At 35.1% G+C, this 72,089-nt stretch overlaps 5 protein-coding genes and 1 pseudogene across 9 annotated transcripts; 3 read left to right on the top strand and 3 right to left on the bottom strand.

The window, feature by feature from the left end:
• The first annotated feature begins 527 nt into the window (after nt 1-527).
• On the top strand, nt 528-7,732 carry LOC145589454 (F-box/kelch-repeat protein At3g23880-like). 2 transcript variants are annotated; one of them, XM_081646031.1, is made up of 3 exons: nt 528-1,812; nt 3,519-3,707; nt 7,200-7,732. In XM_081646031.1, exon 1 carries the CDS (start codon nt 607-609, stop codon nt 1,768-1,770), a length of 1,164 nt encoding a protein of 387 aa, XP_081502157.1. In that variant the 5' UTR covers nt 528-606; the 3' UTR covers nt 1,771-1,812; nt 3,519-3,707; nt 7,200-7,732. The 2 variants fall into 2 exon arrangements, with proteins under 2 accessions (XP_081502157.1, XP_081502166.1); XM_081646040.1 differs by lacking the exon at nt 7,200-7,732 and adding an exon at nt 5,086-5,350.
• Nucleotides 7,733-18,426: 10,694 nt separating this feature from the next.
• Nucleotides 18,427-27,549, bottom strand: LOC145589436 (putative F-box protein At3g10240). 3 transcript variants are annotated; one of them, XM_081646020.1, is made up of 2 exons: nt 26,346-27,549; nt 18,427-18,504 (listed from the first exon to the last, which is right to left on the bottom strand). In XM_081646020.1, exon 1 carries the CDS (start codon nt 27,525-27,527, stop codon nt 26,403-26,405), a length of 1,125 nt encoding a protein of 374 aa, XP_081502146.1. In that variant the 5' UTR covers nt 27,528-27,549; the 3' UTR covers nt 18,427-18,504; nt 26,346-26,402. The 3 variants fall into 3 exon arrangements, with proteins under 3 accessions (XP_081502146.1, XP_081502138.1, XP_081502129.1); XM_081646012.1 differs by lacking the exon at nt 18,427-18,504 and adding an exon at nt 25,068-25,464; XM_081646003.1 differs by lacking the exon at nt 18,427-18,504 and adding an exon at nt 25,069-25,461.
• Nucleotides 19,131-20,336, bottom strand: LOC145577264 (putative F-box protein At5g62660). Its single transcript, XM_081634786.1, has one exon. It carries the CDS (start codon nt 20,334-20,336, stop codon nt 19,131-19,133), a length of 1,206 nt encoding a protein of 401 aa, XP_081490912.1.
• A 681-nt stretch (nt 27,550-28,230) lies between the features above and the next one.
• Nucleotides 28,231-31,727, bottom strand: LOC145589433 (BURP domain protein RD22-like; annotated as a pseudogene). Its single transcript, XR_014101679.1, has 3 exons — nt 31,053-31,727; nt 30,774-30,909; nt 28,231-29,350 (listed from the first exon to the last, which is right to left on the bottom strand). The product of XR_014101679.1 is annotated as a BURP domain protein RD22-like (transcript).
• A 3,545-nt stretch (nt 31,728-35,272) lies between these two features.
• On the top strand, nt 35,273-38,128 carry LOC145589427 (cytochrome P450 CYP72A219-like). Its single transcript, XM_081645976.1, has 5 exons — nt 35,273-35,665; nt 36,223-36,440; nt 36,582-36,826; nt 36,925-37,321; nt 37,603-38,128. Exons 1-5 carry the CDS (start codon nt 35,383-35,385, stop codon nt 38,026-38,028), a joined length of 1,569 nt encoding a protein of 522 aa, XP_081502102.1. The 5' UTR covers nt 35,273-35,382; the 3' UTR covers nt 38,029-38,128.
• Nucleotides 38,129-49,298: 11,170 nt separating this feature from the next.
• Nucleotides 49,299-52,524, top strand: LOC145589417 (salicylate carboxymethyltransferase-like). The gene is made up of 4 exons (XM_081645965.1): nt 49,299-49,490; nt 50,235-50,645; nt 51,456-51,710; nt 51,894-52,524. Exons 1-4 carry the CDS (start codon nt 49,410-49,412, stop codon nt 52,254-52,256), a joined length of 1,110 nt encoding a protein of 369 aa, XP_081502091.1. The 5' UTR covers nt 49,299-49,409; the 3' UTR covers nt 52,257-52,524.
• Nucleotides 52,525-72,089: the final 19,565 nt, after the last annotated feature.

Here is a 72,089-nt window from a genome sequence, read left to right as displayed (position 1 = left end):
AAGTGACGAGGAAGTAACACAATATACAAGACGACTTGCCAAAAAAAAAAAAAAAACACTCACGGGGCGTTTGGCAAATGGGAATGGGAATTTGGGGAATATAGGGTGGGAGTGGGAATGGGAATTAATAGGTGAGAATTAATGAAATAATCCCAATCCCTTGTTTGGCATATTTTGGAAATAAGATTGAGAAATTTTAAATCCTATGTTTGGTATGTGGGAATAATAGAGGGATTAAAAGCAAAATTTACAAGATTACCCCTTTATTATCATAGAGGTATGGTATATATATGCCACAAAATAGGGTTAATATTGTCTTTTAACAATTTAGTGAATTCCCCCCAAAATATTACCTCCTTCCCCCAAGTAATAAAATGTAGGGAATTCATGCTAAATATTCCCAAGCCCATTCCCATGTTATATTTTAATTCCCACCAACCAAACATGGGAATAGAAAGATTAGGAATTATTATTCCTATTCCCACCCCCAATTCCCTATTACCAAACACCCCCTCATTAGACAAAAACCCCAAATGCAAAACCCCATCAACTAACAGTCCGTCTTCTTCCTCTTACAGTGATCCTCCATTCTGCAAATCGCTCAAAATGTGGGGTCGGAAAAGGCAAACACCATTGCTAGAACACCAGTATTTAACCCCAGATCTATGGAGGGAGATCTTGGCCAGGTCGCCGGTGAAAACCCTTTTACGATTCAGGTGTGTTTGTAAAACCTGGTGTTCTCTAATTGATTCTCCTGATTTCATTTCTATGCATCTCAAATTTTACAAGAGTTCTCGAATTTTAACTGTTGAACCTATACCCAAAACATTTTCTGATTTCAAATTTATAACTCGTCGGAGTGATTCAATGAGAAAACTTGCTCAACTTGATACGAATTTAGAATCCCGTATGAATTTTGAAAGTGTGATGGTTGATGGGTTGATGTTAATTGGGCGATTTACTTTCCATGATTCGGATTCGAAAGAATTGAGTTTGTGGAACCCTTCTATTAGGAAAATCATGTTACTTCCCCATTGCCCTCTTAAATGTATTAAGTTTAGTAATGTTGGATATTATCTAGGATTTGCTCCTTTAAGTAAGGATTATAAGGTGGTTGCTTTGGAGGCAGTGGAGCTTGGTGGTGCTCAAGCTTCGGAGTTGTCGATTGAGATTGCCATTTATTCGCTTAGTGGCCGTGTTTGGAGGGTTAAACCCGACTGGAGAAATGTTCCAAGGTGGTGTTTTAGTTTAATGAGGTTGAGGAATGGGGCTGTTTTCTGCCAAGGGGCATTGTACTGGAGACCTTATTATGGATTCATAGGGAAAGATACTCATCTTCTTTCTTTTGACTTGGATTCCGAGGAATTTAGTTTTCTGAAGATGCCGGATTTTGGGGAGGAAATGCTCAAGTTTCTTTTTCTGTTTGGTGGGTCATTAGCATTTTTTGGTATTTCTCGTGTTAGAGCTTGTGTATGGGTAATTGAAAAGAATCACGGAGAGGAGCCATGGTGCCAATTTTCTTCTGGAGATTCTAATTTGGATGCCTATAATTTCTTTGATTGTTGTTCAATGCACAATTTGCACATGCTGTATGTTGAAAATACTGGTACATTGTTGATACATGACTTTAACAAACTGATGTCTTATGACATAACGAGTCATCAAGTACAACAAAGGAAATACTTTCGTTGTTCATATTTGGATACTTATGTGGAGAGCTTGGTGTTGCACAAAGGATGTGAAGGCACAACTTTGACCTCACTCGCATAAAAAGGACTACAATATAAACTGGTAGATGCCGAATGATGACAGGTAATAGTAATGCATTTTATGATTTTTATCTATGGGCTGTTTGTTGTTTGTTTTTAAGCTTCATCATGGTCATATTATTGGATGTTGTTTGTCTTACTGTTTGGCTAGCTATATCCCACAACACATTTTTTACAAAAGCTTTATAATAATGTTTGTTTTTTGGACTGTGTCTCAGTTCTGTCTGCCAATTTTTATTTTTAAGCTCAATTTTGCTAATTACTCTGTAACACTACCTTGGAAACTAAGTTAACAAATAATGTTTGGAACAATTTTGCCCAATTATCTGATACTTTGTCTTCAATAATTAACTGAGCAATACTTTTGTAGGGTAGATAAATGGGACTGAGTAAACTTTTGTAGGAAAGACAATGGGGCAGAGTAAGTCGTCTTAATATTTACTTCAGTAAGCCTGTGAATTAGCTTTTGAGAGTCTCTCTTATGTTACTTAGTATTGATGGTGGACTGGTGGTTGATATGTACAATTTGAATGCCTGAATGTAAGTACCGTTTTAGCATAAAAATAGAAACATGCATATGGGTAGCCCTTTGGGGTTTGTTTCAAAAAAAAAAAAAAAAGAAACATGCATATGGGTGGCTTGGTGGGTTCTTGATATAAGTAAGAATTGGGCAAAGATGATTTTGCAGAACTCTGAAAGTCTAAGTACACTTTGAAATACAGTAAGGTGCTTGTTTGCCAATCATGTGGATGGCTGAGTTATGCTCTACTTTCGTCACCATTATTAAAGTCTGTACGAAATTATGAAGTTGTAACCGCTGTGACTGAACTGCTATAATAATTCTTGGCACATGAGCATAGGCTGGAAATTACAACTAATATTTTTGAGATGATGTTTCAAGTAAAGTTTGAGACTAGATAGCAACCTGTGGAAAAATTAAAGCATGTAAAAAGTATATCATGAGAGTTGAATAACTGTGTAAAAATAGCTATTCAGAAGCACCAGGCATACTCTGCTGTGTCCAAAGTCAAGTAGAACCATCCGTACATATAATGTCCAATGTTTAACTCAACAGTCATATGAATAAGTAAATAAATGGGTTCTATCTTTCGGTTGGATGTAAATCTGGTCTTCATAATTCAAGTTTCGGCTCTGAGAAAGAGAAGTTCTAAGAAACTACAAGTATAAATTACCACAAATTGTAACCATTTGTATAATTAGAGTTATAGGCCTTATAGCATTGTGAAAGAGGAAGTGAAAAGAAAAAGATTCTGCTCTCATCTACTTATTATTGAGACCCAGATTCCAGGGTTTAATTGGATGAGGTGCCACCAAACAATGAACCATGTTGTAAAGTATTGAGTTTTCCCTAGTGATAAGTAGTCTACTATGTGTGGTAGAAATCAGTCAACAAAAGTGTATGAAAGTAATGTAACCATGAATCTCACCAATTTTGGAAATTGATTAATAATTTTTTCTCTCAAGTGTAACATTGAGTGTATGTTCCCGTTGTAGAACCATTGAGTATCCAAAAAAGGGTGCTTTTCATGAAATGTGGAATTTAAAACATTAGTTAAAATTCCATTGTTGCAGTTTTTAGACGTTATATTTCTCTTTTTCGTGAATTTTAAGGTTAACCTTGATTTTTCATGTAGGCGTAGTGTCTTGCAGGTCTAACATGTTGGTTTCATGGTTGAAAGGATTTGTTTTCTTCTAATTTATTTATTTTTATACCACATACATATGCAGTTTTGTTGGAGTAATGCGTTAGCAGTTGGTGCAAACTTACATTAATCAATGAAAACCGAAGATTTTGAAGAGAAATCCCAATAGTTAACTTGTGATTTTACTGAAAGTTCTCTGTCCAAAATAAAGAAGAAGAAAGAAGAAGAGGGAGCCACGATCTTGAATAGATTCAGAATCATGATTGTTCATCAGGTCAGTTCTTAAAATTATATTTTCTTAATTGCATTTAAATTTGTTTTAACTCCAGTTTGAGTATAAATACAACATAATTATTCCTGAACAACAAAGCTATAAGTGTATAGAATACAGAGGCAGTGACATGAAATCCATAATTTTCAAAATCCTAAGTTTGGGTCTTGTATAGAAATGATAGAATGCAGAGGTAAAGGCATTGAGTTCATCTATTTTTTGAGATTTGAGTTTGTAAAATTTCTTTAAATATGTGGTTGTTAATCTCATTGTCTTGAAAATGTGTTTCATGTTGTATCTTGTTAAAAAAGAGTGAACTTAAAAAGAAATTCACTAGTTATCATAGATGATAAATATATGGGAATTTTTTTTCCAATTTTGCAAACAATTTGTAGTTACATACCCTTTATGATCACGGTAATGTATATGTTGATGTTACAACCAGGTGTTAAATAAGTAAATTATACCCTCTACATTTTATTTTAGTTGCACTATCAGAGGTGTCAATTTGGGTCACTGGTTGGGGTTCAGGTTGGGTCTAGTCGGTTATGAGTCATGCTAAATTATTGTGCCCATGCACATCAAATTTTGGATTGTTACTGGGTCAGGTTAGTTGTTTGTGCGTATGAGCATGTGGGGATAAAAATATAAGTGGATGCAAACCCGTGGGTAGGGTGGAAATTCTGATTTACTCATACAAATTCTTAAAAAAATGTTATTATTACTTTGTTAGTTATGTTAGGGTAATACGGAGTATGTATACATGTAAAGGACACAATAGACTTTTCATTCATGACTAGGATTACACAATGAAGCAGGTGGCTCTGATGTGGTTTGGACTACAGTAGTAGCAGACCATCTAGAACAAAGATAAAGGGTGTAGTTAGTACTCTTAGTAGTATCACTTGAGTCGAGTTGATTTGGAAATTTGTGTTCTGAAATAAACATGACAACTGATATTAGCTAAACCTGTGAGAGGATCCAAATAACTAGATCTTACCGCTAATCCTGTACAGCATGACTGTAGTAACTTATAAGCTTATAGATGTTGATCATAATTTTTTTTAGTGAGATGGTTGCTAGCGGTGGTTGTCCTTCTCGACATTATGTTGCAGATATTCTTACAAAATGCCTCACTAATGAATTGTTTTCTGTCACAACTCACAAGTCCAATCTGTCCGTCTATCATTTCACCCTGTGCAGATTGAGGGAGTGTATCAGGGTAATATGTATATCTAAATGAAACAACAGACTTTTCATTCATTAGGTCTTTTGTATCTTTTATATCTTTTTTCTATATACATTGTTGGGCTCCCGAATCAGGGTTGAGCCATTGTTCATTCTCTTGCTTGCCCAGTTTTAATACCTTATTCCCTTCTAGTAAAGGAGTACAGGGTTTGCTTGTTGAGAGTGCGGAGAAGGGAGATTAAGATTCAAGGTAGGTTATTGAAGAATATGGGGTTTGCCTGATTTTACTTTTATTCAACATCATGGACATCTACAAGGATTATGTTAGCTTCGTTTCCTAAACATTGTAATTTTTACTAGTGAGTAGTGATATGCCATTTATATCTATAAGGAGAAAGTATAAGATGATGAATATGTACGATAGGGTATGTTTTACCAAAATAGAATAAAAAAGGCAGGTTCATTCTTGGTACTTTATGGACATATTTATTGGTGTTTTATGGTTTCAAACCTCCTTATACGGCCCAAGGAGTCATCCAACATTCAGTTCAATTTTTGAAAAAATGTCAAAAATTGACCCGAAATCGTGTATATATAGCCTTTAATTTTGGACAATTTTCCACTTATTTTGACCTGGAAATAAAAATTGTCGAGATGCTTACCATGGAGCCTAATACATCCCGGGAATCTGTTTGGGTGGGTGCAACCATCCAGTATGCCTTTAAACGGTCAATTTACCCATTCGCAACTTGCATCGATTTCGTGAACTCAAACCTGCCACGGACAATTATGACAACATATAATGTTCATATATGGTTCCAAACGGCATTATATGACCTTGAAATGTATCCCCTAGGGTCTCAAGACTTTTCTCTACCCGGCCCCGTAATCTCCCAAATTTCTCAAAAAGCGTGGATAGTAGTCTTTAATTTTGGAATTTTTTGACTTTTTTTGCCCGAAAATAAAAATTGCCGGGATATTTACCATGATCCCTAATACCCTCCGGGAGGACATTTGGGTGGGTAAAACTATTCAATATGCCTTTAAACAATCAATTTACCCGATTACAATTTGCAATGATTTTATAAAAGTAAGCTACACCACGGACATTTATGACAACATATAATGGTCATATATGGTTCCAAATGTCATTATATGACCACGAGATGTCTTCCCTAGCATCTCATCACTTTTTGCCATCGGGCCCCCGTAACCTCAAAAATTCCTCAAAAAACGTAGATAATAGCCTTCCATTTTGGAATTTTTTAACTTTTTTTCGCCCTAAAATAAAAATTGCCGAGATGTTTGCCATGGTCCTTAATACCCTCCGGGAGTCCGATTGGGTGGGTGGAACCATCCAATTTGCCTTAAAACGGTCAATTTACCCGTTTTCGTACACATATCTTATATTGGCTATAAGTTTTGACGGGGCCTGTACGTAGCTGAGTAATGGTCATATATGGGTCGAACAATATTGTATGACCCTGGGATGCATCCCGTAATGTTTCGTGAAATTCTGACACCGTGTCCCGACACCTCCTAAATCGCTCCGATGTCGTGTATTATAGCCTTCATATTTGGCTTCAGTAAACATTTTTTCACACGGCGAGATTATGCATCCAAGTACTTCCATGAGTTCCCAAAAGGCCTTGGGAGTCGTAAATAGTGCCCGGAACCATGTAGTTCATCCTTAATCATTATGCCTTAAGGGTCTTGGGAGTCGTAAATAGTGCCCGAAACCCGGTATGCCTTGTCCTTGGGCGCACATGTCTTGTGCACATGCCACACGGCCCCTTGTACCATCCAACATCCCAACACTTAGGCTTTGTGACCTGTCTTAAAGGTGTGGTTTTATAAACAACCACTCTAAATTGCTACTTCTAATGCTAATTCTCACCACTATAATCTTTCTTAACATTTTACATAATATCAACTATGTTTTGACTTAGTCAAACCATTAACCTTTACATGAAAAGCTATCACGTGTTGGTAGAAGACGGGTTGTCCAAATATCAGCTGGCTTTATGTTATTCTTCTCCAATCTTGGAATGTATATCTTATATTGATTCTGTGTTGTAGTAGTAGTATGGTAAATTATTATCAGTTTTGATTCCTTATCATACATGATATTTCAGGGATAGTTGATGTTGTGTTTGCTTTAATTCCTTTATCAATAATCGCTGCTTTGTACTGCCTTGTTCTTTGCTTATGTTGTTAAGCATACGTCAGTTTACAATACGAAAGCAAAACTCACCATGGAACATCCAATAATTCACTTACCATGAATTTGATCTTAATTTGATGCAGGTTATGTAGGTTTGAGCTTAGCTTCCTTCAGTTCTTTCGTACAAAGTTCATATTGGGATTCTTCATTTTCTTGGGTTTTCAAGACATCAATACTTTAATGATCATGAAACAATTAAGATTTTTGGCCCCTCCATACAGGTTCTGGGTAGGTAATACTTGATTTTTTGAATTGGGCTTGAATCTTTCTTACTAGAGTATTTATTCTAGTGTTTTTGCCCTTTATTATAAAAAATAAATAAATTAATATGGACTATATATTCTTATTTCCTAAGCAATATTTTTTTTTTTAATGGTGTATCAGTGGTTCCCATGATATCTCTGGTTGGCTTCGTACTCCATGAACTTGGTTTTCCCAGGGTTTTATTTTAATGTCAATCACTTCTTTATTTTCACTTTTTCTGAGTGTAGTTTGGCTCATCTTAACAGATGAGCAAATTTTATGCTACGTAGAAGACATGTTGCATTGAGCCATTGTGGCCAGGGAACCCACATGATGATGTTCTGTTTTTTTTAAAAATTAATTTATTTTGCTGTAAAACTCCTATATTATTACTTTTGTCAATTTTTAGCTTGATTTGTGATAACTTTTATATAATGTTATTCACAAAGTCTTATATGTGGCTGCCAGCCACTATAGGGGTTACTTTGCTAGTGTAATGGGGGTTACTTGATCGGTGTTAAAGGGGTTACTTCATTATTGTTATAGAGTTACTCGATCAGTGTTATAAGGGTTACTTGATTGGTATTACAGGGGTTGCTTTATCAATTATACTAGTTTTGTGCCCCGTGCGATGCCCGGGTTATTTATGGACATTTAAGTTAAAATTATATTACGATTCAATTTAATTGAAAATAGAATTCTAAATTAACTTTTTTTTTGCTACAAAATCTATCTATATTTATCCAACGTGGTACGACATTTGGTGCGTGAAAAATTAAAACGCTAAATGCATAGTTATCAAAATCGCGATCCGGATCGTAGAATCATGCGATTCTACGATCCTAATACACCTAGTCGATCTGGATCGCCCATAGAATCGGTCTGCGGTAGGATCGGTAGAATCGTATAGGATCGGTAGGATCGACAACGATTCTACGATCCTATGGCCGATTCTACCGATTCTACAAAATAAGCTTAAAAGGAACATTTTTACCTTAGTGGAATTAAGTATGGGCTTGCTCCACTGGTTTTTTTCCAATTTATTTATTTTTTTCTCTTTAATTTTATTTATTTATTTATTTATGTTTAAATAAGTTAAATTTGCGGGCCTACTATTGTTCTTAGTTAGTAGATATTGTGGTTTTAACCCTGCCTGATTTCACTCGAATTTCACTTGATCGATGTAGCTGATTATGTTACAATGAATTTTATTATCTAATTTCAAAGCAAGCATGTAAATTGTACATAAAACTGTTAATATTTACTGAGTGGAAGCTAATTTCTTTGGATTTTTTTTAATAGAGGTTAACTTTTTTTTTTTTTTTTTTTTTTTTTTTATTTTTTTTATTGGAATTAGAATATAAAGGTAGTATTAGAAATTTAGATTGCGTATGTATACACTATCGTCATGTAATGTATTTAAGGAAATAACTTTTTAAGAAAATTGATATATTTTTATTATATACTTAATTCGGTTTAAATATGAATAAATAATTGATAAAGTTTAGTAAAATTTTTAGTTTTTGCAATTTTTTTAGGATCGGTCGATCCTACGATCCGATTTTACGACTCGATCCTACCCCCATCTTCCGATCCAAAGTAGAATCCCGATCCTGATAACATTGGCTAAATGGTGTTGTCTTGTGGCCTAATTATAAGTTTATTATTTGGTATTTTATCGAAAATAAAACTCTAAACTAACAATCTTATTCTAAACTAATTTTTTTATCTTATGAAGTCTATTCAAATATATTCAAGGTGGTGCGACACTTGACGATTTTTATGTATGAAGTTTATTAAAATCTATCCAAGGTGGCGTGACACTTGGCGAAAAATTGGAATGCCAAGTGTCGCTTATTCGTGAGCTGGCCAAAAGTTTAGCTTTATATACTTTCTCCGTTTTTTTAATATTGCATCACTTGCCTTTTAAGGAAGTATCACAAATATTGCACCATTTCTATTTTAGGAAAATAAATTCTTGTGTTCACACTACAAATACCAAATATACCCTTATTTTTCAACACATGATTATTTAGTTTATGTATACCATCACATGGGCAATCTTGTATTTTTACCTTTCTCTCTCATCCTTTTTTCCACTACCAAAAATCTTGTGCCAGCCTCCTATGGTGCAATAAACCGAGCTCTAGAAAAACCAAAATTTGTTATATTTACAGGTTCGAAAAGAATGGCGTTCCTGTTTGATTGATGACAGATGAGTTCGAAAAGATGAACGTTCTCATCATTGAAAAAGAAGAAAAATTGAAGGCGACATCACAAGAGTGTGCATTTCGGCTTCAACAATTTGAAGAATTTACAATCGCAACGTTCGTGTTACTGCCGTTACGATTGCGGGAGGGTGTTAGAGATAATATCGGAAAATATAGGAAAATATATGTATGATATATTTTCCGTAGATATCATTCAGAGAATAATATATTTAGTATTATCTTATGTTAAGATATTATTTAGAGAATATATCATTAGGTTATATGGTATATCTTTTAGGAATATTGTTTTCTATCTTATGTTCGTAGGTTTTGTATAAATACTCTACCTATTGATGAATAATAATCAAGTCATTCAATTCTATTTCTTCTCCCTAATTTGTCAAGAACAGAGGAAGTATTAGTTATATGATAGGGGTGATTTTAAGTGGTCACACGGTAGGGTCGGCCGCACACAAGACGAGTTGGATATTATTTTAATGTTATCACTTATCAGGTTATAAGATAATTATTACTTTTGTACAATTTTTTTTTACATAAAAAATAAATAAACTCTTAACCCAATCTGTATAAAACTTTGTTTTTTACCAATTCAAAACTTATAAGATAACCAAATCTCTAATTAATTTTCCAGTTGAAGGTTAAACTTTTATTATAATTTTACCAAGTACATACCAACATCTGACTTTCGGCAGTCAAGTCTCCTTCTAATTTTGCAGATGACAAGTATTTACCAATGGAATTATGGACGGAAATCATGGCGAGGCTACCGGTGAAAACCCTTTTACGATACAGGTGTGTTTGCAAAATATGGTGTTCTTTAATTGATTCCCCAGATTTCATGTATAAGCATCTTCAATGTTACAACAATAATCGCGACATAACTCTCAATGTTACAACAATAATCGCGACATAACTCTTGTATCAACCCAAGAGCAACTCGACCCCTGTAAAAATATAGGATGCACTTTTGCTATACATAAAAATTACACTTTCAAGATGTATATTGATAATTTGCGTTCAACTCTTAAAACTTACACCTATTTTGGAGGTTGTAAAGGTTTGACGTTATGGTGTCAACAATATGGTGTTGAGCTCAGATTGTGGAACCCTTCTACAAGAAATTCAATTATACTTCCCCCAAATCATTGGGATAATATAAGAGTCAATCTTTTGCGACGGATATATAATCGCTATCTTGTAGGGTATGCCCTTTCTAGTAATGATTATAAGGTAGTTGAATTCGATTTTTTCAATAATTATGAGGGGTTCAGCATATGCTCTTGTGTTTATTCTATCAATGATAAGCGTTGGAGGCTTAAGAACATTAATACCGTGAATTTCCCAGTTGATGTTAAATTTTCGTTATATGCATATCGAAGAGCCTATGTTTACTTTGAAGGGGCTGCATATTGGATTGGAGGTTACCATAAAAGTCATCCTTCTACTGAGACTCATGTTGTTTACGAATTTGGTTTCGTCGAATTGCCTGATGTTGGGAAACAAATAATTGCCAGGTTAATCTTCGTCTTGGGAGATTCAATAGCTGTGTTGAGCATATATTTTGAAAGCACCCGTGTTTGGGTTATGGAGAAGACGGATTGTAAAAAGGATTCGTGGAGGTTATGGTTTTCTGGAGATGCTTATTTATGTGCTACCACGGATCTTGTATGTAGCCAGGGGCTTGATTTTGATTCAAAGGTTCTGTATGACCAGAAGAGCTGTACAGTTTTGATACGAATCTCCAATAAGATATATTATTATGACTCCAACAATCAGAAATTACAACCGATTAGAAGTAAGAGTGATTTTCCAATGTGCTTTACTTATGAGGAGAGCTTGCTGTTTTCCAAAGGGCAAACTTTGATTCCCCTCGCTCGCTCTACTTTGATTAATTTTAGTGATTACTTATTATGACATTGTTTCACTGAGTTGTTGTTTGGTTACTCTGAACTTATCATAAACTCATTTCTTGGTTATTGCTCTTTAAAGATTGCATTCCTTACATACCGTGATTATTTTATATCGTTGTTTCAACTAGCTTTAACTTTTCTATTTCCATTCATTAGTCATGAAAACTTTCCTATTGTAATTACATATTTACATTTGTAGCAAATTAAATAGAGTTTTTGAATGTATTATTGTTAAAAGGAAAAATTTGTATGCCACCGGCCTGTGTTGAATTTCAATGGTTGGAGCTTCTTAGTCTTCTTCTACTAATGCGATGCTTGGTTGGCTTCAATGGATTCATTGGAGCAGTCATGTTCTTCGGTTGTTGGCTTCATCAGTTTCATACCATTCTTGATAATATTGCTCTTTGTAATTTTCAATTGACCTTAAAGAGTTCTTGACATTTGCAAACAAATTACTTTGCATTGCGGTAATTTTCTTATCTTCGGTTGTACTCCTCAAAAAACATTAATTAATACTAGAAATTCAAAGTCAGGAACAAGAACATGTTTGCCACAAATTTTACAGCAGAGACATTTTTAAACAAAATCAGCACCAATTGAAGGAGCCAAGGCAGGGGTGAACAGAACTACAGAGTGAGAAACTAAATCAGAAAGCTCTGAGCCAGTGGGAGTTTAATGCTCATAGTCATGAGCATCGATCAAGAGCAGCCGGTACTTAGTAGAGTATATGATATAGTATATGCTGTGAAAGAGTGTAAACCATCTCACTAATGCCCGGGTTTACCTGGCTCAGCTGGCTGTTACCTGTTCGCAATGTCAAGGGGTGCAGTACATATTCTGCCGGATGGTTAAAGATTACATAATATAGCACAAAGAAATTGGATGCCCGCGACATTTTTCATTAAAAACAATTAGATTATTCTGTATTTGACATGACAAATGATCACCAAAACATCTATCCTCACAACTGCATCCTACTAATGAAGAGCATGTACAAATCAGATCTATCAGAAGCCTGTTTACATAATCTTCAGAATGCTGAGACGGTCCCAGGATATCCAAGTGCAGCAAGTTCGGAAAGAATAATTTTATCTACTGGTTTATCTGCCTTTGTCCACATGTTCCTGTTATACTAATAAGCAATAAACAGAAATAACTTATCTCTTGATGCGTGAACCAAACTGACAATAGCCGCGTCGTGGAGAACCACTGACCTAAAAGACGATTCCGCGCTACCTCCCGGTGCAGTAGACAATTGCGGTCGCCCTCCAGGATAAGCACGGCGCCGGAGTTTATGTGCACTCACAAACCCGACTGGAAACAAGGGAGTGAATTAATCAGCTAAAATCAAGGGATTAATCCAAAAAGATAACAAGGACCCACGCCCGCGCATCGCATTCCCCAAGACCCGAGGCCCGACCCGGCTCGGCTCGGCGCGCGCGCGCGCGTGTGTGTGTGGAGTAACACACACCTCCAACTTACTCAACTAAGTAGTGCTAAAGCACTACATTATAAAAACAAGGAAAAACCTTCCTCCCCAATCAATGTGGGACTTTTCCCCTTCCATTGTTTTTCTCTCTCTCTCTCTTATTTTTCCCTAACACTCTAGCATTATATCAAGAACTTCCAACAATCCCCCACAGGTTCGAAGATATGAAAAGAATGAAAGAGAAAAAAAATGAATTATGGGCAAAACAAAACAATTGCATAAGTGTCAATGTCTCGCGACTTGAATTAACACATAGTGGACATCAAGCCATGATCCCTCACCTACCAAGTGACCTTCGTCTTGAACTCAATAGGGAGTTAGGGACCCGTCACTTTGAGCCACACAATTGAACATGTATAATATTCTGAAATTCCGCGAATAAAGGTGACGCATTATACTGGCCATACGTCCAGCCTGGATGCTCATAGGTGCTCTAGAGTATAAGCCCACGAAATACTCATAGGAAGCGGCCACACTTCCACACCTAAGTAGGTGAACTCCATCAAGTGTGAGCTACAACACACCTCCAAAAATATGGATATGGGTTCATTAAGAGCCGTATGCTCATCCTCTTTCTCATATGTAGCTAAGCACAAAACAAACATCTAGAGATGGACAAATAATATAAAAATGTGCTTCCGAATTATTACATAACGTTCCCCTTTGAACTCATAGTGAGTAGGAGTTCATTATTTCACAATTCATACAACGGGCTTTAGCCCCATCTCTTCCGATGTTTCCAAAACTAGTTTTTTACATAGGCCTTTAGTTAACGGATCCGCAATGTTCTTTTCGGACTTTACATAGTCCAGTGATATCACCCCTTCAGACAACAAATTTCTGACGGCTTTATGCCTCAGACGGATGTGTCTCTTCTTCCCATTATAGGCATGGTTGTGTGCAACAGCAATAGCAGCTTGCGAATCACAATGAAGTGCAACTGAAGGAGCTGGCTTCCCCCACAGTGGAATATCTGCAAGCATGTTCCTCAACCATTCTGCCTCATGACCTGCCAATTCAAGAGCAATAAACTCAGATTCCATAGTAGACATAGCAGTACAAGATTGCTTACAAGATTTCCAGGATACGGCTCCACCCCCAAGGGTGAAGACATAGCCACTAGTGGAGTTAACTTCATCATTATCGGATACCCAGTTGGCATCACAAAAACCCTCCAAAACTCCAGGAAATTTGGAGTAGTGCAAACCCCAATCCATAGTACCCTTAAGGTACCTAAGCAACCTCCTTAGAGCAATCCAATGATCACTGCTTGGATTATGAGTGTACCTGCTCAACCTACTAACAGAATAAGCAATGTCAGGTCTAGTGTAGTTCATAAGAAACATAACACTACCAATAATTCTAGCATATTCAGACTGATTAACTGGATTACCATTATTTTTCTTTAAGTGGAAACTTGGGTCATAGGGAGTCTTAACTGGATCGACATTAAATGAGTCAAACTTTTTAAGAATTTTTTCAACATAGTGTGACTGATTAAGACAGATGCCATTTGGAGTCCTTTTGATTTTTACTCCCAAAATCACATCTGCCTCACCCATGTCTTTCATTTCAAAGTTCGAACTCAAAAACTGTTTTGTCTCATTTACACGATCCAAGTCAGTCCCAAAAATCAACATATCATCCACATAAAGACAAATAATTACACAACCATGACTATCATGCTTAAAATAAACACAAGAGTCACCTTCATTAACATGAAAACCATTACCAGTCATAGTCTTATCGAATTTGTCATGCCATTGCTTTGGAGCTTGTTTAAGCCCATACAATGCCTTGACTAACTTACAAACCTTCTCCTCTTGTCCTGGAACAACGAACCCTTCAGGTTGGACCATGTAAATCTCCTCATCCAAGTCACCATTCAAAAAAGCAGTTTTGACATCCATTTGATGAACAACAAGACCAAAAATGCAAGCAAGAGCAATTAAAGTCCTAATGGTTGCAATTTTAGTAACAGGGGAGTAAGTATCAAAATAATCAATGCCAAACTTTTGAGTAAAACCCCTTACCACTATCCTTGCCTTATACTTGTCTATGGATCCATCGGCCTTTAATTTTTTCCGAAAGATCCATTTACAAGTAATGGGCTTACAACCTCTAGGAAGTTCAACCAATTCCCAAGTGTTATTATTGAGAATTGATTGTAATTCACTATCAATTGCTTCTTTCCAAAAAACAGCATCAACTGACCTCATTGCCTCATCATAGGTTCTTGGATCATCTTCCAAAACAAAAATATGCACAAAATCATCATCAATTAAGGAAGATTCAGATAAATAAGAAGTAATAAAATCAGGACCAAAACTATTTTCCTTTCTTGCCCTTTTGCTTCTCCTTGGCTCCAAAACAGAATCATCGTTAGTAATAGGAGCATTAGCAATAGGTAAACTAACAAAACTACTAGCATGCAATTCACTATCATTAGAAGGAGACATTTTCAAAGGAAAAATGTTCTCAAAGAACTCAGCATCTCTTGCTTCAATGATATGACCACCTGCATAAGAGTTGTTAGCACCTTTAACAAAGAAACGATAAGCTGCACTTTGATAAGCATAGCCAATAAAAATAGCATCAACAGTTTTGGGACCAATTTTATCCCTCTTGAAACTAGGTATGCCTACTTTTGCTAGGCACCCCCACACTTTCAAGTATTTCAGGTTTGGCGCTCGACCTTTCCATATTTCGTATGGAGTCTTGTCAAGCTTCTTGTGAGGAACCCTGTTCAAAACATGACAAGCAGAAAGAATAGCCTCCCCCCACATGTTATTAGGAAGCCCAGAACTAATAAGCATAGAATTCATCATATTCTTTAAAGTTCTATTTTTCCTTTCAGCTATACCGTTTTGTTCGGGTGAATAGGGAGCCGTCGTCTCATGAACAATGCCAAGTTGCTCACAAAATGCCTTAAGAGTGTCAGGGCTGTACTCACCACCCCTGTCACTCCTAACTCTCTTGATCTTTTTGTCTAACTGGTTTTCTACCTCAGCTTTATATTTGAGGAACATTTCCTCAGCTTCGTCCTTAGACCTGAGAAGATAAACCATGCAAAAGCGTGAACAATCATCAACAAAAGTAATATAATACTTTTTACCCCCTCTACTTTCGTGATTATTAAAATCACCTAAGTCACTATGAACAAGTTCCAGTACTTCAGTCTGTCTATCTACTGATTTAAATGGCTTTTTAGTAAATTTGGCTTCAACACAAACTTGACATTTTGAAAAATCAGTTTTAGAAAAACTTGGAATCAAATTTAAGCGTTTAAGCCTTTTAACAGAATCAAAATTAACGTGGCCTAATCTAGCATGCCATAAATCAATAGACTCAGCAATATAAGCAGAAGAAGTACTAGCATTCTTATTCATAGTGTCAATTTTAACATCAAGAGTAAAAAGCCCCCCATTACAAAAGCCCTTCCCCACAAATTCCCCATTGCGAGTAAGAACTAATCTATCAGAATCAAAGGAGAGCTTCAGTCCAGCTTTCATGAGCAAACTGCCAGAAATTAAATTCCTGCGCATTTCTGGAACATGCAAAACATTAGTGAGAGTAAGCAATTTTCCAGAAGTGAGAGTGAGAACGATCTTCCCTTTGCCTTGGATAGATGCAGAGGCTGAGTTGCCCATGAAGACATTTTCACCTTCAACCTTGTCATAGGTAGTGAACATGTCCTTGTTGGCGCAGATGTGTCTGGTAGCTCCAGTGTCAACAATCCACTCAGCAGCATTACCTGTAAAGTTAGCTTCTAAAACAACAGCAACAATAACGTCAGAATCTTCAATAAGGTTTGCTTGACTTTGCCCATTCTTCTTCTTGACCCTGTAATCTCTAGCCCTGTGACCAGTCATACCACACTCATAACAGATCCCCTTAAACTTGTACTTCTGAATTTTCCCATTAGGCTTAAGGTTACTGTTTTTGGCTTTGGACTGGTTGTTTGATTTGGGTTCAACAAGGTTGGCTTTGGCAGAAGAAGAGGAAGGGAAAACAGAAGGGGCTTTGTCTTTGATACGGTTTTCCTCCTCAATTTTGAGGTGGGCAGCAAGTTCCTCTAAGGTTAGGTCTTTCTTTTTGTGCATGAGTTGGTTACGAAAATCCTTCCAAGAGGGAGGGAGTTTCTCAATCAGAACAATAGCAAGGGTAGTATCACAAATAGACAGACCTTCAGCAGCCATATTAATACAAACACTCTCATAGGCATGAATCTGATCAATAATAGGCTTATCATCAACAACTTGAAAACTTAACCACTTACTAACACAATAACGTTTAGTACCAGCATCATCAGTTCCATATTTTTTCTCTAAAGCATCCCAAATATCCTTAGCATGATGAAAACCCATATAAATATCCAACAGACTATTCGACATATAATGCAACAACATGCCCTTACAAGTTCTATCATCCTTAAAAAACTTAATCTCATATTCAGACAAATCATCTTTATCAACAGGTTCAACAATATCATCAAGAACATATGCAACATCAATCTGCTCCAAATAAAAACGCATCCTAACAGCCCAACGTTTATAATTCTTTCCGTCAAGAGGTTCTAGTTTAGACATATCAGGAACAAGGAATTTGGAAGCCATGTTCGTCTTTTAGATTGTTATACTAATAAGCAATAAACAGAAATAACTTATCTCTTGATGCGTGAACCAAAATGACAATAGCCGCGTCGTGGAGAACCACTGACCTAAAAGACGATTCCGCGCTACCTCCCGGTGCAGTAGACAATTGCGGTCGCCCTCCAGGATAAGCACGGCGCCGGAGTTTATGTGCACTCACAAACCCGACTGGAACTCAGAATACTTGCCCAGAAAACAGAACAGGAAGAACATGTGTTTAAATAATTTTATAGAAGAGAGAAGACTGATTGTGTGTTCTGTTTTGGCTGAGAAAACCACCGAATATTTATAGGGTGAAGAGGAAAAACGGGAAGCATAAAAGGTGGGAAGAACCTGGCCAAGAAGATGACCAGATTAATCTAGTCAGTCAACAAACGAGGCAAGAAACAAGGGAGTGAATTAATCAGCTAAAATCAAGGGATTAATGGCTGATTAATTCCCACAACAGTCAGAAAATCCCAACAGTCAAAAACGGATACTTGGAATATTCTGTTAACAAGAAAAAGGAAATAAAATTTCTCCAAAAAGATAACAAGGACCCACGCCCGCGCATTCCCCAAGACCCGAGGCCCGACCCGGCTCGGCGCGCGCGCGCGCGTGTGTGTGTGGAGTAACACACACCTCCAACTTACTCAACTAAGTAGTGCTAAAGCACTACATTATAAAAACAAGGAAAAACCTTCCTCCCCAATCAATGTGGGACTTTTCCCCTTCCATTGTTTTTCTCTCTCTCTCTCTTATTTTTCCCTAACACTCTAGCATTATATCAAGAACTTCCAACAGTTCCTGCTCCCACTAATCATTGTAGTTCATAGACTCATACCTTAAGTCCTTAATCCAATGATGCTCATTTAAAACTGTTACTATAGAGAAAATGCATATGTATTAATGAATGTGGAGTAAAAATAACGAACAATGGAAGAAACTTGATCATGGATTATATTGTTATCTGCAGCTCTCTGAATCAAGGTACATCAACTAGTCAACTACACATCGTTTTTCAGAAACAATTGGGTCTAGACATTAGAGGATATATATAGACTAAAGTAATTCTTTGTAGTTTTAGAATCAGTACTAAGTTTGGGAAAACAAGAATTAACAACTGATATAAGTCTTCACGATTACAACACAGGACAAGAGACTGACAGACTACTCTGGTGCTTGCTAATATGAAAAATATATAATGAGATATCACTAAATTTATTTTATAGAACTATTTTCCAAACATGAAATTAGCATATTTTATAAACTAAGATATTTAGCGATACAATATTTGCTTAAATAAGCTGAATTGAACATAGTCTAAATTTTGTTTTAAGCGACCTACAAAGAGGATCTTACAGTAAATCCACAGTACAAACAAATCAGCTAGCCTGAATGGATAGTAACGACATAAGTAGGATGTCAAAACATATAATCTATAAAATTACTATCCCAAAACATTTGAATACATCATAAATTCTAATGAAAGTGGAAATATTTGTGTAGTTCACATCCATAAATCTTTCCAATGATCTTTCATAGTTGGCCAGGCCACAACCTTCTTGTCATGGGCAGGATATGATGATGTCAAATTCTGACCGTCGTTTCCTTCGTACAACACCAAGCTCTCTGCATAAGCATCTAGAGTTACTACATTACTATAGCTATAGAATGATCTCAACATTCTTACTTTCCGGGTAGAAATTGAGTAAGAAAACACTTTCTTCCTGGTCCGAAAGATAAATGTATCTCTGTCCCGTTCATTATAGAAAATCCTTGAACACAAACTGTGAATTCGAGATGATAAATCCTCAATAATAGTTGAGTCTCTTGAAAGCCATGGCCTCCACGACGACTTGTTGTTGCTATCCATATCCATAACCCATACACAAAAACTCTTAGAAGACACACTCAAAACCGCTAATTTCTCACAAACAAGGAAAATAAACCTAGTGATTTTTCCTTCCATGACATCCACCGGCAAACCCACATAGCTAAAATCCACGGAATCAAAATCAAAGGAGACGAGATGAGTCTTGGTAATCCAGTACCAAGCCCCTTGATAGAATACACGATTGTTTAGAGATGGTGGGAAGAGGACATCATTCCTCTTTATTGCAGAGCTCCAGCTATGACCTCGAGATGAATAAATTGCAATCGAAACATTAGTTCCTTCATGACATTCAAAGGCAGCCACCTTAAAATTATTGTCTTCATCGTTAGAAGAAGGATATCCTAGCATATATGTCAATGGATGATATGGGTAGGAACTCAAAGGACACGAGGGAAGTACCAAGGACTTTCGAATACAAGGGTTCCATATTCTCAATAAACTCTTGTCTTGAAACAACTTCTGAGACATTAAGATTAACCCATTACAGGTTTCATGAAATTCATATGTTCCATATGTTTTACAAAGATTATCTACTTTCTTAAATGTATCGATGCTTTGAAGAGTAAATATATTTTGACCGGTCCAACTGTGGTCTTTCGAATTAATGTAGAGTAGATGAGGGCTTTTACGAATTTTAGGATGTATCCTAAAATCTTGGGAATCGATTATAGAGCACCATAGCTTACAAACACACCTAAATCTTAGTAGGGTTTTCACCGGTAGCTTTGGCAATATTTCTTCCTTTAGTAAGTCCGCTGGTATGTGATTTTCTCTGGCAATTAATTGGTCGTCCGACATCCTCATCCTTTTGCACCCCATATTAAACTTCCTACAAAAATAAACTGCTAAGCTTTTGTAAATTGTAATTATATTGTATTTATAAAGTATAATAAACTTTACAATTCGTTACAAGAAAGACTCCTAGAGAGACCTATATAAGTATTTATATAGGCACATGTCTGACAACCATATACGACTAATTTACATAAATACTTTACTTATCCTAATGCTAGATTATTAATCCTTATTTGTTTTTATCTTTTTTCATCTAAATCTTCAATTCAAATTTTTTTTTTTGCCTGTCTTTATTTTTGGTGAATTTTTTATATGGAAGGTTAAGATCAGTTATAAATAAATAAATCAATAGGAGTAGTTGCTATGAAAAGAATACTTCGTATGATGGTTTTTTCTTTAATAATTAAGTAGCTTAAGTCCCGTGCCATGCACGGTTTTACTAAAATTTATTGTAAATTATATATGTACTAAAAAAAGAATTCCCAAGTATATTTCTTGAGGAAACAAAATAGCTATAATTTTAATATATACTCATGTCAAAGATGTCAAGATTATTGATGCAAAAGACTTAACAAATAAAATGAAATGAAATAAATTTATGGACTATGAGGTTTTATACTACGCCGTATAAAAAATAAAAACTTTATATTAGTACCCAAACGATACATACACACATACATAGATATACCATTCGTCCTAATTTTGTTAACATACTTTGTTCGACACAATGTTTCATGTTTATGCAAAATCATTTGACTTTATATTTATTTCCTGATAATTAATAATGTTTTTCTTTTAATTTAGAGTTATTGATCGAGTTGTTAGGGATTTTTACATAACATATGAGTAGTATAGTAAATTTTTACTAATATAATAAATTTTGTTTAATTACTTTTTTTATAGGTAATTATTAACATTATTATGTTGAAGTAGGGAAGGAAAATTGTATTCACCACAAATTATTATTTTTTAAATGATTAGTTAAGATTGTCCATATATTACATTGATGTACTATAAATTTCTTAGTTGAAATTATTTTTGCACAAAATGTTGACACACGGTATTATTAATAGGAAGAGTACAAAAGTAAAGAATATATATTTTTATATATTAGCAAAATATTTTCTTCTCTAATTGAAATAGACTTTATTGGCAAAAGTAATAAAGTTGGAGAAAAAAAAAGAGTGATTATATATAGTCATTAGCTAAAAATAATATTCTATTATATAATACCTTAAATATGGAAAGAATATCTTATTATTATTGAGGTTTGACCAAAAGAAAAATCAAAAAAAGAAAAAAAAAGACGGGAAAATATTTTATCAGGAGATGACACGTGTCATTCCTGATTCGCCTTTAGTATATAGTTATAGATGTTTATGCAAAATCATTTGATTTTATATTTATTTCGTGATAATTAATAATGTTTTTCTTTTAATTTAAAGTTATTGATCGAGTTGTTAGGGATTTTTACATAACATATGAGTAGTATATGTAAATTTTTATTAATATAATAAATTTTGTTTAATTACTTTTTTTATAGGTTATTATTAACATTATTATGTTGAAGTAGGGAAGAAAAAATTGTATTCACCACAAATTATATTTTTTTAAATGATTAGTTAAGATTGTCCATATATTACAGTGATGTACTATAAATTTCTTAGTTGAAATTATTTTTGCACAAAATGTTGACACACGGTATTATTAATAGGAAGAGTACAAAAGTAAAGAATATATATTTTTATATGTTAGCAAAATATTTTCTTCTCTAATTGAAATAGACTTTATTAGCAAAAGTAATAAAGTTGGAGAAAAAAAAAAAAGAGTGGTTATATATAGTCATTAGCTAAAAATAATATTCTATTATATAGTACCTTAAATATTGAAAGAATATCTTTTTATTATCGAGGTTTGACCAAAAGAAAAATCAAAAAAAGAAAGAAAAAAAAAGGGGGGGAAATATTTTATCAGGAGATAACACATGTCATTCCAGATTCGCCTTTAGTATATAGTTATAGATATTTTCTTCTCTAATTGAAATAGACTTTATTAGCAAAAGTAATAAAGTTGGAGAAAAAAAAAAGAGTGGTTATATATAGTCATTAGCTAAAAATAATATTCTATTATATAGTACCTTAAATATTGAAAGAATATCTTTTTATTATCGAGGTTTGACCAAAAGAAAAATCAAAAAAAGAAAGAAAAAAAAAAGGCGGGAAAGTATTTTATCAGGAGATGACACATGTCATTCCATATTCGCCTTTAGTATATAGTTATAGATTCTAGAATTTTTGTCTAGACTATAATTGTCCGAATTATTTCATTGAATCGATTTAAATAACATTTAACCTTTTTTTGTAAACTTTTAACGTGATTTGTGACAGCTCAGCTTTATATTTGATAGAAGGATGTAAACAGGTTACGGATTAAATTAGTTTCCTAAGGAAGTAAGGATAATATGATTGCTTTTGTACAATTTTTATTTTCTTTAAAAAAAGAAGTAAACCTAGTCTATATAAAATTTTGTTTTAAAAAAATTCAATATAGTTCATTGCATTATTTTACCAAGTACCTAACTCTAAGCTTCAAACAACAACAAAAAAAAAAAAAAAACAAAAAAAAAAAACAAAAAAAAAAACACAGTATTATTGGATGTTGTAGTGGTTTGATATTATTGAGTGATATATTTTGCCTTGAGGGGAAAAATAGTCACATATTGTGGAACCCTTGTATTAGAAAATCGTTGCTACTTCCCCCGAATCCTTATAACGAAATTGTTCAACAAAAACATGGTTACTATCTTGTGGGATATGCCCCTTCTAGTAATGACTATAAGGTCGTCAGATTTGATGATGATACTATTGATGGTAAGGTGTTTGTAGTTGTTTATTCCGTCAATGATCACCATTGGAGAATTAAAAACATTGATAAGGCGAATTTCCCACTTGGTGTTGGTTGTTGGTTCTTTCAATTAAAGAATGTTTACTTTCAAGGGGCTACGTATTGGATTGGAAGTACACCTACAACGCCGCCTTGGACTAGGACTCACGCTGTTTACTTTAATTTTGATCTTAATTGAGCAATTTGGTTTCGTCGAATTGCCTGATGCTGGAAAAGAAATGATTGAGAGGTTGATTTTCGTCCTTGGAGATAAAATAGCAGTGATGAGTACATGTTCAGAAAGCACCTCTATATGGGTTATGGAGAAAGATTGTGATCAAAAGGAGTGTTGGAGGTTATGGCTTTCGTCAGGAGGTACGGATTTAGATGCTTCCGGTGATGTTCTACAATACTGGTGGAAATATTTTGATTTAGAGATTCCGTATATTCGTAATAGTGATACACTTTTGTTAACAATCTCTGAAATGCTATATTCTTATGACATTAGAACTCAACAATTACAACAGATTGGAAAAAAGGCTTCATGATAAGCCTTTCGGTACTCATACTTACGTCGAGAGTTTGGTGCTGCACAAAGGATCCGAAGGCCAACATTTGATTTCTCTCACATGAAACTATTGTATTTTTGGGCCGTAAAGAGCTCTATAAGCTACTATTTGTTGTGCTCCAATGCTTTGATTGGAACCCTATGAATTTAGCCCTTCTTAATTGAAATCTTTTTTTGGCTTTTACTTAAATTTCTACAAATATATAATCAAATAGTAATTTGCTTTCTTTAAGCCCTATTCACTTCACATTAAAAAAAAAAAAAATATTCAGTAAAAATAATTTCAGTTCAGTAAAATAAATTTCAGTTCAATAAAAATAAGTTAAGTTTAGCAAAAATAATTTCAGTTCAATAAAAATCAATAACCTTAAAGAGAAATATAATAAAAAATAAATAAAAATAATTCTTGTTTAGCAAAAATAGTTTCAGTTCAATAAAAATAATTTCACATCTATCAGCAATTAATATAATCATGATAACATTTTAAGTATAGATTTCATAATATAATCATGATAATATTATAAGTATAGATTTCATAATGTTGTAAAATTACAAACAATGTTGTAAAAGACTAGCCTATGTCGGAATGCCACCGTTAACCAAGGTTTTCCGGACTTTTCCCACATCAACTTCCTCACGTGACTTTAGTAAATCATTTCCCCTTTTTTCTAAAAAATTTGTAAATCAGAAATATATATTATATCTAGATTACTTTACGTCTTTACTAAATTTACACCCGGTCGAAAGACTCGTAATATCGAGCTTAATTACATTACTAATTTTACACCTGGTTGGAAGACTCGTAACATCGATGTATATTATCGCAAAGTTAATTAACTAGTTTTACATCTGGTGGAAGACTCGCAACATTGATGTATGCATATTATCATGATCATAATCTTTGTACAAAATCTCCATATATTTTACCATCTATGACAACTAGTGAATACTTTTATTAATGTTCTTTCTTTTGTTAGCAAGATAAGAGATAATAACCACGTAATATCCTTGAAGAGTTTCTACAAACTTAGAACTTAAAAATTGGAGAATTCAATGCATTATACTATATTCTATAGTTCTATACAAGACCTTAACTTTGGATTATGGATCAATGCCTCTGTAGTCTGTACTCCTCTCAATTTAGGGCCTGACTTAGTTGTACATGATTCATTATGTTGCATTTATACTCGAATTAAAAGTTAAAACAATTTCTAAATGCTTCCAAAATATACTTGTGAAGAAGATTTCTAAAAAAGATTACAAGTCACCGTTGAAAACAAGATTTAACAACTGATATAAGTCTACAAGAGGTATCAATGAATATAAGATTACAACATAGGACAAGCGAGTGATAGACTACTCTGGTACTTGCTAGTGTGAAAAAAATTAAATAAGATATCACTAGATTCATATTATAGAACTATTTTACAACATGAAATTAGCATGTTTTATAAATTAAGATATTTAGCGATACAATATTTGAATTGAACATAGTCTAATTTTTGTTTTAAGCAGCCTAAAAAGAGGATCTTACACTTAATCCGCAAACAAGGTGTTAATCCACAAACAAATCAACTAGCCTGAATGAATTGTAACGACACAAGTAGGATGGCAACTAGCCTACCGCTAACTACAGGACTGCTGATAAGCATTCACAGTACTGTTTCTTCACTTCTTGACTGGGAAGGAAACTTCAAACTGCTGAAGTGGATAAATTCACGACAGATCAGAGCATTACTGAAGGCATTATCAAGGCATAAAGAGAAAGAAACTCATCGTTTCCTATCAATTGAGGACTAAAAAATGTGCACTACGAAAAATATGCTATGGACCTATGGCCAAAGGCAACCTTTGGCCAAACTAGCTCATGTGCTCAAGACATTAATACTTCTGCACTCCAATCATGGTGATTAAACCTTAATGATTTTGCATAGTTTTTCATGATACTGAAGGTAAGTAGAGCTTACCTTAACCATTTACAATATTGTCAGATTTGCATAGTTTTTCAAGATACTGATCGAAATTTTTTTTTTATTCAAATCTCCACTCCTACTGTCAGAGGCAATAAAGGTGAATGTGCATCTCAGATTCTCCCATCTACAATTATCTTGTCACTAACATCTAGAACACACCCAAAATCCCAAATATTCATTTATCTCTAATGTGCATGTTTCTAAACCTATACGAAGATAAAACTCAGATTCAAGAACTAGAATTGTCAACACCAACTATCAACCATCGTCAATGCTAACACAAAAGTGTTCTCAGACACATTCCACAGATTTACTAAATGGAACATCCTACTCAGGCCCATATTCTGCACTGCAGGAATTATATGATATAATCATGCCAGACACATTATCAGATTAACTGGCATTGATATTATGACTCTCAGTCCAAGATTATTGTTTATTTGTTTATACTTCCAAAGCCAACAAACATTACTCTTAGTGGATAAGAAACTTCAGTAACATGACTTACATAGTTACATCCAATGATTCATCGTGAGATATAGCTAATCAACGGCAAAACTATAAAAACAAGTAGCAAACAACCCATATGTTAATACACAATATTATTACCTGTCAATCAGTCATCGTTCAATATCAAGCATTTCTCCTGCTTTCCCTTTCAGTGAGCTAGGTTGAAGTTGAACCATTGTGCAATACCAAGCTCTCCATACAAGTAACCAGATTTGAACATCGGTAATACTTTCTTTGTTGTACTTGATGACTCAAAATGTTATAAAACATCAATTTGTTAACTTTATGTACCAACAACGTACCAGAATTTTCAATATACATCATCCGCGAATGATGATTACCTTTGCATTCAACAAATAATTCATAGGCATCTAATTTAGACTCTCCAGAAGAAAATCGTCGCCACAGCTCCTTTCCAGCATTCTTTTCCATTACCCATACACAAGCTCTTACTCGGGAAATACCCAAAAGTGCCAATGACCCACCTAGGAGAAAATAAAACCTGAGCATTTCTTCCCCAATATCTGGCATCTTCAGATAACTAAATTCCTCGGCATTCAAGTCAAAAGAAAGAAGATGGGTATATTCTACACAGGACCAAACCTTAGGTCTCCAGTACAAAGACCCTTGGCAATAAATAACCCCATATTGTGACTCAATTACTTCAAACCAACATCTGGGAATGTTAATCCAACTGGGTTTAACCCTCCAACAATGATCACGAAGCGAATAAATTGCAATTGCAGTTGACAGCTCGGAAGCTTTAAAATCACCAAGCTCAAAACCAACAACCTTATGATTACCAGAAGAATCAACTCCTAGATAAAAATGTCTCTCAATTTCTGCCCCAGAATTAAGAGGGCAACGAGGAAGTGACACAGATTTTCTAATACAAGGGTTCCACAAACTCAATTCACTTCGATTTAAATCAAGAGAGCAACGCACTAACAACAACCCATCAATCATATCACTTAAGATAAACAATTTTGAATCCGTAAACTTGACTAATTGACCAGTTTTTCTAAATGTATCACTGCGACGAATTGTGAAATTGTAATCGTCAAAAGTTTTGGGTATAGGTTCAGTGGCTAATAAATAAGTATTTTCCCAATTATTCTTGGAAATTTTGAGATGCAAAGAAATGAAATCAGGTGAATCAATTAAAGAACACCAAGTTTTGCAAACACACCTGAATCGTAAAAGGGATTTGGCGGGCGACCTGAGCAAGACCTCCCTCCATAGATCTGGGGTTAAATACTGGTGTTCGCCTTTTCCGACCATTCATTTTGAGCGATTTGCAAATTGGAGGGCTACTGTACTGTACGAGACTCTTTGCTGTTAAATGTACTGTGGGCTTGTGGCATTGCGTTGTTGAGGTGTCAATGGGCCTGATCCTAAAGTGTTACGGAGTGATTTTTTTTTTTTTGGACGGAAATTGTTAAAAAAAACTGATGGAGGGAATACATAATTTAGGGACGGACTGAATAAATAATTTAAGGGTCTATTCTGTTCTGTTCAGTTTAATTTCAGATTAGTTCAGTTCAGTTCCTGATTTCCTTCTCTCATAAACGATTCATTTAAGCTCACTTCAATTCAAGCTCAGTTCAATTCAGCTCAGCTCCAATCAGATCAATTCAATTCAGTTGTTTTCAGTAAATCGAAACAGACCCTAAATCGTTATTGTACTAAAAACCATCTAATAACGGTTGGTGACGACAATGTAATCAATGACCAAGGATGCATGGGTACGCCGTAGGGTAGCTGTTTCCCGTACCGCTATTTTGGGGACGGCAGGGAGGAGCTCCGGCAACGTTTCGGGGACGGATCCTCTTCCATTTTGACGTCCCCAGTACAAGGCCAACCCATTTTTTTTTAAAAAAAACCCCAATAAATAATCAAAAGTAATCCAGTTAAAATAAAAATTACCTATTCATCATCGAAAAGCCAATTTCCTAAAAAAAATTAAAACTCCCAATGTGGGAAGGTAATCCTATTATATTTATCCCATATCTGTTTTTGCTGTAGTATAATTATACCAATCAGAACTACAGAGTGAGTCAGTGAGAAACTAAATTACAAAGCTCTGAGCCGGTACGAGTTTGATACCCACAGTGATGAGCATCAAGAGCAGCCGGTACTCAGTAGAGTATGCTATAGTACAGCAAACAACGCACATACAAAGAGTGCAACACAAGAGTACAGCGTTACATAACCACATGAACATAAAACTATTGTCACATACACATACAGCAGTTTATTAGTCGGGAATTCAAATCCTTAATCCTGTGGTAAAATGTGGCGAGCAGGAAATATAATATTCCAGGCTTTACATGGAGAACTTTGAAGAAACGGTGTAGTTAAGAATCCAAACAATGTGATCCTCAGGCAAAAAGTGGCAAATAGGAACACTTCCAGGCTTGACATTGAGAACTTGGAAGGCCAGGTGTTTTGGGTTCCAAGCGCGGGTATCTTTATGGCATATAGGCATATAGCCACTGCCCTAACTTTTGATCCATCCACATTCATCAGGGATACCATGTACGCAGATGTGTCAGCGGTCTTGTGGCAATAGAACACAGCATATGGATAGTTCTGCTTGTGGCACACTACAGTTTCATTATTCTCACCAACCTTTTCCACTGCACTAATTATGTACTTATGAACCTTGTTGACCACTTTGGCTTCTGTAGATATGGCCTTCGCATTCTTTCCTAGAGTTTTTATTGCATAATCAACCATGGATTCCAGAGAAGTTGCGCAATACTTCTGCTCCCCTTGGATGCCCTTAAGCTCACACCTTTCGATTGTTTCCGCAAAAATCTTGGCTTCATCAGAGTTGGGTTGAATTGAAAACTCCTGAATGATTACCGGAATTTTATTGGAAGAAAAAGGCAGCAATTCTACCTCTTCCCTTGGCAAAAATGTGGCTGTATTAGTGCTTTCTGTAAATTGCAAATTCATCCAAATTCCATGTTTCATGTCCTTTTTTAAGAAAAAAAGAGTATGGATTGGATCATGTAATTGGGCTGGAGAAGCTGCATAATAATAATCAAACGGAATCAAACCAAGATGTATTCCAACATTACCGAGGTTCTTCTTTGGGCCTGCTTCAACAAAATCAACCATACTTGTATCAAATACTTGTATTAATAGGTATTCAGTATAGAATATACTGTATATAACTAGAGCAATCAAAACTAATCCAATTCGTGAGACCACCAAAACCCAGCAACATACACAGTGGCGGATCCAGGATTTTCGAACTTATGCGTCACCATTAATAATTAATCACTTATTTCAATCCAAAAATTATATAAAAAAAAATTATATTTCACCAAAATGATTTCAATCCAAAAACAGGATATAAAAATACATACTATAAAACTATTACATTAAACTAACTTTATGATTTTTTACTTAAAAACAAGAATTATTAAAAAAAATTGTTAGATAACTTAAGAGACCGGTTATTAAATATAACAGGTCTCTTTAATGAAATATGAAAGCAACGCAAAAAATTATGCTAAGCTGACAAAAAGAGACCTGTTATCTAGATAACAGGTCTCTAATGACGTGGTGGTAATAGCAGCAACAAAGAGACCACCTATCTGATATTTTAATAGGCGGTCTCTTTGAGATTTAAAAAACTGACAGTAGGCTAATCTCAAATAGAAGCAACAAAGAGACCGCCTATTTGTAATAGGCGGTCTCTTAGATTTTTTTTTTTTTTTTTTTTTTTTGTGCTGGTGAGTCACGTGACTCAGTGTGCACCTTAATAGATCCGCCCCTGAACATACAACCCAATATCAACACGGGAAATGGTGACCCATAACCTGACTCGACCCGACCAGAAGTCAGCCAAAGCCGAATCTAGAACTGGTCTGATCTCAAGTCATATTTGACCCATTACATTTATTTGTTTTACTTTTGTTTTACTCTATCTACTTAGGTTCTTAGAATTTGTTTCATCCTATTGTAGTGCCATTTACATTTATTTTTCATCACTATTTAAGAAGGTTAGTATACTCCGTACAAAGTAGAAGTTGAAATACCAATATAAATTGACACATGACATTATACGTAGCATACTTGAGAATCAAGGTTGGCCTAGTGGTTGGAGGCCCTCCTTCCACTCCGGTGAGAGGGGTTCGATTCTCACCTCAAACAAGTTGGATCCCTTATTTCCCCCCAACTTGCAAGAGAATTCTCCTTACCTTAAAAAAAAAAAAAAAAAAAAAAAAAAAAAAAAAAAAAAAAAAAAAAAAAAAAATGTAGCATACTAGCAGTGTATTCCATGGCTTACATTCATTAGATGACAAATTACTTCATATATTCATTCATCAATATAATTAAATCTTATATCGTTAGATAGATGGTCAACTTGACTGATGCAACAAAGGAAGAAATCAGTCATTGAAGAAAAATCATGTTATTTAGTATTAATACTTCATTCTCATAGAGTTGTAGGTAATTAAATTAAACCAACAGAAATAAACATAGAGCATTCCATGGGTTTTAAACACACACCTTGTGATACTGAAAAAACAATACTAGGCTTAGGCAATGAACTCTTAACAGCTCTTGGCATGTCAATATTTGGTAAGATATTCTTCCAATAAAGTTCAGGTGGTGGAGCTGCCTGGCTGCTAACCACTACAGCAATCTGAAAAAGATAAATAAAGATTAGTCATGAGATAAAGGAAAAACTATAATCCTATGCAAATAGTAGGAGTTGTATATAAATAAAATTAGTGCATTAGTTTTTTTTTTTTTTTTTTTTTTTTTTTGAATTGATTTTAAACTTACATATAGAAAGGTTATAATTGGCAGAGCATTAAACTCCATCTGAATAAGTTACTCTGTCTTGCAAAGGATAAAGAGAATAAGTGAAGGATTATGTATTTATAAACTAATGTCAAACCCTTTAACAAATACGAACATGATTGATTACGGCCGGGGTATGTGTCATCCACTTATGTGAAATACTCCTTTTATTTTTATTTTATTTTTATTTTTTATTTAAGTACTGACTTTCCTTTTTTGTTTTTGTTTTTGTTTTTTTTTTTTTATTATTTTTTTAATCACTTTCTCTTCTAATTAACTTTATATACAATTTTTGGTTTCCGTGAAAAGAAAAATGCGTAAATTATAAAAAACAGAGGGAGTAGAATACCAAGTGAAGGATCTTAAGCTAGGAAACACGAAAACTTCAAGGACATGAGGCTTCTCCATGTTTCAGAAACCTCAATATTTCCCAAGCTATTGAGGCTCATAAATGGTTAATACTTGCAAATTTACCATATTTGAAATGTTTCTACTACCGGATCTCAAGTTAATTTCATACCATTGCTACACAGATTATAATATAATGTAAAATAAAAAACATACTTCCTCTACTTCTCTTTTACTTGCAAGTTGCAACATAACCTTTATGCATACAGTTATAGGAGGTCATATGAAGATAAATGAACAATTTTATCAAAATAGTTTTAACACCAAGATAAGAAAAGGGGTAGTAGGTACCATTTTGATATTTAGTCCGTTAACAATATATAATCTCGATCTTAAAGTGTGTGTGTCACATAGCTGTAATGCAAGTAATAAAACAGAGGAAGTAACATGTGAATATAGAAGGCAAAGCAAAAAAAAAAAAGGTTGATATATCTCATCTTATTAAATAAAGCATAGTGGAAACATGATATAAATAGAATAATGCTCTTTTCCTTTCTTTTTATGCTCTTTTAGAGAAAGCAAAAATAAATTATCTCAGAAAAGCCATAAAAAGAAAGGAAAAGAACGTTATTCTATTATGTCACGTTTCCACTATACTTTGTTCAATAGGATGAGATATATCACCTTTGTTTTGCTCTGCCTTCTATTTTCACATGTTACTTCCTCAGTTTTTATTTACTTGTATTACAGTTATGTGATGCACACTTTAAGATTGAGATTATATAATGTTTGCCATCACTTTATGTACCAGCTTGTATACAGAGTAATTGTTACGGAGTATTATAGGATATAGTCAATTAACCAAAGTTATAAACGAGGAGAGGGTGAAGCCTAAAAGGCAAAAGGGTCATCAGCTTGCGACAAACATCAAGTGTAATATAAAAGTCGTGGCATGTTCAATTTGACGTCTTTAATGAAGTGATAAAACAGCTATATATGTAACTGTGATATAGTCTTGAGGCATGGTAAATATGATTAAATGAAACCAGAGTTTCTATTTCAAGGCTGAATCATACACTGATATGGGAGCCAGCTTTTATAACTTAGTTGTGTTAGGATGATCAATAAATGAGATAGAGATGATAGTTTCTGATTGAGTTTCACTGTTTCAGAGAGTTAACGAGTGGCCATATCTTATGAAACCCATTATCAATGTAATATCTGCAGCAGCATTTGGTAGAAGCTATGAAAGAGTTTATATAAGCCTGCTGCAGTCTTCCAACTTATTGAGCGATATTTAAATTACTGTCAGTATATATATAAATTACAGTACAGAAGAAGGTTTAAGGAAGCTGTAGATCGAATACTAGCTCAATAACATGCAATTGTCACCAAGAGGGAGGAGGAAACTGAGACCGGTAAGGGGGTAAGACAGTAAGTTTATTGTCAGCTTAACATGATGTTGTATAATATTAATCAGGTACTTAAACTATTATATATGTTTGTCTTAGATCACACCAGGCGTAATGAAAAATATGCAAGGGTTTCTAGGTCATCGCTCAGAAGCAACATTCCTGGCACCCGAAGGTGGTGTCAAATATGCAAGGGTTCCCACATGACGGACAAATGCAGGCAAAGAAGCTAGTCCATGTAAATAGTCATAGTAGTGGGATGTGTTTAGGGGCATGGAATACATACATAGAAATTTCTCACCAAAGACCAATGAAATTTGCAATGTTCTATAATACAAGACCTATCAAAATGTGAATACGTTACATACCTGTTAATAGTACCATCTTATGGCCTTAAAACAGAACTTGAAAACCTTTGAAAGCCCCTGTTGCTTTGGCAAAAGGAAACCAAAAGGAGCATCACCTCTGTTAGCATGCAGCTTAACTCCTACCATTTTGCAAAACTTCCCAATCCAAAGTTCCAAGCACAGCTGACTTTTTACTGTAATACGGAGTATAACATTATTACTTTATCGAGTAGATATGATATTAAAGAAAAAAATACCAAGTTTACTACTTCCATACACCAAAGAGCAAGCACAAATTGCAATGACACATGATTAAAATATTTAGTAGATCAACAAGCTAGAAACAAGATTATAGTGAATTGCTAGTCAATATAATACGAAGTAACTTTTAATGAACATTGAACCATCATAGAGGAATCTAGTGCAAGGGTGATCGCAACCAATGTCAAGGTCTTTCAAAAGTTATAACACTTGAAAATTCAACACATTGTTATTAAAATTAGATTTAGATTTACCTAGTCTTTCAAAAGTTAATGTGGGAAAATTCAACACATTGTTATTAAAATTTCAGATATTATCATTAATTGAATAACCTCTAAACATAATTATTCTGGAAAACACTACCTTGAAATCGTTAATTCATTATTGTAAGGGGAAAATCCCACAACTCCAATAATTAACGGGAAAAGTACTAATGACTTTCTAAATTCTAATTAAAGAGTTTCAAATCAACAAATTCATGCAATTTTGTTCAGAGAATAATCGCCACAACAAATGTAACCCATTACAGGTTCCGATACTAAAAAAATTACAGTAAATTTTCAACAATTGTTAGAAATATACATGGAAAAAGTGTAATTGCTGTTGTAAATTTGAAAATTTAGAGGGATCAATTAAAGATCACTAGGTTTTATGTATACCTGAATTTCAGTCGCGAAGACCTATATGGCCATTTTGGTGTCAAATACTTGTTTTCCGATTACTAATTTCCACATACTCTGGTTTTCCGATTACTGGTTTTCCGGCAACCCCTTTTGACATATTAGGGTTCTGCAACTCCGGCGGTGAATCACGCTGGCACGACTAAGGACCTGCGCACCATTAGGCTAACCGCGGCCAATTTACATGGGGGTGAAGCCGGTTATTCTTTAATAACCTTGAGTTTTCATTTTATCCATTTTATACCCATTAATATTTTCAAATTCACTGAACAAAAAAAAAAGTTAATTGTTTCACGCGATAGCCTTTAATTGATTATTATTTAAATTATTTAATTAATTAATCAAAGCCAAGTTTTAAAAAATTAACTAGTGTTTAGTAATCCATTATCAATTACATACATTTATTTTTATGTTTTTAACATAACTTATGATTGGCTTAAATGGTTATTTTCTTATAAAAGGTTGGGTGTTCGAATCATTTTATACTTTGTACTTGCCCATTATGATATATAGGAATGTGCATACGTTTTTTGTACAAAATTTGTTAATACTGGTCTTATATTAAGAGCAACTCCAATAACAAGCTAATTATCTTTCTAATTAGTTTGAATTTCAATGACTAGCTACTTATTAATTCATTGTCTTCATCTTAAATTCTTAAATTCTTAATTACTAATTTACTTTAAACATTTTCTTTTTGACAATTTTTTTTTTCAAACAAATTGATTACACATTATAGCACCCATGATTAAGCTTATAGCTATAAACTAATTAAAATTACTAGCAAGTTCTTAAGGACAACCATTGGAGTATGAATTATTATATTTTGTGTATCCTACAATAATTCCCAATAATATCAATCTTAAATATAACCTGCGTTATAAGTTATGTGCAACGATTTGACATAAAGCAGATAGGGAAAATATCTAATCGTTGCACATAATCTGTAACGTAACGGATGTAGTACAACAATCCCTTAGGAATTCCGAGATACCTAGATTTCAGAGTTGGACAAGAGTGATGACAGAGCTAGCAGCTAATTCTGACCAAAGCCTACCGTTCAATTATATCTAACACCTGTTACACTTCCTGATGTCCTACATCTTGACTATGATAAGATAATTTATTTTATTCTCATTTAAGCAACTCTTTGAAAAACAACAATAAAATTCACTAGTAAAAATACAAAATTCCTCTGCTTTTTCTTTTTCATACATTGATTATTAGCTTTAATTTGACAAATTATTCAGCAAAAAATCAAAAAATGGAAACCCCAACACTAAACTCCATCTTAATTTCATTACTAATTATAGTAATTGTAACAAGCATAATCAAAGTGGTGAACTGGGTATGGTTAAGACCCAAGAAACAAGAGAAATGGCTAAGAAATCAGGGTATACCTGGTACTTCTTACAAGCTATTCTTTGGTGATATGAAAGATTACTCCTTTATGTGTAATCAAGCTTTGAAAACCCCCATGAATGGCTTCTCCAATGATTACTTTTCACGTGTTGACCCTCTTCGTCATCATTTAGTTACCAGATTTGGTATGTACTTCCTCTATTTTTATTAGTTTTTTCAATCAAATCGTGTTTATATATATATGTCCTCACAAGTCACGAGTAATTAAAAATATTTATGATTAAATTTGTACATGGCAAACGTACACCTCAAACTTTAATAACTAAAATAGAGGGGGTTCCATTTGAAAAAAAAAAAAGAGGGAGTATGTAATACATTGATCCTATATTAATTTTTGAAATGTTGGAGCTTGATATGACTTAAATTGTATGGGTATTGGATTTCATATAGATAATTACGATGTATTTGTTATGAATTATTAGCCATAGTTATAAAAATAATATTTTGTATTTGTTGAATTGAAAGTGAGTGAAAGCTCAATGGAAAAACTCTCACCTAGGCTGAGGTTCGGAGTTCAATCCTCATTATACCCAACTTTATATCGATCTATGATCGAGTTTTAAGATTGTCTTATGTAGGTGGATTGAAGCTAAGGAAGATTATTTTTGGAAACGACTATATGAAATAAATGATGAGGAACAGAGGAAATGATTAATTGGTAGTTGGATTTTAATGTATGTAGGACAAGACTATTTCATTTGGGCAGGTGCAACACCAATGATAAACATCTCAAACCCTGACTTGATCAGAGAAGCCTTAACAAATATGAAGGATTTTCATAAACCGAGATTGAACCCAATCGTTGACAAGCTCTTCCCGGGGTTTGTCAACTGTGAAGGAGATAAATGGGCTGCACATCGAAAAATTATAAGCCCTGCCTTTCACATGGAGAAGTTAAAGGTATATACCCTCCGTGTTTAAATAATTAAATCGTTTTTATTATTCACTTTGACTATTGTTTGTGATTTATACGTTCTCCTAATTGTTAGGCAATAAAGTTGGTCCTTTGATTGTTCGAAATTTTGTTGGTGTTTGTTACAGCTTGTGTTGCCTGCATTCTATGATGGTTGTGTGGAGATGATCACTAAATGGGAGAAGATTTTAGGTGAAAAGGATTCTTATGAGCTAGATGTGTGGCCATATCTTACTACACTCTCGGCTGATGTGATCTCTAGAGCAGCATTTGGTAGTAGCTATGAGGAAGGACAACAAATATTCGAACTTCTCAAGGAGATGACTGTCATTGCTCTTAGTACTATGCAGTCAGTATACATCCCAGGACTCCGGTATCATACATTTATACTTTTAATTTCTAGCATTAGTACTACCTGTTCAGAAAATCCACATTTGCTTAGCTTGATCTTGCCCTGCTTCTTATGTGTAGGTACATTCCAACACCGAGTAATAGGAGGTTGAAGAAAATTGAAGATCAAATACACACGTTACTAACACGAGTAATTAACAAAAGGAAGCGGGAAATTGAAGCTGGATGCCCACCAAAATTTGACCTATTGGAAACACTCATGGATTCCAATCACAAAGAGACACAAAATGCTGCTGGCAGTGTCAAGAATCAACAGCTTGGAATGAATCTTCGGGAAGTGATGGACGAATGTAAACTATTCTACTTTGCTGGACAGGAGACTACTTCTGTACTACTAGTTTGGACATTGATTTTATTGAGCAAGCATCAAGATTGGCAAGCACGAGCACGGGAAGAAGTGTTGCAAACATTTGGGACTAGTGTGCCTGACTTTAAAGGTCTAAGTCATTTGAAAACAGTAAGTCATTTAATTTCTTGTTCACTTCAACATATTGAGGTTCAAGTAAATATTACATTCAATGATATTCATATCTCATGTTTTCATATCGTTAGAATATATCTTGAATCAATTTTTCCCTTGCACGTGACCTAGCACATACAATGTCCTGTTATTACAAATCACATAAACCTCTGTTTTTTTGTTTGTTATTTTTTCTTGCATCTGTCACAACACATATATGCAATATGCTGTTCTGTAACTTAATTATAAGGTACTCGTATTTGTTTGATTTCCTTTAGATGAGCATGATTCTGTACGAGGTATTGAGGTTATATCCACCAGCAATCCAACTAAACCGGAGGATTTACAAAGACACGAAACTAGGAAAACTGTCACTTCCTGCAGGGGCATTGGTTACTTTCCCAGTACTTCTTGCTCAGCGAGACAAGAAATCCTGTGGTGATGATGCGGATGACTTCAAGCCAGATCGATTTTCCGAAGGAATTTCTAAGGCAACAGGGGGAAGTAACTCATTCTTTCCCTTTGGTTGGGGACCAAGAAAATGCATTGGGGAAAATTTTGCTATGATTGAAGCTAAAATGGCATTATCAATGATTCTACAACGCTTTTCCTTTGAGCTTTCGCCGAACTATGTTCATGCACCCATGACTGTTATATTTCTACAGCCTCAAAATGGTGTTCAACTTATACTACACAAGCTCTGAGAGCATACAAGTAGAGTTTAGAAAGTGAATTAGTTTTATTTGAGCCAATTTAGGTGCATGCTCGCGTCGTGTTGTATGAGCTTTATACAGATTGGGGTATGTTGGCCATTTTCTATGAAACTTTAAAATTCAGTGATATATTTTGTGCACCATTAGTCTTAATGGTATTTGTTTAAAGTAAAAATGCCCCACCATGTGGTCCAAATGTCCAATCCCTGGGTGACATGTGACCGTACCCCATAAAAAGGCGTGTAACACCTCAATAATTCTCTCTTAAAAACCTGTGAGAAACATGTATATAACCTGAACAATTTCAAGAGAACTACTGGCGTGCTACCGCCACATGTTCAAACGTTAAGGCTATCTCAGAAATTAGCAGCGGGAAACCAAAACGGTTATAAATAAACTTCAAAACAAAAGAATTAAATCAAAATAAGTGTTACAAGTTGGAACCATTAAAACCCGTATTCAAAACCCAATAAAAGTAGTAAGTGATTAAATCCAGTGTTCAAATAATTTCAAACCCAAAAGAATTAGTGTCAAATAAAATCGAATTAAAATAAATTCAAACTTACAAAAGAAATAAAATGCAAACAACCAACTCTCTACTCAAGATCCCACAGATGAATGCTGCATGTGTAAGAACCTGTGGTTATTCTGCTCCCCAATATTACAAGTGTAAAAATTGGATCGTCACAGGGTCATTGAAAGGCGAAGGCCATGACCAAAGAAAGACACACACAAAAGCACGCAGTCAGCAATGCTGAGTACATACAAGCTGCGAAATAAATTAAAAAAATACCTAACATGCTACTAATAATCAAGCACAAGCATCATTAAATACAGACTCAATTCATGACTCGATTATCAAATTTATTAAGACCTCACTAATTGATATTGACTGACTCATTTATTTAATTCATTGGATTTAGCAATAGACAAGGTTGTCCAACCCATGTCCCATTTGGAACATCAATAAAGAAAAACCCCATGCCTCCTTTCGGAAACATCAATAAACATCCAACGACCACGGGCGCGACTCCGTGACCGTAGTTAGTATGAGATCTCACCTAACTCCTAATTTTAGAAAAATAATATTTGAAATAGGAGACTCGTAGATCAGACGGCCTCGATAAAAGTACACGGCTAATACCCCATGTACCCCAACCCCTGATTGTCATTACTCCAGATGTGCACCATTCCAGAGTTTTATTGCTCATCCATCTTGCACTTTACGTGATTTACAGGTTTAAACTTGGTGATGACTCATATACATTACAATACAAACATTCCAAAAACAATATAATCAAACCTGGCAAATTCTCAATTTAGATTCTTGATTTATTAGTGATAAACAACATTTATTAATTATTCCATTACTACCTCGGTGTATAAACACCTTGAGTGCATAAGGCACCCCAAAACCTTAACCTCGTCTTACAAGACTTGAATTTCTCCTTTACTCATCATGTTTACATAATCATGAATGAGTAATAATTTGATCTTTACACCAATCACATACCTTTGCCTTTAAGCGCACCTCGCATAATTAAAGCACAAATAATACTTGCATTATAAACTAGTGCATATCATTTGAAATTCACAATGTATAACCAGACAATTTAACCCAGTCAATCCTATACATGATACTAAGTTCTCGATCCGTCCTTAAACATGCACCTACAAGCAAGGTTTCGTAACTTGTACGTACCTTGTGTAAACAATCCGGTTGGCCACTTTAAAACTAGAAGTCGCCTTCTACAAAGTCCTCTCCTAAACCAAACAATTAGAAATAAATCAATACCAAAGCAAATAAATTTACAACAATACTAAACTACTTTAAAACCTCTTAAATCATCAAAATAAAGCCTTTAAATTGTCTCCAATAATCAAAGTTAGTAATATAACATACCAACTTTAAGTTTATATGTTAGAATTATGAAAATATAGTGTTTTATATCAAATTACAGCAACTTTAAAGTGGGTAAATAAATCTAAAAATTTGTTTTAAGTATATAAAATAACCCCGTAAGCATAATTACTTGAAATAGTCATTATATAGCAAGTTAGTGTGTTAAAACCCCAAGAATATATCAATTCAATGCAATTAGAGGCTTCAAAATAAAAGGTATGAAATCTGAAAATTATTTTTAAAGTTAGAATTTAAAGTTCAAAGCTTTTTCAATCACAAAATACTCACAATAATTATTTTATAGGTTTAGAAGCATAAAAACATGAAATTAACACCACTTGTTCATAAAAATTGAAACTTTAATAAATCTGAAAATTTATATATGATTAAAATAATTATACTTTAATGTAATTTAACCATAGTATGATTAGATAATTTGATTAACACGTTATCAAGCCCTAAAACATGAAAAATCAATGCTTTAAACCCTAAAATATACAAAATACATAATCTGAAATTTTATTTAATAATTTAGACATACAAAACCCATAAATTTATAATCTTTTGTAATTTATACATACTATTAAAGCCTAATAACAATAATTTTATAATTGAAATCAAATAAAAATTGAAGTTTTAATCAAAATAACAAGAAAATAAAGGAAGAGAAAACAAGAGGAAGGAGAAGAGAGGAGGGGCGAACTGCTGGCAGCTGGCTGTGCAGGGCGGCGCGGCGGTCAGGGGGGTGGCGGTCCGGCAGTGGCGCGGCGGCAGGGGCGGCAGCAAGGGGTTGCAGTTTTTTTTTTCTCTTGTGGTGTTGTACGTGAGAGAGGAGGAAGGAGTGAGGGAAATAAGGTGGGTATGATTAATAAGAATTGGGTTTGAGGGTATCCTAATCCAAATATAATTAGGATAACTTGTTTGGGCCCAAATATATACCAAAGCTTAAAAAAAACATGTGGTGTAAGGTTGGGCTTTGAGGTAACTTGGACAATACAAATTCTTGGCTGCATTCTAACACAGCCAAGATAGCTGCAACAAGCCAAAACGCAGGTCTTTATTAATGAAACGCAATTTGCTATTTTCTCCTTCAACTTTCCCTTCTTCCCGCTAGAACTTCACTAAATATCCCCCTTTTCTTATGTCATTTACTTCGTATATGGATTGATTCCTTTTTGGTTGCAATTTTCTCTCTCCATTTTCTTTTATTCCATTTGATATTTTCTCTCTCCTCTTCTTCTCTTTTAATCAAGATTTTCTCTCTCCTCTGTTCTTTACTTATTAATGGAGGTGGTTGCTATTCCTCATGAAATCATTAATGGAGGTTAGTTTTTGTGTTGTTTATAATTAATTAGTTTATATTTTCGTTGAATTTGTAATTGTTTATGATTTTATAATTTTATGAATTTCAATATACTATTGATTAATTGATTTTGATGACATTGATTTTGATGAATTGAATGAATTTGATGATTCATCTTGCTTTTCTGATTTTATAATTTGATAAATGTTGTTCTGCCTTTTTTAGATTCATTTTGTGATTTTATAATTATGAATTTCATGAATTTGTTGAAAAACTATCTACATTTTGATGAATTGCACTATTTCAATTTACAATTGCTATTGATTTCTTCAATAAGTTACGAAATCTTGAATTGCTTAATCTGTTATGTTTTTTTTTTTAATTGAATTTGTTTTTGAGTTCATTATATGAACATTTTATACATTTAACATTGTATTCGTTTATGATTTACATTTTGAACACATATATATATTCAATATGAACATTCCATTTCTATACTATGATTCTATGAATATTCATTCTCTAGAAGTGAGCAATGTACATTCAATTCACCAGACAATGAACACTGTTATTTCACTATATATAATCATTGTGAACATTCGTAGTCCACTTTATGAACATCTATTGTGCAGGTCATGAACACTTTGTTATTTTTATTTTTTCAGAGAGTACAAGCCGAAGTATCCAAATTAATGATGAAAGAAGTTAGAAATGAGCAGCTACTTTGTTATTTACCTTTTTATTTTTGGACGTGTTCATTTAAGTTTTTTTTTTTAAAGGTTATATTCAATTGTAATTGTATTTTGTTAAATTACTACCAATTTGATCTATGTATGAATTTCGATTATATTAGGTGGTGATTTTATAATGTATTATGATCGATTTGATTAGGTTTGTGAACATATAATTCATATGAATTGAATTTACGACCTTTAATTATGAACATAAGAAAATTGAAGAAAATGATTATGAAAGGTACATATCATAAGTTTTTACAAAATATGAACATGCATTAAAAATATGAATATATGCATTTTAGAAAATGAACATACACATTCAAAATATGAACATATGCATTGGTTCATTTTTTGAATGTGTATGAATATAAGAATTTCAAAAGGTGAACATATACATAAAAAATTATGAACATATGAATTCAGAAAGTTAACATATACATTTCAGAAAGTTTACTTAAGCATTCAAATATATGAATATAAGCATTTAAAAAATTGAACATATGCATAAAAAAATATGAACATATGCTTTTTCCGAAAGTAAACATAAGCATTAAAATTTGAACATAAGCATAAATAAACAAAATGAGAACATTTTATGAACATTAAGAGTATTTATCATATGAACAACAAATATTTATATTATGAACATTTCAAAACATTTTATGAACATACTGTATCCGTTTGATTTCACAAACATTAGGTTTGTAAACATATAATTCATATGAATTGAATTTACGACCTTTAATTATGAACATAAGAAAATTGAAGAAAATGATTATGAAAGATACGTATTATAAGTTTTACGAAATATGAACATACATGCATTAAAAATATGAATATATGCATTTTTGAAAATGATATACGCATTCAAAATATGAACATATGCATTGGTTCATTTTTTAAATGTGTATGAACATAAGAATTTCAAAAGGTGAACATATACATACAAAAATATGAACATATGAATTTCAAAAAGTGAACATATTCATTTCAAAAGTTTACTTAAGCATTCAAATATATGAATATAAGCATTTAAGAAATTGAACATATGCATTTTCAGAAAGTGAACAAAGCATAAACAGACAAAATGAGAACATTTTATGAACATTAACAATATTTATCATATGAACAACAAATATTTATATTATGAACATTTCAAAATATTTTATGAACATACTGTATCCGTTTGATTTCATTAATTTTTTTAATATTTCCAATAAAATTTCGAACAAAAGAGTAATTAACAATACTCAAAAGAATTTAAGTGCTATTCATAAAAATTCAAACAAAATTAAGTGAAATTAACATAAAATTGCCTTTTTTGGAAGGATTCATTTTTTTTTTTAATCTCATTTCAAATATCCATGGTTGTTTTTTTGGAGAGAGTGAATTGTGTGATTGATTGTTAGAGAGAGAAAATCAAATAGAGAAGTAATAAATATTAGAAATTTAAGTTTGAGAGTGACAGTTAAAAAAAAAAGTAAGATTCTTTGCTTATATATGGAGTTCTTGTTGAATATCCATGGTGATTTTTGAATTTTTTTAGAGAGAGAAAAAATTGAAGAGAAGAGAAAGAGAATAATTACAGAGAAATGAGAGAAAAAATTGCAGAGAAGAGAGAGAGATTTGGGTAGAAGCTTACTTTTCATGGAGTTTGCAATTTTTTAGAGAGAGAAAACTAGAGAAAGGAGAGAGAAAGTAAATTGATATTGGGAAATAAATGATTTTTGGGGAGGAGAAGTTGAAATTAATGTTGATGATGGTGGTTTAAAAGTGACGGGTTTTTTTTCTGAAAGATTGATGGATTTTGTTGGGTGGGCCGTTTTTAGTGGCCTGGTCCGCGTTCGTGTTTGGGCTGTTAGGCCTTGTTGCAGCCATCTTGGCTGCACTAGAGTGCAGCCAAGACCTATTGCTTGGACTAGGCTCTTAGTTTGTATAGGTAAAATGATTATTGTCAATAGTTAGTAATGGCTAAATAGCTTAAAACTAATTTATTATTTTCGAAATATTTATAAAATTATACAATTATCGTAAAATAATCATATAATTAATGATAAAATATAACTATTGTAATTACAAAATCATGGGGGATTACAATCTACCCCTCTTAAAAGAAGTTTCGCCCTCGAAACTTAACCTAAAAATCATAATTTCTCCAAAACCATTCAAATATTTTGTGTTTTGTATTGCTGTAAATTGCTTGATCCTCAACATGCATACTCAACGAACTGAACTTTGTACTCAATGAACTCATATTTGGCCAAATTTTACATACTTTTATTGTATGTAAACACAATAATAATGCATAATGATAACCAAAAACATGCAAAAACGTGCAAAATCAAGCAATAAATGGTATAATCGAGGTAAAAGCGCGAAATTATATCACATTCTTCCCCCCTCAAAAGAAAAGAGTTACGCCCTCGTAACTCACCTCGTCAAACAACTCGGGATATTTGTTTTTCATCTCTTCTTCGGCCTCCCAAGTAGCCTCTTCGTACTCCTGGTTTGACCAAAGGACTTTCACTATCTTCACATCTTTGGTTCTAGTACTACGCACCTTGTGATCTAGTATCTTGACTGGTCTTTCTTCATAAGTTAGAGACTCATCTACTTGAATAGTCTCTGGCTGCAAAACATGGGTTTCACTAGGCACATACTTTTTCAATTGGGAAATGTAGAATACATCATGCATTTTCTCGAACTCCATTGGCAAGGCCAATTTGTAAGCCACTTTCCCCACACGTTGGAGAATTTCATACGGACCCACATATTTTGCACTAAGCTTCCCTTTCTTGCAGAATCGCATCACACCTTTTGTTGGAGAAACCTTTAGAAAGACTTTGTCCCCAACACTGAATTCATCATCTCTCCTCTTCAAGTCGGCATAACTCTTCTGTTTATCTTGTGCTGCCTTGATATGCGACTGGATTAGTCTCACCTTGCTCACCATATCCTCAATGAAATCTGTACCCAAAGTAACCCGTTCACTGTAATCATTCCAGCGAACTGGGCTTTTGCACTTCCTTCCATACAATGCTTCAAATGGTGCCATCTTGATGCTTGCATGGTAACTGTTATTGTAGGAGAATTCGATCAAAGGTAGGTGATCCTCCCAATTCCCTTGGAAGTCTAAAGCACAAGCTCGTAACATACCTCCATGGTTTGGTTTGTTCTCTCAGTCTGACTATCAGTTGCAGGGTGAAAGGCAGTACTCATCTTCAATGCTGTTCCAAGGTTCTCTTGCACTTTTTGCCAAAACTTTGATAGAAACCTAGAGTCTCTATCTGACACTATGTCCTTGGGAACTCCGTGCAACCGAACTACATTCTTCACATAGACACTTGATAGCTGCTTCTTTTTCCAGGTCTCTTTGATAGGAATGAACATCGCTGACTTAGTAAGTCTGTCTACAATCACCCAAATCGTGTCATTCCCAGTACGAGTCTTTGGTAAGCCTGTCACAAAGTCCATGGATATGGAATCCCACTTCCAACCTGGTATTTCTAATGGTTGTACCTTTTCCATGGGTCTTTTGTGGTCTATCTTCACCTTCTGGCACGTCAAACACTTGGATTCAAACTCAGCCACTTCTCTCTTCATATTCGGCCACCAATAAAACTCCTTCAAGTCCTTATACAACTTATCACCCCCAGGGTGAACTGAATATGGTGTATTATGGCACTCCTCCATGATCTTCCTTTTAATATCCTCACACTTATGTGGTATACACCATCTCTCCTTATATCTCAAGCTCCCATCCTCATGAATCTTGAACTCAGTCTCCGCACCACTAGTCACACGATCCCTAATCTTCTGAAACGACTCATCCTCCAGTTGCTTTTCTTTAATCTCCTCAAATATGGAAGGTTGGATGGTTAAAGCACTTAGTCTCCGGTTTTATTATCACATTAAAACTTATAGTTTCTAATATAGTATTAAGTCATTATATACACACAATCAGCTCTAAAAATTAAAATCTGTGTTATACACAAAACATTATACTACCTCCGCTTCAGGTTACTCGCAACAAAGTACAAGTTTGCGGATACCTAGGCAAAATAGGCAATAGATTGAAAGCCTGATTATTGAAAAATAAGGGTATATGCTTAACTATTAATTCAACCAAAAATAAAGAAAAAACAAATTCAAGCTTAATTTAATAAAATAACCCACCACCACCGACACTACCAACCATCACCAAAACCAGCCACCACCCAGCATCACCGAAACCACTCACCACCACTACCCAGCATCATCGAAACCACCCACCACCACCACTCATCACTGAAATCGACGAACCCGACACCAGAAGCACCACCGACGGACCACAGCACCACCACGAACCGAGCAAACCCTGCCCCCGCAACCCACCGTACCATCCTTAAAAACCCACAAATCTAGAAAACCCACACAACCATGAAAACCGTAGAACCCACCACCACCACCAACCAAGCGAAACCACTCAACCTTGAACCCACCACCACGAAAATCCTAGAACCCACCACACACCAACCGGCAAACCACGAAAATCCTAGAACCCACCACCACCACCAACCCACAAACCACGAAAAATCCTAGAACTTAAGAATAAGTTTATAATTCAATTAGGATGTTTAAAAAAAGGTAAGGGTAAAAGTGTCATTTTATAAGTAAAAAGTTACTTCGGTAAAAAAAGGAAAGAAAGTAAGTTGTTGCGAGCAATGTGAAGCGGCCAAAAAAGGAAATTGTTGCGAGTAATGTGAAGCGGAGGAAGTATTTATTTTTATTTTTATTATTAGTAGTTTAGTACAACTGGGATAGTATAGTAACTACTCCCTTCGTTTTTAAATGTTTGCTCCATTTCTCTTGGACACGCATGCCGATGCTAATCTTTGATCACTAATATCTTTAATTACCAATAAGTATAAATTCTAACAATGGAAAATTAATAATCTATTCATTGAGATGATTCCAACAAATACCCACAAGACTATATTTTTTTTTATGTATAAATCACAAACATTAGTCAAAGTAGGTTAAATGAATAGTGCAAAAAATAGAAATGGAGCAAGTATTTAAAAACGGAGGGAGTATTAATAAGTCAGTACTCAGTATCATCATGGTATGAGTATATGACTGAATGTACAAAAAAAAAAATAAAAAAAAATAAAAAAAATAAAAAAAAATAAAATAAATAAAAAATGAAAATAAATTCAATTGTAGCCATCAAGCATTGAACCTTGGACCCTCAAACAACCACTAATGGCCACTGAGCTACGCTTATACAACTTGTTTAATTTCATGCATATTTTAGTTTTATCCCTAGTTGATCAAAGTTTTAGGTTTTTTATATTCAGCTCAAGTAATACACTAATATGTACTTATGTAGTATATGTATAACAATTTTTTTTCTTTTTTCTAATTTTTTTTTACAAAGAATTAAGTTTTACTAGTAAAAATTAGAAATAACTCGATTTGATCTAATTCCAATCTCAAAAAAATTCAATTCAGATTTCTATTGGTATAACTATAATAAATCAACACGATTTAAATTTTATATATAGTCAAACTGACCTGACCTAACTAATTCTAATCCAATCATCTAAATTAACACCCTAAAAAAAAGTATGCAAATAGTTAAGGAAATACTTACGAGTATTTTATTTTAATAATGTCTAATAAGTTGAATAAGATCTAATAATAAGTTTCAATAATTTCAATCAGGTTTAATAAGTTTCAATAAGTTCAAGCTCTAATAAGTTTCAATAAGTTCAATAAGGTCTAATAAATTTAGTTAAATTTAGATAAGTTCAGATAAGTCCGGTTCAGATAAGTTCAACTATTCAACTAAATCTCTAATAAGGTAAAGAGAAAACATCCTAAATATATGATGCATGTGTTCCATAAACTTCTAACATATCATAAGATACCTTGCTATATTTGCAAGATGACAAGCAACAAAGGTAACTTTAGGTGGGAACACAAATAAAATATATAGTTATGTACTTATGTATGCCATTATACGATGATATATAGAGTGACCAAGTTGCATAGATGATTTTATAAAAGAGCTGGTACACTTAGTATTTAATGTAAGATGGCAATAATTAGAGGGGACCTTTCACCGGGGCCATTCGGGATCAGGCCCTCGTAAATTATTGTAATTAATTAGTCAATAAACTTAAATAACCTATATTTTACTCATAAAATATTAGGGTACAAAGATTAGTTTTGAGCAAAAAGTAAACTTTTTAAATACCGGCCCCTCATATATTTTCGGCCAAGATCCGCCACTAGCAACAATGTACTCCCTCCGTTTTTAAATATTTGCTCCATTTCTATTTTTTGCACTATTCATTTGTCCTACTTTGACTAATGTTTGTGATTTATACATTAGAAAAAATATAGTTTTGTGGGTACTTGTTGGAATAATCTCAATTAATAGATTATTAATTTTCAATTGTAAGAATTTATACTTATTGAATATTGATAATTAAAGATATTAGTGATCAAAGATTAACATCGACATGCGTGTCCAAGAGAAATGGAGCAAGTATTTAAAACCGAAGGGAGTATATATAGTAGATGAATGGGAACACAAAAAACCATACAGTAGATGAATGGGAACACAAAAAAGACATATCAAATCATTGCATTATCAGTCGTGTCAAATATGACCCATGACTTCATGCTGTTACATGGTAATTTACTAATTTAGTGTCCAAGTTGTGTTTGTCTTAATAGTAGAGTATATAGTACTAAATGTAAATAATCTCTTTAATTTAATTTACATAATTATTAATCGTACAAACTTCTACTTAGTCGATGCTATAATCCATCAATTTATGCTATTATTGTGTATTTTAGTGACCAAGTTGTCTAGATGTCTATGAAATTCACAGTAAATGTTTTTCTTTATAATATATTACGTAATAATCACAGTATTACAATTGTACAAATACAATATAGTTACGTATATGATGTGTTCCATAAATTACGTTCTAGCACATTAAAAGATACTCCGTACCTTGCTATTTGGTTGCAAGATCGATGAAAACATATATACGGAGTAAGTAATTATAGCGCTTATAGGTAAATGAGAACACAATTCTTAAAAAAAAAAAAAAAAAAAAAAAAAAAAAAAAAAAAAAAAAAAAAAGAAAGAAAAGAAAAAGAAAAAAAAAAAAGGTAAATGAGAACACAATAAGATTATTTAACTAGACTTGGGCTTTTAGTCTTACTTTATTATGGGGCTTATGTGGAGCTGAGTGGTGCGATGTACTCAATGCAAGTATTAACTCTTTTTTTTTCCCCCTATAAATAGGGGATAACAAGCCTAGCTTATTGCATCAAAGTTTTTTTTTTACTTAATTATAAAGAAATATTAGAAAAAAGAACCAAGCAAGGGAGGAGTGAGAGATATAGTGTGATCAAATTTTGGTGATAGATGGCAATTGAGGTAAAGCAAGTTCTTCGTATGAAGGAGGGGACTGATGAAATCAGTTACGTAAAAACGTCCTACATTCAGGTAGATTCTATAGGCGATCTCAATAAAAATGACCTACAATAGGTTTTATAACTCTTGGTATTCTTTTGTTTTTGTTTCACCCTTTTATTCATTTTATTTTACGTATGTACAATTCTATAATATGTGAATTGAACAAAAGAGAATGGAAGAACTATATTCTTCGTATGTCTTCATAAAATATGTACAAAGACGACTTTCATTATTAATTTATCGGATGTATTAATAGTTGTATGAATGATGAAGGGAGTATGAATTTAAATTTAGACTTAATTAATAATTAAGAGAGGTGGCACATGGTTACATGACAATTCAAATTACTACATAGCACCTAAAATAGAAGCACTCAACTTAGTGATTTCAATTGAATGTCAACGTACATGCATGCACAATTAGATCACGTTTAATCAATAAGATATCATCCGATCCGATTCATTAATAGTGTTGATTAGTAATATTTTTGGAATATGATATCCTTTATGAGTACTCCTTAGAAAAATTGATTTAAATTAAGTATTGTGCTTAATCAGACGATTAGATGATAAAAAAATAAAAATAAAAATTTAGAATTTATTCTACACCATTAAACACGAATAATGCTTGATTGATATAGACATATAATAGCTCACTTCTAAATTGTGGTATATATTGTGGTATATGTATATATTTTTTTTAAATACTACAAGCAAATTAAGATTTAGTAATTAACCAACATACTAATATATAATTCCAATTTTCATGCAACAGAAGCAGGTGCCATTATTGACAAAATCCATAAAAGAAAAAGCCATAAAGGAGTTCTATTCCAAGGAACGACCAACAACCTTATGCATAGCTGATTTGGGGTGTTCCTCCGCCGAGCTCAACACCTTGGGAGTGGTCGCTGAGCTTATAGAAACAATCGAAAATACTCGTCAAGATTTGGGGAATGGGAGCCAAGAGTATCAAGTTTACTTGAATGATCTTCCAGGCAATGATTTCAACACAATCTTTAGGTCAATAGCAAGCTTTGAGGATAGCCTGAAGAAGCAAATTGGTAGTAATAATTTTGGGCATTGTTTTGTGAATGGTGTTCCTGGTTCTTTCTATGGAAGGCTATTCCCTACCAATCACTTGCATTTTGTTCATTCTTCTTATAGCCTCATGTGGCTTTCTCAGGTGATTTTTCAATCTTTACATATTTTCAAAAAGATTTTAATTTTTAGTTTGTCTTTATTTGTACACGTAAAATGTAAAGATATAACTGTCATTTCATCTTAAAAATACTTGGTTATAAACTCATGAAAAAGCTCCTACAAACCGTTTGTTGACAACGAACTTATTTGGTGGAATCAACTCTTTGAATTAGCTCACTAGCTAGGCCACCAAACAATCCAATTAGCTTATTAAGTTGCTCAATTTACTTTGAACTAACTAGTTTGTCCTAATAAGTTGAATTATTAGTCACAGTAAATCTGTAATCCATAAAGGCTTGTCTAACATGTGCCATGTGCACATATTAATTTAAAGAAAAAAATCTTATGAAAAAAGGATGAAATAAGAGAATGGTGAATCCCAAAGGAAAAATATTAAAACCATTTAGTTAATGATTAATTAAAAACTGTGAAAATTTCCTCATTATACGGAGTATTTGTTAATATAATTATGTGGATTATTCTATCTTGTCATATGCTCATGGACACACATTAGAGAATCCTTTTTCTGTATTATGAATCATTTGAATACATAGACATCTCCCTCTTATGGAATCTTTTTCAAAGATATCTCTACTTTGAAAGGGCGACATCATTTAAGGTATGTGGAGATGTACATGTCAATCAAACTATTGCAATTTTAATGATCCTGATGAATTATATAATTGACGAGTCCACAAAAGTAAATGACCTCGATGCTTTAATTTGAATGATCAAAATAATTTAGCAAGTGCATGAATGGATGAGAATAATGGCTTTTGAATGGGTGCAACAGGTACCAATAGGAATTGAAGACAACAAGGAAAATATCTACATAGCAAGTACAAGCCCTCCAAATGTGACAGAAGCTTATTATGACCAATTTGAAAAGGACTTTACGATGTTTCTAAGGTGTAGGTCCAAAGAAGTAGTGCCAGGAGGAATTATGGTCCTTACGATACTAGGAAGGACATCAATTGAAAAATATAGTAAGGAGTCCAGTTACGAATGGGATCTTCTCGCTACTGTCCTCAACGATATGGTTCTTGAGGTAATATCCCAAAAATGTGACAACTAAACTTAAACAGATAGTTTGATTTTTTTTTTTTAATATATATATATATATATATATATATATATATATATATTCATTTGCTAACAAAAAAAGGTCTTGATTGATTGATTGACTAATATTGTACCTCGTATATTTTTATTATGAATTGAATTTATGTAGGGTTTCATAGAGGAAGAGAAGCTACATACATTCAATATACCTCAATACACTCCATCAGCAGAAGAAATAAGATTTATAATGGAGAAAGAAGGATCTTTTATACTTAACCAAGTTGATGTTTCCGAAATAAGTTGGGAAGCAAACGAACATTACTATAAGAATGGTTTACCTAAGACGGCGTTTACTCACTATGACTTTGTTAAATGCATGAGATCCGTGGCCGAGCCCTTACTCGTAAATCATTTTGGAGAATCCATAATTGAAGAGTTGTTTGAGAGATACCTGGAAATTGTCCAAGTCGCGATGACCAAAGAGAAGAATGTGTTCATCAATGTCACGGTGTCCTTGACACGAAAGGGTTAATAAATCCATGGAGAAAAAAACTATCAATTTAAAACTACGATTCCTTCGTTTTGGTCCACGTTTTCATTTTTGTGGTCGTGTTTGTGTTTGTGTTCGTTAGAAATCTTGTTGGTGTTGTTAAAAGCTTGCATTGCTCCATATTTGTAATCTTCATTGTTTTCGTGGTTGGTCAATTAGTGTACATGTTGGGGTTGCAAAATGCTACTCCATACATACTATTGTTTGAGCTATGGTAGGAGTCTGAACTATAAATAAATGATGTCAAATACTACCTTTGTTATATATTATGTACAACTTTAGGGTATTATTTGTGAGATATAAAAATTCAAAAGTTGCACCGGTAGTATTATATATATATATGTATGAAAAATAAATCTAACTATGAAAACATTCTCCCCTTCAATGATAAAAAGCTTGGAGCTGATAGCTAGGCCGCTTGTAATATGTTAAGGGCCTGTTCATATTTACTGAACTGAGCTGAATTGAACTGAACTGAACTGATTGAAGCTGAACTGAACTGAACTGAACTGATTGGAGTTGAACTGAACTGAACTGTACTAAGCTGAACTGAACTGAACTGAACTGATTGGAGCTGAACTGAACTGATTGGAGCTGAACTGAACTGAACTGAACTGATTGGAGCTGAACTGAACTGAACTGAAAATAAGTAAATATGAACAGGCCCTAAATCTAATTACTACCCCCGTTTCATATTATATGCACTAATCGAATTTTTATATCTCACAAAAAATACTCAATTGTTACATATAATATGAAATTGGAGGTAGTATTTCAATTTATGTCGCCTTGTGTATGTGTTATGTGTAACTATGTTGATCTCTTCATGGCTAGATAAACTCTACGCTATTATTGTACCTATTTCCTAGCCTAATAGTTGCAACACATTTTGTTTTTCAGAATTCATATTTTATCATTACATTGAATTTTTATAGGATAAAAATAATTAAAAAATAAATTATAAACTGGATTACTAATAAAATTTGTACATGGAAAACATTAAAACTAAAGTGCTGCAATCTAATATATACATGTATAGTTTGTATACTATAAAATGGACAACTAATAAATTGAATAACAGTATTTCTGTTAGATTTCGGGAAAACTCCTCAATCTGGAGTGTGTACCATTGATCAAATATATAGAGTTTACAAGGCTAGGATAAGGACTCCTAGATACGATAAACATACAAAATATACATTAAATATATCCTATACTTGTGACAAATATTATCCTAAATATAATATCTATCACACCCCCGCAGTCGTAGTGGGAGGAGGTCGTACGCTAAGACTGGATCGAAATTCCAGAAATAAATCTCGCGGTAGGCCTTTAGTGAAAATGTCTGCGAACTGATATCTAGTAGGAACATGGAGAATCCGAACTTGTCCCAATGCAACCTTTTCTCGAACAAAATGAATATCCATCTCCACATGTTTGGTGCGTAGGTGCTGGACGGGGTTTCCAGAAAGGTAGATAGCACTGACATTATCACAATAAACAATAGTAGCCTGCCGTAGAGGACAATGTAACTCTAGTAGAAGATTACGAAGCCAACACGCCTCAGATACAACATTTGCGACGCCTCGATATTCTGCTTCTGCACTCGACTTAGATAAAGTATGTTGACGCTTAGATGACCAGGATACGAGGTTGTCCCCAAGGAAACAACAGTAACCCGATGTGGAACGACGGGTGTCGGGACAACCTCCCCAGTCAGCATCAGTGTAAGTAATCAGTCGATGTGAAACAGTAGGATATAAATGTAGACCGTGATCAATGGTACCCTGAACATAACGCAAGATGCGTTTCAATGCCTCATAATGAGGTTCCCGGGGATCATGCATAAATAGACACACCTGTTGTACCGCATAGGAAATATCTGGCCTGGTGAAAGTGAGGTACTGAAGAGCACCTGCTAAACTGCGATACAGAGTAGGATCCCGAAAAGGTGGTCCAGCATCTGCACTAAGTTTGGACTTAGTGTCAACTGGAGTGGCGGCAGGTTTACAGGAGGCCATGCCTGCACGCTCTAAAAGCTCCTGTGTGTACTTCTCCTGAGAAAGAAGCATATAAGAAGGTTTTCGGGTTACTGCAATACCCAAAAAATAGCTAAGAGGCCCCAAGTCAGACATGGGAAACTCAGTTTGCAACTGAGAGATGATCCCTGTCCACAACCTGTCAGAAGAGGTAGCTAATAATCATCAACATATAATAGCAAATATGCCATATCGTCTCCCTGCCGGAAAGTAAATAGAGAGTTGTCACTTTTAGCAATGACAAAGCCCAATTTAATAAGAAAATTTGCAAAGCGTTGGTACCAAGCTCTAGGAGCTTGTTTCAAACCATAGAGAGCCTTGCAAAGCCGACAAACATGAGTGGGAGCCCTCCGATCAACAAAACCCGGAGGTTGATGCATGTAAACCGTTTCCTGCAAATCACCATGTAAAAAGGCATTTTTGACATCTAGTTGATGTATCGACCACTTCTTAGCCATAGCTAAGCTCAAAACAGTTCTAATGGTGGCCGGTTTAACTACCGGACTGAAAGTTTCATCACAATCTACACCAACCTCCTGCGACCTGCCATCACAAACAAGACGAGCTTTGTGCCTTTCAAGGTCACCATTAGACTTGAATTTATGTTTAAATAGCCACATACAATTAACAACATTCACCCCTGTAGGCCTAGGCACTAACTCCCATGTCCCCGTTTTAATTAAAGCACTATACTCATCAAACATCGCCGCATTCCAATTAGGGTCATGTAAGGCCTTTTTGTAGCTTTTTGGAATTGGGGATTTGTGAGGATAGGGACCCGAAGTGATCAAGGAAGTTTGACTGTATTTCGGGTTTGGTTTGTAAATCCTGTGGTGACTACGGGTTATACAGGGTGAAGGAGGTGGGGGTCGCGTGGGTTGGACCGGAGGTGCACCACGCAGGGGAGGGGGGTGTACGGGGCAGGGGGAGTGCTGGGGTTGTGAGGTGGCAGCAAGGTCCGCGGTGGGGTCGCGGAGGGAGTAGGGGAGCCGCGGGTATCCTGCGGGGTTCCCTGGGATGCGAGGATTTTGGGTTGGCTGGGAGGAGCTGAAGTTGGGCTTTGTGGCTGCTGTGGGCCGGTTTGGGTGTGAGGAGGATAGTTGGGGAGTTGGGCTGCTTTGGGCCGCATGAGAATGTGGGTTAGCAGAGGGTTACTATCATCAAAACCCAAAAAGTTATAGTCCTTCAGCTGAAATTTACTCAAATTCGCATATGGAAAAGTGAGTTCATCAAATGTGACGTGGCATGAAAGAATGATCTTATTGGTTGATAAGTCAAGACAACGATACCCACGATGATTTTGTGGGTAACCCAAAAAGACACAAGGAGAGGAACGAGGAGCTAATTTGTGAGGAGCAGTGGAGGATAAATTAGGAAAACAAAGGCACCCAAAAACCCGTAGGTGATTGTAAGACGGTTGTCTATGATACAAAGCATGGGTGGGGGTTATGTTTTTGAGAGCTTTGGTCGGTAAAATATTTAAAGATAAGTTGCGGTCTCAAGAGCATAATCCCAATGTTTTGGTGGTAGAGAGGCATGAAAAAGAAGTGTGCGTTTGATATTATTTATGGTGCGGATCATACGTTTCGCCTTTCCATTTTGTGAGGAGGTGTGCGGGCAAGAGAACCTAAAGACCATACCAACACTAGTAGAAAAAAAGCATTAGGCACCCCCATATGGCACCGGTTCAGGCTAAACCGGTGCCCAAAACCGGTCCAGAAATGGGCGGGATTTTAGAAGAAGAGAAAAGGCACCGGTTTGGCCTGAACCGGTGCCTAAAATTAAAATGGCACCGGTTTGAACCGGTGCCAATTGAACCGGACCCATTTAAAAAAAAAAAACGCGGACTCGCTTACCTCTTCTCCTTCCTCTCTTTCTTCTCTTTCTCTTTCATTCCTTCTTCAATTCCGTCCTTACTGTTTCATTGCTGGGTTTCGAAATTACATCCTTCAATCCTCTTCCTCTCTCTCCCTCCACCACCAGCCGTCACCTTCACCGGCGGCCACCAGGGGTTTCGAAAACCGGCCTAGTTCAATTTGAACTTTCTCTGTTTTCCCTTTCTTTCTCTTTCGAAAATAAACCACCTAGTCGCGCCTTGAGGTTGCTCCACCACCTAGCCGCGCCACCCCCCTGAGGCTCCTCCACCACCGAGCCGCGCCACCAGCCTGAGTGTCCTCCTCCATTTGCCGCGAGTGCTGCTGCGCCTCCTCCATTATGAACTTAGCTGCTGCCCTAATTTTCTCCTCCACCACCTAGCTGCGCCACCACCCCCCTGAGGCTCCTCCACCACCGAGCCGCGCCACCGGCCTGAGGGTCACCACCGAGTCTCCTCCTAGCTGCTGCCCTTAATTGTTCAAGGTTTATTTATTTTTTTTTTTTTACATTATTTTCCAATTATATAATTATATATATTAATTTGTTTTGCATTTTGAACCATTGTTAGTAAATTAAAATTTAGGTTTGAATATAATTTTTCTCAATTTTAGGTTTGAATATAATTGGGAAATTGTGAAAATATTAGAGATTAGTAACCTTGTTTACTCAATTAGTTGGATTTTATTATTTTTTAATGGTTAATTTAATGTGTTTTGGTGGATACTTTTGAAATAATTATAGAAAATATATTAACCTTGGTACTTAATTAGATAGGTGAAATTTGGTATTTTACTTTTAATGGTTAATTTGAAGTTGTTTTGATGGATTATTTTGAATAAGTTAGAGATTAGTTAACTTTGTTATTAAATAAGTTGAATTTTGGAATGTTTAAATGGTTAATATTAAGTTGTTTTGATGGGTATATTTGAATTAATTTGAGATTAGTAACCTTGCTTGTTACTAAAGTAGATGAATTTTGGAATGGGTGAATGGTTACTTTTAAGTTGTTTTGATGGGTAATTTTGAAAAAATTAGAGATTAGTAACCTTGTTAGTTTAGCAATTGTTAGTTCAATGAATGATGTGTTTTAACTTATAAATAAATTAGTGAATTGACATGTTAGTTTAGCAATTGTTAGTTCAATGAATGATGTGTTTTAACTTATAAATAAATTAGTGAATTGACATGTTAGTTTAGCAATTGTTAGTTCAATGAATGATGTGTTTTTTTTAACAGATTTGTGAATTGAAGCAAGAGTTTAATTAGCTTGAGGACTACATATTGAGCTCAAGTGGGTAGTTGCTATATTGGTATGACTACTAAACTTTACTTAGCTATATTTCTTTCTATTCATCCATTTAATAAAAGTTTATTCATGAAATTGCAACTTGTGTATTGTTTAATTGCAAATAAATACAACAATATATAGAATACTTGACTTGCATCATCATATGCCTAGATACCCGTTCAAGGCTTTCTCATTAGGAGAAAGTCTTGAATAGTCCCCGGTTGGGACTGTTCTTGAATGTGTACTCTCACTTAGGTGGTGAATGTATGTTTTCTTTTCGATTTTAAGGAACATCTCGGCTTACCATTTCCTCACTATGTTCTCTGGGTACATATGTGGGTAATTAATTATCTACATCGTGTACTTGGAGAACTAGGGGGAAATGCTGCCGGATTTTCCTTAAAATTGAAAAGTTGACATACATTCACTAGTGAGAGTAGACATTCAAGGATGGGTTAGGTTGGAGTGATAAGGACCCTTTGGAAACATGCATTTTTTCACTATATGAATGGTATATTCACGTTTTGTACTTGAATTTGATTTACATAAAATATGTAGCACTTACACATTATAATTATATGGTGCTATATATATGTTTAGAGACAATTTACTAAATGGAGAAGGATCGTGGTTGGATGCATGGTAGACGCGATACATTGGAATTTTGGAATGGGGTTCAAGAGTTTTGCGACAGGGCTTTAGCTTATCAACGCACACTGGGAGGCAAAGGCCTTTATTGTCCCTGTGTTGATTGTAATTGTGTGAATGTGGTCGATAGTGTTGAAATCATTAGAGATCATGTATTATGTCGTGGGTTTAGGCAATTTTACCATGTGTGGATTTGGCACGGAGAAAGTGGAGAGTACAGTGGGGATCTTGATCGGAATGATGTGCGTGTTAGAAGCAATGAGATTCATGTGGACGAGGAATACGAGAATGATGAGTATATTGTTGATAATGGTGAGGATGGAGCCGATGAAGATCAGGCGGATGAGGTCGAGGATGAACAAGTGGATGAGATGTTGCAAGGTGTTGAAGGTGAAGTGTTTGAATTATTATCGGAGGCTTCCAAAAAGCCTTTGTATCTCGGGTGCAAAAAATACTCCAAACTATCGGCCGTGCTAACACTTTTCAACATTAAGTCGAAGCATGGGTGGACGGACATCAGTTTTACTTCTTTGTTGACCGCATTAAGTGATATGTTGCCTGATGGGAATGAAATTCCTAAGTCTTATTATTACGCAAAGAAGCTCATGTGTCCCTTTGGTTTGGAGTATAAGAAGATACATGCATGTCCTAATGACTGTATTTTGTATCGAAATGAGTATGAAAAACTGCAGGAGTGTCCACGATGCAAGCGGTCGCGGTACAAGCGCATAAGTTGCAATCCTGGCACGGAGGGACCTCCTGCTAAGGTGTTGTGGTATCTTCCCATTATTCCAAGGTTTAAGCGTCTGTTCTCAATACCAAAAGACGCTAAAAACTTGAGGTGGCATGCAGAGGGAAGAAAGAAAAACAGAATGCTGAAGCATCCAACTGACTCTCCACAGTGGAAGAACATTGATTTGAAGTTTGAGGAATTTGGTAATGAAGTCAGAAATTTAAGGCTTGGGTTGTGCACGGACGGGATGAATCCATTTGGCACTCTTAGTACCCAACACAGCACATGGCCGGTACTTTTAGTGATTTATAATTTGCCTCCTTGGTTGTGCATGAAACGTAAGTATGTAATGCTTTCATTGCTAATAACTGGTCCTAAGCAACCTGGAAACGACATAGATGTTTACCTTGCGCCGCTTATTGACGACTTGAGAAAGATGTGGGACGAAGGGGTTTCCGTTTTCGATGCTCATCAGAACGAGATGTTCACATTGCGTGCAGCCCTTATGTGGACCATGAATGACTTCCCTGCATATGGCAACTTGTGTGGGTACAAGGTCAAAGGGAAAAAAGCATGCCCCATATGTATTGATGACACATCAAGCGTATACCTGACTCATTCTCACAAAGATGTGTACCTACGGACTCGAAGGTTCCTTAGGCGTGATCACCCGTACCGTAGGAAGAAAAAGGCTTTCGATGGAACCGTGGAAGAGGATACTGCGCCTTGACCATTGACTGGTGCTGAGATTAGTGCTCGGGTGAAAGGGATACAAACGGTGTTTGGAAAATCAGAAAAAATTGTGGTCTCAGCTGCTCTGTTTAAGAAAGAATCAATCTTTTGGAAGCTGCCGTACTGGAGAGAACATGACGTTAGGCATTGTCTTGATGTGATGCATATAGAGAAGAATGTGTGTGATGCTCTTTTTGGGACGCTTATGAATATCCCAGGCAAAACAAAGGACGGAAAGGGTGCACGGTTAGATTTGCAAGAGATGGGGATTCGTCCAGAATTGTGGCCTCAAGAAAAGGTCAGAAAGGGAAAGGAGCCGAGAATAGAAGATGAAAGTGTTTCGAAAAAAGGGAAGGAGAAGAGCAAGGGAAAGGGAAAGGCCAAAGATGCGTCAAAGAAGAAAGTTAAGGGTAAAGGGAAGGATGAAAAGAATTATTTACCCCCGGCTTGTTATACATTGTCAAGGGTAGAGAAGCGTATGTTTTGTGCATGTTTGTACGACATTAAGGTTCCATCAGGGTACTCATCTAAAATGAAAAGATTTTTAACCTTAAATGGAGAATTGAAGCTGACAAGTATGAAATCTCATGATTGTCACATTATGATGCAAGTATTCCTACCGATTGCAATCCGTGGTATTCTACCGAAACACGTGAGCGAAACGATTACAAGCCTTTGTTCGTTTTTCAATACAATTTGTAGCAAAGTTCTTGATCCTTGTACACTAGATGCTTTGCAAGATGATGTGGTTGTGACTTTGTGCAAATTTGAGATGTATTTCCCACCCTCATTTTTTGACATAATGGTTCATCTGGTTCTTCATTTGGTGAGTGAGATTAAGTTGTGCGGTCCAGTGTTCATGAGGTGGTGTTACCCTTTTGAAAGACACATGGGTACATTACAAGATAAAGTACGGAACCGAGCTCAACCTGAAGGAAGTATAATGCAAGGGACAGTGGGTGAGGAAATAGGTAACTTTGTGGCGGACTACATAGCCCTTGCTCAACCTATTGGTCTTTCTACTTCTCGACATGAAGGTAGACTTGATGGTCATGGCACAATTGGGTCGAAACGAATGTCACCAGACCGAGATCAGTTCTTACAAGCACACCTTTATGTGTTGCACCATGTTTCAGATGTGCACCCATATTTAGACGAGCACATGGCTTGTTTGCGTGCCGAATTTCCATCCAAAGGTGAAAGGGCACTTATGCAGTTGCATAATAAAAAATTTGTTGATTGGTTTCGTGAACGAGTAATGAGTGGATTGAATGATACTAATGTGACCGATACAGTACGGTGGCTTGCGTACGGTCCTAGGGATGATGTCCGTTCATTTGAGGGATATGACATCAATGGGTACACTTTTTTGGACCGAGGCTCGTGATTTGAAATCTTCCTCCACCCAAAACAGTGGTGTAACTCTTGTGGCATCGTCAAGGGAGTTTGCAAGTTCTAAGGATAAATCACCTGTCGATGCAGAGTTGTCATACTATGGTCGAATTCAAGAAATATGGGAGCTTGATTATTGTGACTTCACGGTTGCTCTTTTCAAGTGTAAGTGGGTTGATAATATCAGGCGTAACGTCAAACATGAGGACTTTACTCTTGTAGATCTTGGCCACTTGAATGATAGTGCGGAACCATTTATCCTTGCATCTCAAGCTAAGCAAGTGTTCTACGTAACTGACCCAATGGATTCAAAATGGTCTATAGTGCTAGCTGGCAAAAGAAGAATCCTAGGCATTGGAGATGTTGAGGATGAGGAAGAATATGATGCATTTGATGATTCAGCACCTTTCACTGTTCCTAGACCTGAAGTACTAAATGATATAGATAACGAAGCAGGTTATATGCGATCAGACCACAACGAAGGAATTTCAAAATGAGGTAGTTTGATTAAAAGTTAGTAATGGTTTCATTGCAAATATAGTTTAGTTATCATGTATATAGGAGCATAAGTAGGCGAAAATGATATATTTGTAGTTTGAAAAGCCATTTTGACCCGAAATGGCTACTCACTTGCCTATTTTCTTCATTTCTCAACTTATAAACTACTTGCATCTCAAAACAACTCATAATCACATATTTATAAGTGTTTGTCATTTGAAATTACATAAAAATCGCCTAGTTCAATTTTTTTTTTTAAAAAAAAAATAAGCAACTTCCGCCGCACCGGGACACCCGAGGGAGCCGCCCCCGCTGCCGGAACAGCAAAGGCAGCCCTAACGAGGCCACAGCAGCCCCGACAGGTGGCTGCCAAGGCTGTAGCAGCCACGGCAGGTGGCTGCCAGACTGCTGCAGCCTCGGCAGCAGCCTGCCTGGGCTGCTGCAGCCTCGACAGGCGGCTGCCATGGCTGCTGCAGCCTCGGCAGGTGCTGCCTGTGCTGCTACAGCCATGGCAGCCACCTTTCGAGGCAGCAGCAGCCCAGGCAGGCTGCTACCAAGGCTGCAGCAGACTGGCAGCCACCTGTCGTGGCTGCTACAGCCTTGGCAGCCACCTGTCGGGGCTGCTGTGGCCTCGGCACGGGCTGCCTTCGCTGTTCCGGCAGCGGGGGCGACTCCCTCGGGTGTCCCGGTGCGGCTGCCGTTGCATTTTAAAAAAAAAAAAATTTAAGCAATTTTCATCATTTCATAAAAAGTAGCCATTTTGAGCCGAAATGGCTACTTACTTGCCTATTTTCATCATTTCTCAACTTATAAACTTGTTGCATCTCAAAACAACTCATAATCATATATTTATAAGTGTTTGTCATTTGAAATTACATAAAAATCGCCAAGTTCTAAGTTTTTGGGTCCAATTCATAAAAAAAAGCCATTTTGACCCGAAATGGCTACTCACTTGCCTATTTTCTTCATTTCTCAACTTATAAACTCCTTGCATCTCAAAAAAACTCATAATCACATATTTATAAGTGTTTGTCATTTGAAATTACATAAAAATTGCCAAGTTCTAAGTTTTTGGGTCAAATTCATAAAAAAAAGCCATTTTGACCCGAAATGGCTACTCACGTGACTATTTTCTTCATTTCTCAACTTATAAACTCCTTACATCTCAAAACAACTCATAATCACATATTTATAAGTGTTTGTCATGTGAAATTACATAAAAATTGCCAAATTCTAAGTTTTTGGGTCCAATTCATCAAAAAAAGCCATTTTGACCCGAAATGGCTACTCACTTGGCTATTTTCTTCATTTCTCAACTTATAAACTCCTTGAATCTCAAAACAACTCATAATCACATATTTACAAGTGTTTGTCATTTGAAATTACATAAAAATCGCCAAGTTCTAAGTTTTTAGGTCCAATTCATCAAAAATACCCATTTTGACCCGAAATGGCTACTCACTTGGCTATTTTCTTCATTTCTCAACTTATAAACTCCTTGCATCTCAAAACAACTCATAATCACATATTTATAAGTGTTTTTCATTTGAAATTACATAAAAATCGCCAAGTTCTAAGTTTTTGGGTCCAATTCATCAAAAAAAGCCATTTTGACCCGAAATGGCTACTCACTTGCCTATTTTCTTCATTTCTCAACTTATAAACTCCTTGCATCTCAAAACAACTCATAATCACATATTTATAAGTGTTTGTCATTTGAAATTACATAAAAATCGCCAAATTCTAAGTTTTTGGGTCCAATTCATAAAAAAAAAGCCATTTTGACCCGAAATGGCTACTCACTTGGCTATTATAAGTGATTGTGAGTTGAAACTTATTATTTCTCAAACTATTTCAGATTTCCAATGGAAGCAAAACTTCAAAGAGAAAGAGGGTGGAGAAGCATAAAAGAATTGATCAACCTAAGAAGAAGCTAAGTGAACAACAGTCCAAGAGTGAACAAGCGTCGAAGTTGCACTCTTCGAAAGGTTCACCCATGCCACCTACTCCACTTGTTGAAGACATTGTTCTTCAATCGCTCTCTACTGACATGACCTTTCTTCACAACCGTGCTTGTCATTTGGTCGATCCCATGGAAGTTGCACTTCCTAAGGCAATGTTCCACTATGATGAGGATGCAATTGCATGGATCAACAAAGAAGATGTGAAGGAATTTCTACGTGGTGCAAAGCTTAACATTTTCCTCATTCAAACATTCATGAGGTACTTCAATGCCCACATAATCTATACTTTTTTCAAGTTATTCAAATTGATGGTGATTATCCTACATCTGATAAATTAATCAATGTTCATGCACGCAGAGCAGTACAGGAGCACTTAACTGACACTGATTCTCCTTGTAAAGTTGGGTGGTTATGCCCCGAGCAGTTATCCACTACTAAAATCATAGGCAACCCCCATGATGTGTTGTACTATGTTGAACAGAGTATAAGGGAATCAACGCGTGCGGGAGACAAGTTCATATTCGCCCCATGTTATAGAGAGTAAGTCTAACCATGTCAAATTCAATCGATTTGGCCTCATTATATGTTGACTCCTAAATATTAATTACCTTGTCTATTGTGAACTTATGTAGGGAGCATTGGAGCCTCATGGTGATTTGTAATTCCACTAACACAATTTATCACCTTGATTCAGCTCGATCATCGGAGAAGTGGCTCGTGAAGTCTATATTGCAAAAGTAAATATATATAGCAACCTATAGTGATGATTATTGCTAATAATAACTAATTTAGTAATCATACGAATAATCAAATTTGATTGTATTTTTTTATACTACAGTGTTATGAAGAAGCTACATTGTCGTGCTCCAAAGGGTCCAACATGGAAGACACCGTTGGTAATTTACATGATATTATTGTGATTATCTTGAAAATCTATGGTAGTAAATATTTGCTCATTTCCTTTGCATGTTTCACTGATGTGATTTGTTTGTCATATGCTAGTGCGCACAACAAGAGAATGGACTTGATTGTGCTTTGTATGTGATGAGATTCATGCTTGACATTGTGACTCATTGTACGGACACTCAACAGCTTGATGAGGTAAGTCCTAAAACTTCTTGAAATGCTATATTGATGTGATTTCTAGCCTTAGACACCTAATATTATCCAACAATGACATGTTATGAGAAACAAAAAGGCTATTTCACAAGAAAGGTAGAAAATGGGTTGAATAGAAGTCATATGGGCCATATTAGGGCCATTTTGTGTTAATATGCTCTTTTGATGTTATTTCTTTCCTTATACACCTATAACTAGATAATATTGACATGTTATGAGATAAATAAAGTTCATTTAATAAGAAATGTAGGAAATGGGCAAAGTAAGGTCATATAGGCCATATTCGGGCCATTTTGAGTAAAAAGCGTCGTAAACCTTAATAAAATGCTCTCCTATACAATTTTAGGGCTTACACACATACAACTACCCAACATTGACATATTATGAGAAAGAAATAGTTCATTTGATAAGTAATGTAGAAAATGGGCTACATAGAAGTCATATAAGCCCTTTTTGGGCCATGTTGAGTAAAATGCGTTGTTAAACTTCTTGAAATGCTATATTGATGTGATTTCTAGCCTTAGACACCTAATATTATCCAACAATGACATGTTATGAAAAACAAAAAGGCTATTTCACAAGAAAGGTAGAAAATGGGTTGAATAGAAGTCATATGGGCCATATTAGGGCCATTTTGTGTTAATATGCTCTTTTGATGTGATTTCTTTCCTTATACACCTATAACTAGATAATATTGACATGTTATGAGATAAATAAAGTTCATTTAATAAGAAATGTAGGAAATGGGCAAAGTAAGGTCATATAGGCCATATTCGGGCCATTTTGGGTAAAAACCGTCATAAACCTTAACAAAATGCTCTCCTATACAATTTTAGGGCTTACACACATACAACTATCCAATATTGACATGTTATGAGAAAGAAATAGTTCATTTGATAAGTAATGTAGTAAATGGGCTATATAGAAGTCGTATAGGTAATATTTGATAAAATACATATTTTTTGCCTAATTAATTATTTTTAAAATAATGTTTTTGTATTTCAAGTTTTGCAAGGTCCAAAAGGATGGTCCGTTGACAATCAAGGAGCTTAATGAAGTTCGTGACATGTTGGCGTCTTTCATCACCTTCAACATGTAAATGACATGCATTGTAATTGTAAATTATTTATGTTAACATTTGAACTATATATAACTTATTATTCATTATATATGTGTACTTACTATTATTTGTATATGTAAGCAACTTTTTTTTTTTTTTTTTTTTTTTGTATTGCGTTTGGGAATATTTATATCTATATATATATATAATTGAATTCTTGTATCTAATATTATTTTTGTATATAATAATTAATAATATTATTATTAGTTATTATAATAATAAAATTATTAATTATTATATTTAATATAATTGCTGGAATTACAGGTTATTATTATTGCAGGTTTTTTTATAAAAATATTATTGCACGATGGGAAAAAAAAAAAAAATTATACAAAAGGCACCGGTTAGGCAGGAACCGGTGCCTAAACTATCCACCACCCAAAAAAAAATGGCGGGAGAGCAGTATTAGGCACCGGTTAACCGGTGCCTATTCTACCCTATGGCACCGGTTAACCGGTGCCTATTAAACCCTATGGCACCGGTTTTGAACCGGTGCCAAAAAGTAGGTTTTTGGCACCCCTCAAATAGGCAGCGGTTCAAACCGGTGCCTTAGACCGGGTTTGAACCGCTGCCTAATACGTTTTTTCTACTAGTGCAATATCTAAGCATTGTTTTTTGAAAGGGTCATTATCAAATTCTCGGCTATGGCCGCTTTGAAAAGCCTTGATGGTTTTTTCAAATTAAGTTTGCACATATTTTCTAAAATTAACAAAGGTTGGAAAGGCTTGAGATTTGTAAGCAATAGGAATAGTCCACACAAAATGAGTAAAGTCATCAATGAGAACTAAATAATATTTATGTCCATTAGAACTACGAATTGGAGATGTCCATAAATCAGCATGAATAATATCAAAAGCACAGAAAGTTTGACTTGTAGAGTCATAAAAAGGTTGTCTAACATGTTTTCCTAATTGACGTGAAGTGCAAAAATTGGAGTCACGCTCCTTATTACAATCAATGACATTATTACTCCTAAGGAAATTTAAAGAACTAGCTCCTGGGTGTCCTAGACGACTGTGCCAAGTGGATGGAGTGGTGACCATAAGAGTTGAGGCAAGGCATGATGAAGGTGGAGTGTTGGTGGTGACAGGGTATAAATCTCCCGAGCTATTGCACCTCGCTATTATCCTCCCCGTGTGAAGGTCCTTCACAGAAAAACCATAAGGATCAAACTCAATAGAAACTGAATTATCAGAAGTAAATTTACAGACTGAAATTAAGTTTTTAATGATTTGAGGGGCTAAAAGGACATTACGAAGAGCTAAGGTATTATTATTAGGGAGAGTAGTATGACCACAACCTGTAATCGGAATGCGGTGACCATTGCCAACTAAAATATTATTATTAGTGCTCAAATTAAATAGGGGCATGAGAGTACCTAAATTATTGGTCATATGAGATGTCGCACCGGAGTCCATATACCATCCATTGTCCAGTTGGGTCAAATTCATCGAAGAGTATGCTGAGCCCAACTCGGTAGGGGTGTAGAGCTGACCGTACTGGGCCGGCCCAGCCATGTAGGCCTGCTGTGCTCCACGAGATGCAGATGGTGGCGGATTGTAGTTATTTTGCCTCATGGGCTGCCCAATGGGACCTGGGTTGGTTGGATATGGGCAAGGGGGTATGGCCCAACTCCCAAGCCATTGTTGAGGAGGCCACTGAGGCTGGTAATTGGGCCAGGCCTGCTGTCCAACCCAGTGGGAGGAGTTTGGTTGACTTTGTTGCTGCTGAGGTTGCGAAGAGCTAGGCTGGCCTCTTCCATTACTCCCTTTGCCACGGCCTCGACCCTTGCCGCGACCACCGCCTGTACCGCCGGGTCGACCGCCTCTACCGCCACCGCGTCCACCACTGTTGGCACGGCCGCCTTGTGGTGGTGGATTTTGCGAGTTGTGCTGCTGCCCAGAGGCCGAATCTTGGGCCACAAAAGATGATTGAGAGGACTGTCCCTGATCATTGGCTCGACGGGATTCCTCGAGTAGAAGGCATGATCTGGCAGTGTTAAAGGACGGTAAGGGGTCAGTTTGCTGAATCATCGTCGCCACCGTATCGAAGTCGGTGTTTGTGAGGCCGGAGACTAGGCGGATAACCATTTTCTGCTCCGATACGAGTTGATCAATGTTTGCCAATTGATCGGATAAGCTTTTAAGCTGTTGACAGTAAGCAGTAATATTGGAGAAATTGCTAAGATGAAGCAAGTTAAAATGATTTTCAAGATAAACGGCCCTTGTGTTTTTATTATCTTGAAAGATTTCTTTAATACGATTCCAAATTTCTTGAGCTGTGGATTTGCGAGACAAGATCGTTACAAGAAGGTCGGATGAGATTGTGCCATAAATCCATTGCTTGACGATTGCATCAAGACGTGTCCACAAGGAGTCCGAAACATCCGGCGGACGAGAGACGGTAGTGTCAATGTGATCTAACACATTGTAAGCACAAGCATGGTTTTCAAATAACTCCACCCAATTGGAGTATTGAACCTTCTCAAAGTCAAGAACAAGTGGAATTGCATTCTTAATGTTGTTCACTGCCAATGCTGGGTGAAACTCCGAAGATGGTGGCGGAGGTGATGGAGGGCTGTCATCATCCTTAGCCATGACAGTTCAATGAAGCAGTGAACCCAAAAACAAAAATAAATTAAGGGAAAGAAAGAAGTTAACCGAAATCCGAAAAACAGAGGAACAAAGTAAAGAGATGCGGAAGCTGATGGTAGGCAAGGTCCCCAAAAAAAAAAAAACCAATTAAGTTGGAAAAACTAAAAATTTGAGATCTAAAACCTAAGCTGTGATACCATGTTAGATTTCGGGAAAACTCCTCAATCTGGAGTGTGTACCATTGATCAAATATATAGAGTTTACAAGGCTAGGATAAGGACTCCTAGATATGATAAACATACAAAATATACATTAAATATATCCTATACTTGTGACAAATATTATCCTAAATATAATATCTATCAATTTCAGTAAACCATGCAACATTAATAAATCCTATAACACGTAGATATAGAAAGGATATGTTGATAAATTTATTTGTTTGTATTTTGCACTAAGGGCCTGTTCATATTTACTGAACTGAACTGAACTGAACTGAACTGAACTAAGCTGAAATGAATATTTTATGAAAGAGGGAAATAAAGAGCTGAACTGAACTGAACTGTTTGGAACTGAACTGAACTGATTGGAGCTGAACTGAATTGAACTAAAAATAAGTAAATATGAACAGGCTCTAATTGTCTCTTGATTATCTTTTATCATAAGTATAATTCATAAAAATGTAGCAAAGATAATATATACGAGTATTATTTATATGTGGTAAAATTTATAAAAACATTATCCTAGCTACTAGCAATTTTTTTTTGTAAAATATAATTTAACTAACATAAGAATTTGATTTATATTAGGAAACTAATTACAAGAATTTGATGCTAATATAAATCCTCAAACCTCATCTCTGCTCAGTTTCTAAAACAATTTTTGACCAACCGTTTAGTATAAAAGCCTTATGCAGACGCTTGCTTGATTCCTCATTGTCAGGTATTATACTATTTCCATTGATTTAGTTCAAGGCATCGTTAACTTCACCTTAATTTTTCTGAATTGAAATTATTTTTTCTAAATTGAAATTATTATTATTGAAGTGAGATTATTTTTACTAAATTTCTATTATATTTCTATAATTATTATAAATTCTTTAAGATATACATATACTTCCACTGTTCCAATATAATAATTTCTATTTCTTCAAAAAAAAAAATATATATAATAATTTCTATAAGATATACTTCCACTGATCCAATATTATTATAACTATTTGTCAAAAAAAAAAAAAAAAAAAAATTATTATAACTAACAACTAGACTTTTGTGCTATTCATAATTTTTGTTTGACCATATCATATGATTTATGTGTTAAAGGATCTTATTAGCTTCAATTCGTCTCATAAAATACTTTCACAATATCATTTTTTTTTATTTTTATTTTTTTTACTCTTTTACAATTATAAATATTTAACATATAAAATGTGTTTTGGGACCAAAATTTCATCCTTGTTGCAATATTATTGGAACGGGGGAAGTATAACATTGAAACTTTATTGATAGTATAACTCCAACAAAATTTTAATTCTTAACTAATTCATCTCAAATTTCTCAAATTTACATAACAAAATTTATGCAAAAAAAGATAAAAACAAATTAGGATTAATCTATCATTAGGATAAACAGAGTATATATGTAAAGTATCCTAAATTCCTAACCCTACTAGCTTGTTAGGCGTGTGATCAATACTGAGGAATGAGGAGTCTTTCTAGTAATGCATAGTAAAGTTTATCACTTGGCATAATTAATAATTTAATTTATAAATACAATATAATTACAACTTTAAAAGGTTTAGCAGTTTATTATTTTGGGAAATTTTCAATAGTAACACTAAACTTTGTAATTTTCTCAGTGGTAAATTGCAAAAATTCTTATTATCCTTGGTAAACTTTAATTTATTATAATTTTCAATGGTGAAATTAATGAAGCAATTTAGTTAATATTAAACCATGGTTAACATCTTTTTAATTAAAATCATTAACCACGGTTAGTTTTATTATTTTTTAAATAATTAACTTAAATTTAAAGATTAAAAAATAAAAAACACCCACCCTCCTCACCGAACCAGCAACCCAGCTTTGCCGGCGCCGCCGCCACCCAGACCCCTCCCCTTTTCTGGCGCCGGCGACCAGCCGTTCCCCTCCCCCTTCGATTTCCACCACTTTTCCCTTGAAACCACCTGGAACCTCACCTCCCCCACCCCCGAAACCACCTGGAAACCTGCCCCACCCCCGAAAATCCCAACCACCCGGCCCACCAAACTCGAATAACCCTAATCGGCCCTCCCACACTCTCACAAACCCTCAGCGACCTCTCCTCCACCCCCGAAAACCCCGGCCACCTAGCCCACCACTCTTGAAAAACCCTAATCGGCCCTCCCACACCCTCAAAAACCCTCGGCGACCTCTCCTCCACCCCCGAAAACCCTAGCCACCCAGCCCACCACCCTCGAAAAACCCTAATCGACCCTTTCCCCACCCACAAAAACCCTCGTTGAGGGTTCTTAAGGGTGGGGGGAGGGAAGATTTGGATTTTTCGAGGGTGGTGGCTGGGGTTTTCGAGGGTGGGGCCGTGGGGGAGGTGGGTTTCGGGGAATAGGGGAGAGAGGGGTTTCGTGGGGTGGGGTGGGTTTGGGTTTGGGGGAGGGGGATGGGCTTGGCGCCGGCCGGCCTGATGGTGGGGGAGTGGGGAGGGGTGGCTGTTGGGGGAGGAGGGTTTTTTTTTTTTTTTTAATTTTATTATTTTATTTATATAATATAATTAATTAAATATTAAAAAATATATGAAATCCTAACCATAGTTAATTATTTATTAAAAAAGTCATCATTAATGTCATTAATAATAATTATAAATAGTTTAGGTTTACGAAAGATAATAAATTTTTTTTGCAATTCACCACTGAGAAAACTAAAAATTATGGTGTTACTATTGAGAATTTCCCTATTATTTTTGTAGGAAATTTAACATTGAGAGCAACAAGATAAGGATGTCGGACGACCAGTTAATTGGCATACCAATAGAATTACTAAGGGACGAAATCTTGGCAAGGCTACCGGTTAAAACCCTACTCCAATTAAGGTGTGTTTGTAAGCTTTGGTGCTCTCTAATTGATTCCCAAGATTTAAGCCTAAATCCGAAAATTTGTAAAAGCCCTCATCTACTCTCCATTAACATGAAAACCACGGTTGGACCAACGATCAATGTATAATTACTCTTCGAAGCATCGACTCATTTGAGATAATTAATAATCATCTTTATAAAATGCACGGAAGATATAAATTTTATGGAACTAGTAATGGGTTAATGTTAATGTTTCATCCTGACGAGAGTATTTTGAGGATATATGGAACCCTTCTATTCGAAAGTCCTTGTTACTTCCTTTGTGTCCTTTGAGTTTGTATCCATTGTTTCTATTCGAAACATATATGCTGGGATATCCTTCATCTTATAGAGACAATGATTTCAAGGTAGCTGCCTTTAAATATCATTTGTGGAATCCTTTTTATGGTGTAAGTCATGTTTCAATTACAGTGTATTCATCTCGAGGTCATACCTTTTTATGGCTTACGAAGACTCATCTCGTCTCATTTGATTTTGATTCCGAAGATTTTAGCTATTATGTGGAGTTGCCGGTTGATGTAATGCAAGGAAAAATCACTAGGTTTATTTTCCTTGTTTGTGAGAAACTATCTGTTTTGAGTGTGCGTGTCTTCGTCTAAAGGTTTTTGTGTATGGGTTATGGATAAGGATAACAAAAAGAAGTCGTCGTGGAGGCCATGGCTTTCAAGAGATACAACTCATGAGGCAT

This window comes from Chenopodium album, chromosome 2 (assembly GCF_948465745.1).
Source record: "Chenopodium album chromosome 2, dcCheAlbu1.1, whole genome shotgun sequence".
Classification (NCBI taxonomy): Eukaryota; Viridiplantae; Streptophyta; class Magnoliopsida; order Caryophyllales; family Amaranthaceae; genus Chenopodium; species Chenopodium album.
The sequence above is the reverse complement of the archived record's forward strand: the minus strand, read 5'-3'. Positions and strand labels throughout refer to the sequence as shown.

Coding starts and splice junctions, on each gene's coding strand:
- LOC145589454 (XM_081646031.1), top strand. CDS start 607: ATGTGGGGTCGGAAAAGGCAAACACCATTGCTAGAACACCAGTATTTA.
- LOC145577264 (XM_081634786.1), bottom strand. CDS start 20,336: ATGGGGTGCAAAAGGATGAGGATGTCGGACGACCAATTAATTGCCAGA.
- LOC145589436 (XM_081646020.1), bottom strand. CDS start 27,527: ATGGTCGGAAAAGGCGAACACCAGTATTTAACCCCAGATCTATGGAGG.
- LOC145589427 (XM_081645976.1), top strand. CDS start 35,383: ATGGAAACCCCAACACTAAACTCCATCTTAATTTCATTACTAATTATA. Junction 36,441..36,581: donor TTCACATGGAGAAGTTAAAG/GTATATACCCTC, acceptor TGTTTGTTACAG/CTTGTGTTGCCTGCATTCTA. Junction 37,322..37,602: donor GTCTAAGTCATTTGAAAACA/GTAAGTCATTTA, acceptor GATTTCCTTTAG/ATGAGCATGATTCTGTACGA.
- LOC145589417 (XM_081645965.1), top strand. CDS start 49,410: ATGGCAATTGAGGTAAAGCAAGTTCTTCGTATGAAGGAGGGGACTGAT. Junction 49,491..50,234: donor TAAAAACGTCCTACATTCAG/GTAGATTCTATA, acceptor TTCATGCAACAG/AAGCAGGTGCCATTATTGAC. Junction 51,711..51,893: donor TCAACGATATGGTTCTTGAG/GTAATATCCCAA, acceptor GAATTTATGTAG/GGTTTCATAGAGGAAGAGAA.